The sequence below is a fragment of the Stegodyphus dumicola genome, chromosome 2, assembly GCF_044657685.1.
Source record: "Stegodyphus dumicola isolate Sdum_Otavi_A_Nest chromosome 2, ASM4465768v1".
Classification (NCBI taxonomy): domain Eukaryota; kingdom Metazoa; phylum Arthropoda; class Arachnida; order Araneae; family Eresidae; genus Stegodyphus; species Stegodyphus dumicola.
Window position 1 is genome coordinate 92,180,272 of NC_140769.1, and position 72,089 is coordinate 92,252,360.

The 72,089-nt window shown below is 31.0% G+C and overlaps 1 protein-coding gene and 1 long non-coding RNA gene across 2 annotated transcripts; both read left to right on the forward strand.

The window, feature by feature from the left end:
• The first annotated feature begins 1,210 nt into the window (after positions 1-1,210).
• On the forward strand, positions 1,211-60,667 carry LOC118189912 (forkhead box protein K1-like). Its single transcript, XM_085810904.1, has 7 exons — positions 1,211-1,786; positions 17,035-17,223; positions 19,391-19,757; positions 35,018-35,211; positions 38,889-39,103; positions 50,252-50,392; positions 54,093-60,667. Exons 1-7 carry the CDS (start codon positions 1,428-1,430, stop codon positions 54,485-54,487), a joined length of 1,860 nt encoding a protein of 619 aa, XP_085667030.1. The 5' UTR covers positions 1,211-1,427; the 3' UTR covers positions 54,488-60,667.
• On the forward strand, positions 23,505-30,966 carry LOC146998514 (uncharacterized). The gene is made up of 2 exons (XR_015039496.1): positions 23,505-23,848; positions 30,742-30,966. It is a non-coding gene; the product is annotated as an uncharacterized LOC146998514 (long non-coding RNA).
• Positions 60,668-72,089: the final 11,422 nt, after the last annotated feature.

Here is a 72,089-nt window from a genome sequence, read left to right on the forward strand (position 1 = left end):
GTAGACTACGCAAGCGTAGCAAAACCAGCAAGAAAATTTATTTTTTGTATTTATGAACATTACTTCAGCTTATATGCTAATAAATTTAAAGTAATATTTATTTACTAAATTTAATAAGCATTAAATTTATCTGTGACCTTTATAGCACACTAAAAATAATATTTTCACTTTTATTTATTATATCAGCACAAAATTTTAATCTTTTTTTTAGTCCAAAGGGATTTGAATCCCGAAGGACTATTAGTTTCGTTTTGGCATTTTGCGTCGGACTCATAAATGTCGGTTCACTTTTCAAACTGTTGCCACAAAATGTTAGAGTCCTGCATTATATTTGAAGAAATTAAATAATGAAAAATCTGCATAAATGTATGTATATTTTTCGTATTGTGATAAAACAACGGTACATAGAGTCATCGAATTTTGAATAACGTAATCCTCCAACGAATATGAGCATGTGGAAGACCAAATTTGAAATTTGTTTTATGATCGATTTCCTATTTTTTAAAACTTTGACGAATTTTTGATTAACAAACTCAAGGATTTCAAAGCGAGCAATGGCAACGTTGTGCAGAAAAAACATTTTTATCTCCAGCGCGTGAGTCTCTGTATCGGAAATTCTAAAGATATGCTCGTTTTAAAACTATTTTGCGATATTGCTGTTGCACTGGATCTTATGGTTTAAGTGCGAGGAACATGATATTTAATAAAGAAAGGTAACACACAAAATGTTAAAAAACGCCCCTTTGGACGTAATTTAAAATCTGAAACATTTCAGATTTTTTTTAAAATTTTATTATTATTATTATTATTATTATTATTTTTTTTTTTTTTTTTTTTTTTTTTTTTTGTTGTTGGCCCCTTTCCAAGAATGCCGAACTGACATACGGTCACATAAGGATAAGTTTTAATCATGGTTTGAATAAAGAGTAGCATACTGATAGCTTCAGTGGCATGATATTGCCACAAGAAGTTTTAGACTATTACTTTTCCAACATCAACGATAGTTTATTTCAGATTTGCATTCTTTTTCCACTGTATTAAAAATTATAACTTTTAAACCGCTAAATTATCTTCCTGCTGTGTGGAAGATGTAAAGGATTTGATATTAAATTTCGGGCAGTTGTTCTCAAGTTAGCTTTCGCGAAATGGCGCCACGAATTTCATCATTGTTTACAATTTGCTATTAACCGGCTTGCCATCTAATGTTTACATTCGGTGTCACTTGCTCATGCGCAGTACTTACAGTATGTTTACTAGAGTGAAGCATCCCTTTCCGCTTTCGCATCTTGTCCAATGAGCTGAGGCTATTCGTTCGTTGTTAGACTATCCCAACCAAAATACGGTTTTCATTGATTGTGTTTGTTCACTGTAGTTACGGAGCGAGTGGTCCACGCGAAGGCGTCAGCCATTTTGGTCGGTAGTGTATTATGGCGAGTTCTCATAAAGATTCAGATAGTGATGCTTGGGCACTGTTAGCTTTAAAATCTGCACCAGCAAGTCCATCGAAAGTGCAATGGAGCCCCGAACCCAAAGGAGCTGCTATTGCAAGGCTAGAAGGCCGAGAATTCGAGTATATGATCAGACAGTACCGTATTACTATTGGGCGAAACAGCCGAGTTGGTGAAGTAGATGTAAACATGGGTCATTCGAGTTTTATTTCGAGAAGACATTTAGAAATAACTTTTGAATCTCCACACTTCTTTATGACTTGTAATGGAAAAAATGGAGTGTTTGTTGATGGAGTCTTTCAAAGAAAAGGTGCAGCTCCTCTGCAGCTTCCAAAAATGTGAGTTTGTTTTAAGCCTAAAACGTGTTTACGGTCAAACCACGTTTTTTAATGTAGCGGGTCTTCGTTTGTTTACATCATTGTTTGTTTACATAAAATTCACTCTTTCTTTCTGAATATTTGTTTGTGATGAATGCAGGTAATCATCGTTTTTCCACTATATGATGAGCATATAATAATTCTAGTTATTAAAAATTTATACATATATATAATGTATGTAAATAACTTAATGCTTATCTTAGGCTTACGTTAGTTTCTGTTTTTGCACTTACTTATACTAGTTTCTTTTTTTCCACTTACACTTGAGTGATAAGTTTTTATTTTAATTTTAGTGTGAAACGCAATTTTGTTTTATAATACTGCTATTAATATTATAAACTAAAATAAGTTGGTCAAATTCTATGCCTATATAAGTTTTTTTAAATTGCTGCTTGTTTTAACTTACTAGCTTATTAAAGTTATTGTTAATCTTAAAAAGAGTAAAGTGATGGGTATTTTTTTCACTATATAACAGGTAAACGGAAAATTTTGAAAGTGAATGTGAAAAAAAATCGTTCTTCTTATCTTTATTTAACCTTTTATTAAAATCATTGCGTGATCTTAAAATAGCAATAACGTAGTTTATGCGATTAAAAATTGCTCCATAGTTTATCTTATTTGAAACAAAAATTTTGTGTTTAATGTGAGTTATGTTAAAATTGTTCATGATTTTGTAAGAGTTCAGAAAATTAGAAAGTCTTTAATTGGTCTAATCCCGTGTGCACCGGATACTAGGATTAAACCGGGGTAACTCTTTCACTGAAGTTACTTTATTTTTGCTTATGAAATGTTTTGCTTGAAGCAGAGAAATTTCTGTTCTGCTGTATATTGTCTAAATATTTGATAACATCATTTTTTTAAACTTAAATGTTGATAGAATAAATAAAAATTTTTTAAGATATTTAAAATTATATTTTTTTAAAGTATTGTTATAATCATGTATAATCAATTTAGAGTTATAAATTGGTCAAAATCAACGTATCTTTTAAATTACAGTGTATAAGTTATTTTCCATTCTTCTTTATGTAGTCATGTATCCTGTACTGAAATAGGCTTACCAAATATTTTATTTTTAAAAGTTTCAAATTAACCATTCATTGTGTGCATTTTATTAGTGTATTAAATGTTACGGTAAAGTGCAGAATCGCCCACTTATTTGTTTGGCGCTTTTTACAAGAGTAGGATTTTGGTCAATTTTCTTTGACTTTTAAAGTGAAAATAGGTTGATGTGTACGTGGATAAAGTCAAGTGAGTGCACAATGCCATTTTTGTGCGATTCTGGGATTTTTTTTAAGTTAAAATATGTCGGATGTGTACATGGATACCGAATATGTGCATTTCTTAAAAACATGTCAAGCAGTGGGCGATTCTGCACTTTCCCCGAATGTTAATGTGTAAAATAGTTATTGAATACTTATTATGCTTACCTATATATCTTTTATGGATCTGAAATTGGAAAAAAAATTAAAACTGCAGATGTAACAGTTGCAAAAAACTCCATTAAAAAAACAGCATCATAATTTTTACACTTTTTAATACACTTATAAGTTAGACTTATAAGCACATTTAAATTTCATAGTAATATTTTTAATTGTGGAAGGGAGTTGCATAGCTTTTAAGATAAAGTAAATAGTAAATCCCCCATTAGTGCATGAAATCTGAATATAGTGAAAAACTCAGGTATTTTATACATGCAAAAAAGACATATGTTCATTGATGCCGTTGTAGAGCCTAGAATGCCTCATACATTCTTATGCTACTTAAAAAAAAAAAATAATAAATAAATAAATAAATAAAAAAATCTGAAATGTTTCAGATTTTAAATTACGTCCAAAGGGGCTTTTTTTTTAACGTTTTGAGTGTTACCTTTATTTATTAAATATCATGTTCTTTGCACTTAAACCATAAAATTCAGTTCAAGAACAATATCGCAAAATAATGTTAAATTAAGCATATCTTTAGAATTTCCGATATACACAGTCTCGCGAGCTGGAGATAAAAGTATTTTTTTTCTATATAACGTTGCCATTTCTCGCTTTTAAAACATTGAGTTTGTAAATCAAAAATTCATTAAAGTTTTACAAAATATAAAATCTATAATAAAACAAATTCCAAATTTGGGATTTCAGATGCCCATATTCGCAGTAGGATTTCGTCATTCAAAATTCGATGGCTCTATGTACCATTGTTTTATCACAATGCGAGAAATAGACAATCATTTATGGAGATTTTTCATTATTTAATTTCTTCAAATATAATGCAGGACTCTAACATTTTGTGGCAACAGTTTGAAAAGTGAACCGACGTTTATGAGTCCGACGCAAAATCGCAAAATGAAAACAATAGTCCTTCAGGAACAAAGCCCCTTTGGACTAAAAAAACAAAAAAAATTATTTTAAAGAAATGGAATTTTTAAATGTAGTTGTAATTGTATTTGAGTAAGTTTTTTGGAACTACTCTTATACCCGCCCTCAGGTTGGCAAATGCGGCGACAAATTTCTCGCCAAACACTTTTGCCGAGAAAATCCACGGTGCCATATTACTATGTAAATTTTTTTGTCTACATTTCGAACTTTAAGCCTAAAATGTCTCCACAAACGTGGTTTTCGCACATGCAAAATCCACGTTTTGAACACACAATTTAAGCTAAAAATCAGAAACGTAAACAAAAAATTTAGATAGCAAAAATGTAAAGTTTCTAACCAAAAATATTTGACAAGAATCCATGTGCACAGCAATATGTTTTAACTTAAAAAAACATCTACGAATTGCAAAATTTAGGCAACGAACAAATCTATGAACTACCCACACCTCGCTTTAATAAATGAACATAACAAATTTCAAAGAATACCATGTACACAGCATCCTGTTTAAACTTTAAAAAAAAATCTACGACTTGCACAATCTGGGCACTGCGCACAAATCAACAAAATAAACTATTACAAACAATTCAAAAAATAACAACAGAAATTCATAGTAAAAAAACAATGAACATAATATTCTACAAAATAAAAACAGTAAAAAAAATGCACTTACTATAATACATTCGTTAATAAAATTTTGCCAGTCGCACGTCTGTGAACAAAATTGCCACGATTTTCCTATATTGCATGTATTTCTGCAATTCGAAATTTCGAAAGTAATGATAAAAAGCTTTCTCCAAAGGTAACTTACTACACGAAAACCATGATCCAAATCTGAAACTCCACTGACAGCTATGTACTTTACCAGCAAGCATTTGACTGCAAATATACACAAGTTCTTGATCCACACAAGTAAAAAAGTATGTTGAGAAGTATCGAGGACATGCCCCCTTGGGTTTATGTTAGCTGATGCGATTTAATAAACAGCTCAGTTTATTTACATTACTCAATCCATGATTTCTTCTTTGATTCTAAAACAAAATACCAAAAACTAAAAATACTGCAGTGGAATGAAGTCCAACTTTCTCCACTCTATAAATTCTACCATAACAGACATAAGGCTACATTTAGTGGCCAGAAAAATGTATTAATTAAACATTCTATCTAAAATTTTGTTATGTGGTTTACCTGTCCTGACAGTACATTTAAATGACAATTCATATATTACACACCTGTCCTGAAAAGGTTTTTCTCCGACAGAAATTTCTTTCTATATGAAAAAAATAGATTTTGTAAATGGTACTCATAGGCCAAAAGATTACATTTAATTCCGTTTGAATTGAGAATAACTAATTTGTTTTAAACCCGGGAGATATAGAGATGGATGACCTGTAAAATGGCAGAATTTTTAGAATTTAGAGAAGCACTGAGTAACAGAATTGAGAAATTGCATAATCTTTAGAGTTCATGGAAGGCATTGGAATGCAGTATTTATAGGTAGTAAAATTTGTAGAATTAAGAGGGGTACTTGTCAGCAGAATTTAGGATCTGCCGAGATTGTAATAGACTAAAATGTGTGGCTGATCTTTGGAATATGGTAACAGGTTGTTTGGCGACATTTTGGAGGCGAGAAAGGTTACTACCTAAGACTTTGGTAATAATGTGAGAAGTACTGAGTTCCGATTACGCATTATTTTGTGTGAGGGAAATGAGAGATCATGAGATATGTCATGTGACATTAATGGAGAAATTACAGTTCTTTAATAGGAAAAGGGGGTAAATTTGGAAAAATATCTGTAGTATTATATTATTTTGTATTAAGCTTCATTGTGTGTTGTGTGAAATAGTGTTGATTAATTTTTGGATTGCATGGCGCTATCTAAAGTGAATTCTAAATTTTTAATGTGTTTATCTGATAATTCAAAAGAATTAGTTGAATGGTGTATGAGTGTAGGTTTAATTGCGGATAAGTATGAATGTCCAAAATGTGGGAATGAAATGAGATTGTGTGAAAGGAAGAATATTACAGATAAGTTTGAATGGCGGTGCAAGAAATATGGTGAAAATGGACATTTTGTGAAACGGAGTGTAAGGAAGGGTACGTGGTTTGCTGAAAGTAGTTTGAGTATGGGTGAAATTTTATTAATTTTGTTACTGGGTGAATAGACTGCCAGTTGACTACTGGATTTCAGATTTAGAAATTAGCAGTAGAAATTGCAGCCGATTGGAACTCTTTCTGTAGGAAGTGTGCGTGCCACGTAATGAAGATTCTGATGAAGATTAGGTAAGTTAGTATTTTTAATCATTTGAGGATATTATTTTTATGCATTGTTCTAAATGTAAGGAGTAAATAAATTAATATGGTATTGGAAAATTGTTATGATTTAGGGTACTTATGTATTATCGCAACAAGGTTCGCGCGATTTGTAAGTTTGAGTAAAGAAGTATGAATAGAAAGAAAATGTACATTTATTAATTACAGATAATTTTTAATACTGTTTTTTATATTATTTTGTTTTAAAATATAAAATAGCAATTAAATCCTTCCGGTTTTGAATTTGAATAAGTTGCAGAATTATTTTTTCGGCGGAAATCTTTTGGCTATTGCTTTTAGTACTGATTGAAAACCATCTTCGCCATTAACAGCTTGAGCTTGGCGCCATATAAATTCGATAAGGTATGAGTAAGATGATGACTGGCTGTTCCTCTCTGTTTTTTGTTGCGCCATTTGGCTGAGCCCTACATGCGCTCTACATGTTGTGTGTGAACGCCTGTGTTGGGATCCACAAAGTTATATTTGTGATTAACAGTTCCATGCAGAAATCCAGCATTTTCGAACTCACTTGTATTGTATCCTTTCCAGCAATCTGAATAAATGATGCTTCCTTCCTTGATATTTTCGCAAATTTTTTCCATGAGAGTAACGGCGCTTCTGTTAGGTACAGTAACCAAAAAAGTCTCTTTCTTTTCTCGGCAAATTCCGCCGAAAACCCATTGCTGTGGGTAGTACACGCCCAGTGTTAGTTTTTCTTTTTACAAATAAACTTTCGTCTAAACACGTAAGGTTGCCATAAGTAGGATCGCCAAATTTGGCGATTTATGCGAATTTTGGCCTGGTTGCGTTAATATGTAAGTACCTGATTTAGTTTAAAGTAATTAGGATTGTAATCTAATTTTTATTAATTTAATGTATGTGCTTATTTATATTTTAAGTAGTGTTTTTTAATTTAATGATCATGATTTTGTGAGTTATATGTTTGTAGTATTTTGGAATACGTTTGAGTAGTATAAGTTGAGTATTTTCATGCATTTTCGTGAAATTTTTATAATTTATGAAAAAAAAAGCAGTGTACATGGATATAGTGAAGAGTGTGCGCAATGCCATTTTTGTGCAATTCTGGGATGTTTTTTTAAGTAAAAATAAGTCGACGTGTACATGGTTTAGTTATATTTTATTTAAATGATAGTTATTTTGTGAATTTTATGTTTGTAGCCATTTGGTATACGTTTCAGTTGAAGTAAACGTGTATGGAAATAATTTAAATATTTGACACTAAGTATTTGTAACCATTTTTAATGTTTGCAGTATAAATTCGTTGGTGACGTTTATAATATAATAGATAATTTAGAGGTAAAAGTTTTTGGATATTTTATTTATTTTATACGTGGAAATGTTCATCCTTGGAAAGGGTATATACTTTTTCGCGATCAGGTAATTTCACATATGTGCTTTTTACCAAGTTTAAAGATTCACAAAATTTTCCTGAATTTTCGTGCAAATTTTTGTAATTTATGAGAAAATAGCAGTGTAGATGGATAAAGAGTGTGTGCAATGCCATTTTTGTGCAATTCTGGGATGTTTTTTTAAGTAAAAATAAGTCGACGTGTAAATGGTTTATGTGTGTGTGTGCTATTCTGAAAAACGCGCAAGGAGTTTGCGATTGTGCACTTTTTCCCAATTTTGCAATTAATATTTTGTCATGATTAAGCAGTTTTGTTACATAAAATTTCTAGAAGTGTAATTCGGCTAGTAGATTGTTGGAAAAAGTGTTGAGTAAATAAAAAGAAAAGAAACATGTCTTTACTTCGTGAAGACAAAATGGTCGCAAAAAAATCGCCAAGTTACCATAATCCAAAGATCAACCAAATGTGTAGTGCTGCCCCTGAATAAGGTTTATATATATGTGAGACTTTTTATTTGAGACTCAGATAAGCCTAAAAAATATGCAGGATATAGCAATAAGTATAATAAATAACTCAACCAGTATAATTCAGGTTAACCTTCTTGCCATGCAATAGAAGCAAGACCAAATTGAGCGGAACGTCTTCAGTTGCCAACCTTGTGATACATCACTAGTAGTGTATAGCTATACGATAAGTGTTATGATAATAGCTATGAAAATGAAGGTTTTCAGATATTACAAACAAAAAGTGAAATTTTCCATAGAAGTGGTAGTAAATGAAGATGATATAACAGGTTTTCCATTTGCAGTGTCAGTATCAAAAGCATCAGTAATGTAATGAACAGTGATATCTGTAGTAGCAGGCCCAGATCCAATAAGTGTGGGGCACGATTACATTTTTTTTTTTTTTTGTGGGGTCCTCTGTATGTTAAATATTTAAGTAAAATGCAAATTCAATATATGTAAACCAAATGTCATGGATTATAAGATAGATAAACTTCTACATACATTAAAAAATCAAAATGCACAAAATATAAAAACAATTACATTTTATTGAATATAAATTTATATAATTGAATATGAATACAGTCAAAAGTCGTTAATCCGGACTCGTCAGGACTTCGGCCATTCCGGATTATCGATTTTTCCGGATTATAGATCATCAGTTTAAATCTGGTAAGATGGCATGCAGAAATTATAAAATTTAAAATATGAAACCGTAATTTATGAAATAAAGATCAATTATGATCTAAAGAGTATCAAAATTTACAAAAGAAAAAAAAGCTTAATAATTATTTGTTTACTTTATTAAACATTTCTTTCAATGCAAGTTGTTTAAGTTGCTCATCGTTTTATGTGATAATACTTTCTCTTTAATTCTATAAACAGGCATAATTTTTTCTTCAGTTACAAAGTTCCGCGGTTTAAGTCCTATAATTACTGTGTCGAGAATACCGACTAATTTGTCAATTGAAATTTTTTCGTTTTCAATAACCTCTGTGTCACTTTCTTCACTATGGGAAGCGACTTATAATGAGGAGGAATTTGATTTAAATCATATCAAAGACGGAGTACATCGAGATGAAATACTACATTTAGTAAGGAATTATAAGCCAAATAAAATAAAAACATCTGCCCTGAAGATAAGGATAGTGCTAACAGATCAACTTCAAATTCATTGCACGCCGCTGCCCCCCCCTCGTTCATTGCACGTCCATTGTTTAATGGACTTCGAAAAATACTTTCGCTTTGTAGATCCTTTACATATTACTAAATATATATCGGAAATTCTATTTGACATAATCGAAAGTTCAAGCTTACTGTTATAAAATTGCTCTTAACAGTCTGCAAAAAATAATAACCCGGATCTAATTCGAAGATTAAGGAACAACGAAATCTGCAACATTAACTGAATTAGAGATAATTTTGGCTTAGCTTATACCGTCCTTTATATTAAACGTGCATGCGTAAAGTATTATGCGCATGCGCACACACATATATGTGGAATTGCTCCAAAAAATGGATAAAGTCATATCCTTTGTTTCTTTAACTATTCCGAAATCTGTTTATCAATTTCACGCTGCTCTGCAGGGGGGGGGACGTCACGGCACGCAATGAACTGGAAGTTGATCTGTCAGCACTATCCTCATCTTCAGGGCAGATGTTTTTATTTTATTCGGCTTATAATTCCTTACTAAATGTAGTATTTCATCTCGATGTACTCCGTCTTTGATATGATTTAAATCAAATTCCTTGTCATTATAAATATCACAATACACATCAAATAGTTTTTTGATCGCAATTTTCCAATTTCGACTATGCGTAATGTATGCTTTACGCATGCGCGTGTTGAAAGAAATGTTTAATAAAGTAAACAAATAAATATGAGGCTTTTTTTTTTGTTTTGTTTTGTTTTTGTAAATTTTGATACCCTTTAGATCATAATTGCTCTTTATTTCATAAATTACGGTTTCATATTTTTAATTTTATAATTTCTGCATGCCATCTTACCAGATTTAAACCATGATCTATAATTCGGAATCACCGAAGTCCTGACAAGTCCGGATTAAAGACTTCGTACTGTATATATATTTTTATTATCTCTATGCAAAAAATCTGATGTGTACACCACATGACTTCCTTTTATGGATTATAAAATTATATGCATTTTATTTAAACTTATTTTCTCGAATTTCATTAGAGGTATATTTCTTATTCAATGAATTCAGTTCTCATTTCGCGGTAAGGCAAAATTATGTAAAATCTCAAAATATCTTTATTAAAAATTTAAAAATATAGAAAAATGTAAAATATTAAATACATTTAAAACAATTAAAACAATTTTTAGAATTAAAATTACAATTTCTACTTAGAAACAAGGGATTCGTCAAGGAGGCAGATTTTTCAGTGCACAAAACGAAAAGTTTACTCTTGGTTTCACTCAGCAAAAAGACACTGAAAGTTCAGAAAGACTTAATTCACTATTCTGCTAGGTTTCAAATGTAAACAAATATGACTGCTATGGTAAGAAAAATTAGGCTTACCCGCACTTAAACAACTTTTTAAATTGTTGATAATTCTACAACTATTGCATGCAGATTAACTAAAGGCATAAAAACTCTAACCAGAAGATGAGAATAACTATTTAATAATTTTAAAAAAATGCACTCATTACCAGCATATAAGAATAAAAAAAAAAAAAATTTGCTCATGGAGACGAGTAACAGAGTGGGTATAGCTATCTATATATTTATATAATTTTTGCACAGCTGATTACAACCAAAAAGGGAGTTGCACAACAACTACGTGTTATAGCAGTCCTATATACAAAATTTCGACATTCTGAGACTACTCGTTTTTTGAGTTTTGCGAGATACATACATAGATACCTGTGTACATATATCATCACGAAAAAAATCTGAATCCGTGTAAAATCCCTTTTTCAACCCATTTTGGAAAAAGAGTCCTTTATTCCCTCCTTATGTACAGATGTCAAGCAAAAACTTTGTTAAATTACATTCGATAGCAGTCAAAATGATATTTTCTTTGAAATACGACTTCGAAAATTTTAAGGTTTTAACTGATCGATATTTGCAACCAGTTGTTGGCCATTTTCGGTCTTTAAATAAAATGTGGCTTCCCTTATTCTTTCCACCATGTACGGCCCTTCAAACCTGGGCTCAAACTTCGCAACTCTGGTTTCTGGTGCCGAAGATAAAGAATATTTCAACTTAAGAACTTTCTGTCCCACTTTATATTCGAATTCCCTTCCATTTCTATTGTAATAGATTTTTTGTTTTTGTCTTGCTATATCAGAGCTTTTAATTGCTTCGTCGATAATTTTCTGAATGTCTTTTAACTTGAATTCTTCTTGTCTCTGTTGTAAAAAGAGCAGCTTATCCAAAGGTGGTATGATTTTTCTTCTTAAAAATAACTCCGCGGGGCTTTTCTGCGTAGTATCGTGCTTTGCAGTTCTCAAGGCAAACTCATTGACACAGCTGTACTGCAATCATGAAAATTTTTCACACATCCCCTGATAATTTTTACAATATTCTTATTTATGCATTCCACAATATTCGACTGTGGTCTATATGGTACCATTTTTAGATGGCGTATGCCAAGTCCTGTGCACAAATTTTTAAATATACTGCTAACAAACTGTTTTCCGTTATTTGATATTACTTTTAGTGGGGCCCTGTATTTTAATATATATTTATTTAAGAACGAATCTGCGACTATTTTAGCTAAAGCTTATTTAAGAGGGACTATTTCTACCCATTTTGAAAAATACTCAGCGATTGTTAAAATATATCTGTTTTTATTTATTTTTGTCCTAGGTTAGGGTCCGAGCAAATCTATGCCAACTATTTCATTTGGAAAAGTGGTCTTTATGGTTTTTAAATACCCGGCTGGGCTGTAATTAACATCATTTATTAATTGGCACATATGGCACGACTTAACATACTCTGTAACAACTTTCTGTAACTGCGGAAAATAAACCACTTCACATACCCTCTTTAGTGTTTTTCGTATTCCGAAATGTCCAGCAGATGGTAGATCGTGCAACTCCTCTAAGATACTTAAACGTAGACTCGCTGGGATTACTGGTCGGTATTCCTGATTTTCATTTGTTGCCTTTGTATAAAATAACAATTTGTCGATTATTTCGTAATGCTGTGCTCTATTGCGAATAGCCGTTAAATCTAGATGTTCAAAGTTTTCAGTGTCTTCCAGGTATGCGTAAATATCTTTAAATTCCGGATCCTTTTTCAATTCTTCGACTGTTGTTTCACGGGACTTAATAACTCTTGAGGTGAGCATAGCATACTTGATTGTGTTTCCCTCTTCATCAAATTTTATTTGGGGAAGGGCATGGGCATTATCCTTTCCTGGAGGTTTTTTTTTTTTTTTTTTTTTTTTGTGATTCAGTTGAATTTTTGTAATTTTAAAGTCCACCGTATCAAGCGAGGTGATAAATTTTTTCCTGAATACAAGCGACCCACTGCCGCATGATCTGAGTAGACCGTTATCGGTGAACTTCCGAAGTAGACACAAAACTTCTGAACTGCTAATAACACAGCGAGCATTTCTCGCTCAGTAGCGGAATAGTTCCTCTGAGTAGCATTCAAGGTTTTCAAAAAAAAAGTTATAGGTTGCCCATTTTGGGAGAGCACAGCTCCAACTGCATAATTGGATCCATCCGCTGAAATTTCTAGACCTTGCTCGCCTTCTGGAAATTTAAGGACTGGGGCATGCATTGATTAGGGCATTCTTTAGTTGTTCAGATGCGGTGTTCACCTCCGCTGTCCAAGAAAATCTACTTTCCTTTTTTTTTAGTACTAGAAGAGGCTCAACTATTTTCGCAAAGTCCTTTATAAACATTCTATAATAGGAGCATAAGCCCAAAAATGAAGACAATTTCTTAGCTGTATTTGGAGGAGGATAACTTTTAATTTACTTAATTTTTGAATCATCAATTTCTATGCCCTTATTAGATATTTTGTACCCGAGGTATCGTAATTCCTTTGCCGCGAACTTGCATTTTCTTGCATTTATTTTGAAACCGGCCTCGTTAAGTAAGGCAAAAACTTCTTCCAAAATGTTTCAAATGTTCCTCTAATGTTTCGCTGGTAACTATGATATCGTGAAGATGAGTAATTGTACTTTTACCTAAAACTGGCTTCAAGACTATATCCATAATTTTTTGGAATGTAGCTGGCGCGTTCCGCTTAAACCAACGGGCATTCTTAAAAAGGCATAGATGCTTGATTTTGTAATGAACGCGATCTTCTGGACATCCTCCGGCTTAATGGCGATTTGGAAGTAACCTGAAGTGAGGTCTAGGGTTGTCATGAATTTAGTCACGAATTTTTCTAATTATTTCGTCAATTATTGGTAAGGAGATATGTTTGATATTTTGTTATACTGTTCAACTTACGATAATCAACTGCAAACCTATACGCGTCCGGGTGTTCAGGCCCGTTCTTTTTTCTACAAAGGACCACCGGACTTGCGTAAGGGCTTAAGGGCTCGTGCTTGATATAATTATTTTATTTTCTAGCATTTTTTCAATATGCCTCTCGATAATTTTTTTTTTTTTTTCCGTTTTATCGTATATATAGGGCTTTGACCGGACTGGAGGGGCGTTTCCAGTATCAATAGAATGGTTAACTACCTGACAAAAACCAAGTTTGTCGTTAAACAGAAAATTAAATTTCCTTACCAGTCCTTCAGTCTTCTTTTTCTCTTCAAGCTTCAAATGTTCTAGAGGCAGTTCCGGCATGGAAACTTCATCTTCTTTTGCTGGGTCCATGTGCACCTGAAATGTAGAATTCTGAAAATTAAGCTTTGCGCCAGATGCGTGTATAAAATCGACCCCCAATATAACGGACGTGAGTAAATTTTTCACTACTAAAAAATTAACTTTTAGGACCTCGTTTTTAATCTGAACATGCAATGCGGTTTTCCATAAACATACGCACTGTTTGCCTTGGGCGCCAATTACTTTCTGTCCGGTGGCTTTAAACAGTCTGTAAAGACAAAAATGCTTTTTTAAAAAAATTTCTGATAGGAATGAACATTGTGCCCCTGTGTCCAGGAGTGCAGTGGTTGGTATATCATTTACTAGAATCTGTTCCTCCGGCATAGCTAGATTTTGTACAACTACTGTATTTAAACAAATTTCTAAGGGGTCTTCTTTCCCACTCGGTGACCGTTGCCCTTTCTCGATCACCGGTTTGCGTTTAAATTCTAGTTACCTGCCGCCTCTTTTCACTTATATCCACCGCCCTTAGATTTATCTGCGCTCTTATTATTGAACTTTTCACTTTTTCCCCTCTGCCGATACACCATGTACTGAACTTGTGGTTTCTTTTGGGGAGTAAATCTTGAGTACTGGCCAAACTGACTTGCACGCGCTTTCTCCGAGTTTCTTCTACTTTGGAATTTCACTGCAAGCTGAAATAGAACTTCTAATGTTTGCGGATTACACACTTCAAGGAAATCTTGCGCTGACGGTAGAAGATGCGGCAGAATACTTCAATAATTATCAGGCCTTTTCCTGTATAATACCGTATATACCCGCGTCTAAGTCGAGATATTTTGGACAAAAAAAAGACTTCAAAGTGGGGGGGTTCGACTTTACGTGGGGCCATAAAAAATTAAAAGAATTGGAAGTTCAAAAATTTCTTTATATAATGCAGTTGTTTTCTTCCCGCACTCAAATTGGACAACTTATCAAATAAGTCACTTGAAGTAATTTCATGACTTAAATTATGTGACGAACTAATCACAGAGTTTCATACTTTAACTAGAGTAAGTTTCGATTAAACCAAAGAATTTTCGGCCCCCGAACAACCGATCAATATCGAGCAATAAAAAAGTTTCGCCAACACGCCAAGAAAAGAGAAATGCAGATAGTTTTTACGTACGAGTAAAAACTATCTGCAAGTCTTTATAATAGTTATTGTTCATTCATGAAATACTTTTGTTAACAGGCGTACACGTCAAAATTTAAAAAAATAGCTCACGCAATAACTGAACAGTTTTGAATATTTCTTTTAACTTTTAAAAAGGGAAAATGCAGATAGATTTTACGTACGCGAATCTTTTCTGGAACAAATTCTAGAAGGTTACTATATACGATCATTTTTCCCAAATTATCCTGCGTTTTGGATATGTTGGCGATGCTTTTGCCTGCTGGATGCTGATTGGTTGTTTGGGGGCAGAAAACTCTTTGGTTTAACGACGAGATTCGACGGATTTTTTCCTAGAATCACGTGCCCCACTGTTAAATCTTACTCGCTCTTGTCGGTATGTTTTTGTTTCCCTTCTTGTTTCTGTTGATATGGCTGATTTATTGGTAGTTAAACAGAAACATCAGTCATATGCTGCTGGATTTAAGTTAAAAGTTATTTCTTTCGTGGAAGAGACTAATAAACTTTACCGAAAAACGTCATGTTTCCATCAGGTGTGCTAGTTTGCACCCATGAAAAGGGATGGATGGATGCTGACAGAACAGTCGATTGGCTTAAAAATGTGTGGTATAAAAGACCGGGAGCAGCTTTAAAAAAACCTTCTCTTTTAGTGTACGATTTTTTTCGTGGACACTTTTCTGAAGAAGTGACAAAACACCTAAAAACGACTGTGGCCGTAATTCCGGGAGGATTGACATCCGTCATTCAACCCCTACATTCTGGTCGGAAGTAGTAAGTTGAAGTTAAGAATTTGACAGGAAAAGAACTTTAACTTAAAATTTAACTGTTAATAAAATTAACATAATCTTTACAAGGGCAAAAAGGGCTGCAGTTGTAGAAAAAATGCCATTCTGCCTCTATATGGATAGAAGCAATACTACTGATGCAAAACAATATCCTTTTTTAATTTAGAGTTTTCAGAAATTGAGTGTGGTTTACTTTCTGTTCCTACGTCTCAATGTAGATTCATTAGAATAATAGCACAGCTAATTATTAAAACTTTAAAAGAAAGTGCTATTCTTCAAGACAATTGCTTAGCACTTAGTGCGTACCAGAAATTTTGTTGTTGCAGGTATCTTAAAAAAAGAAAATTTGTATTTGCAAATTATGAAGTGCACCTGTCACGTCTTAAATTTAGCAGTGAAAAAGGGTAAAAGGGTCAGTTTCTTTGCCAAGAACTGTAGTTAAACACATTGTTGATATTTATTATTATCTTGGAAAGATTGCTAAAAGGAAAGGAAAATTAGAACAATTCCAACAGCTGCATAATAATACTGAAATAAGAAAAAGTCTGAAATATGTATGTACACGTTGATTATCTTTAGAGAAATGTTTAGCTAGAATCGTCAAACTGATCGGAGTATTTTCTTATTAGAAAGTACAAGGAATAAAACTTTTTTTTTAATATGTAAGTACATATTTTTGCATTATTTGCACTTTAGAAATAATAACTGAACTTTCAGATATTAATTAGTTACCATTTGAAGTTAATTCATTACTAAAAACATATTTTCTTTCTACATATTTTTATTACTTAAAGATCTTTTTGTCATTGAGAAAATTCTCCTGATTTTTTAGTGTCCGTAGGTTGGCAAGTATGTATATGTTTCAGTAAGATATCTAACAGAAGCTTGATTTTTATTATTTATGAATTACTTTACTTATGGTTTTTAATTCTTTTAATACAGGTGTGTGTTCAGGTTCCCAAGCACAAACATCAAGATTATGTTCCAATCTTTAATTGATGAAAATAATCCACCCTTCCACTCACGTGCCCCTGAATCTCCATGTAAACCTATGGCACCATTGCGTATTAGTATTCCAGAACATGAAGGAAATTTTTCAAGTCCTATACCATCTCCAACTGGCACCATTAGGTATTTTCTTATATTTAGTAATATCAACGTATGATCTCCAAAATAAGTTATTATGTTGTTATATATTTACCCATTAGCGGTCATGTGGTGATTATGCATGTGAATACTCAGTAGTCAAGGTATGCACTATGATATGCAAAAATAAGTGCAGCAGTGTTGGTTTCTAATGGGATTTAATGAGTCCTAATCACAAAGCAGATCGTTGCTGCAGTGCGCATAGTTGAGCTGACCTCATTCCTGGAATTTTTTTTTTTTTTTTCTTTTTGTATGTCTAAAAACTGATTTGGCAAAAACTAATTGAGTGTAGTAATACAAATAGCATTACAGATACTAAATGATTTACTGAATATTAAAAAGTAATATAAATAGTAAGTTATTGTGAAATAATGTATTGAAAATTATAATTTAGAAACTAAAATGCATGATACTAATCGGAGATGGCAATAGCCTTAACTCATGAGCTGCATGCATCTGTCACCGGCTAGTGGTGCTGTTTTTATGCAAATAAATTATGAATGAAGTATGGTAAACCGAAAGATGGTATGAATGAAGTATGGTAAATCAAATGTATTTAATTTCTGTTTAATTAAGAAACTTTATATTAGATTAACTTAATAATATTATTAAGCATTAAAAAAGATAATATTGTACTGAATCTGTTAAACAATCTTGTAAAGAAAATCTTGAAGTTAGATTTGCTTGTGTATGCTTTGCAGGAAGGGTTGTAAAATTTCTGAATTATTAGTAGGGGTAAAAACTAAATTGGAGTAGTCAGTGACCAGAACAGAAAATGCATGCAAATACCTCAGAAACATTTAATGTCATACAGAATTTGATACAGATTAAAAAAAATTTAGAAGTTGACCAACGTCCAAATTAATAAGAAATTTATGGCTATAAGCTTTAGGAATTTCTAATAAATCTGATGATGGTCATAGCTTAGAAGATGATGCTATCTTTAGAAACTTTCAAGAATCCATAAAATGTGAGAACAGATATATGGCTTGCTTGCCATGGAAAGAGCATGCAGGTGAATAATGGGTTAATATTAAGGTAGCAGAAAAATTATGTGACTCGCCATGGCGCGGATTTAAGAAGAATCTGAAGCTTCACGAGCATTACAAGTCTGTGATAGATCAACATTTACAAGAAGGTATCATGGAAGCATTGGAGTATTTAAAATCTGAAAAAGAGTACTTTTTACTTCATCAAACTGTACGCAAAACTTTGCATTATCCTTGATGCGTCATCACATGTGGAGACAAAATGTCATTGCATGATTGTTAAGAATCAGATGTTTCTTTCCACTTGAAACCTGCTTCATCACTTTTTTATTGATAAAAAAATGGACTTGTGCATTTTGGAAAATCTAGTTGTGGCTTTTGAACTTTCATGAATTCCTGCCTGCAGCTCTTACTGATATGAAGTTTGGCCACCCTGATATAAATAAACTTAATAAATTAAATATTAAAATATTAAAATCACTTAAATAGTTTTAAAGTAATTACAAGATTATGATTCAAGGAGTTTAGAAACACAGAGGAGTGTTTTTATCTCTAAATTGTTCCTTCTGCCCTCTTGTACAGAAAAAATGAAGGATAGCATTAAATATATTCTTATTTAAATTTAATATTTTGAAGTGATTTTTAAAGTATTTCATAAAAAGAACAGTTACTAGGAACAGAGGCATTAATTATTGCTTGAATATGCCTTAGTCATCAGTTGAATTCAACATGGTAAAAAGGATATCACTAGTTTTATATTGTGCTAGTTTTTAGACAACTGTAGTGCCTTCCATTCATGTATGATAAGAATGAAATTATTAATTTGCTAGGATATTATAGTGTTTTATAATGTTCGAAAGATGGGTTATGAATATTAAAATAAATATTTTGCAATCTAACTAAGTAACTATTATATACAAATGATGTTACATTTATGGTATGCTATCATAATAAAGAAGGTATTTATTCATAGGTAATTATAAATATGTGTAATACGCTTAATTAACACAAAAACTAACGAAAGCTAAAATAGTCTCGTATAAAGCACTTGCATTACTTTCAGTTGGTATGTTTGTAGTTAGTCAAAATAATAATCTATGAAATTAAGACTAATGTTTCCAAAAGCTGTGATTTGGTTATATGATTTCAAAATATATTTTCAGTGCTGCAAATTCATGTCCTACAAGTCCTCGAGGTGGTTCTCATCGTCGTAATTTTAATGACTTACAAATAGCAGCAGTGTATGCTGTAACAGCATCATCAGCTGATGAAAAAAAAGTCAAAGTTGAAGCTCCAACTACCAGTTTAGCATGTCAAGCTTCAGGTCCTCAAGTTTCATTGGTTACCGAAACTGTTGTGACCACTGAACCAGCTAGTGCAAGAGATGACCAGAAACCACCATTTTCTTATGCACAGTTGATTGTTCAGGCTATATCATCAGCTCCTGATAAGCAACTTACACTTAATGAGATATATTCCTATATTACAAAGCATTATCCATTTTATAGAACTGCTGATCGTGGCTGGCAGGTAAATAGTATTTTCATTAGTAGTCTGTTTAATTCTTACTCCTGCTAACATCTATATTTTTATATATGTATAGTCATATATATTCTTGCTCTTGACTATATATTCTTATTAATGGCTGTGTAATTGTAGGAATAGGAATATGCTTAACCCAGTTTATAATTTGTACAAACTGAAGTTCTAGATTAGAAAGTTATGAATTAACTGAAGTTAATTTAAATGTATCTTAACATGATTGCAAGTTTTTGATTATATTTGCAGCTTCAGAGAATGTTAGACAAAGACCTACTTGTGCTGTAGAGAATCATTGGAAATTTATTTTATTTTACTTACAGTATAGATAGAAAGAACTTTTGTTATTAAAATCCCAATAACCCAATAATCCAATTCCTGCACAAAACTTAAAATGAGGGCTTGAAAATCCTTTTGGAGGGGTATTTAAAATTGAAAGTCTTTTTTTTTTTTTTTTTCTTTTCTTTTTTTCCCTAAATTGGAGCGAATCCTCCAATTGCATGAATTTGAGTAAAATTATTAAATTGTAAAATTACTTCACAAATATAATTTATGACCTGTTGTTGTGGAGTTTATTACGGAAAGACATCTAATTTGAAAATCTCTAGAATTAAATATTTGGTGCTTTTATTTTCTGACTTTAAATATGTATTTTTTTTTTTTTTTCATATTTCTGTCATCTTTTGGAAAGCAGTGAAGTAAATATATCTGAATGTGGACAATTTTTGAATGTGTTATTGTTAACAGGAATTGATAATGTTATTTGGATTTAAGGTTTTTAAGCTATATATATAATAATTGCTTTTAAATATTCCTTCCTCCACAATGATTGTATTTAAAGATAATTCGAATAATTTTGGACATTTGTACTTTTTCGTGAAACGAGAAATGAATGTTCCCCAAAGTAGTTTGTGATATAAATTCAAAAGAAGTAAAAATTATGATTGTCCTATCTGAGAAAAAAGGTGTAGGGTGAGGAATCATTAAGAGGTCTTAAAATTAAAAATTTAGTCAAAAATTGGCCAATTCTATGGGATGTTAATATATATGTGTGAGGTAAAAAATATGGAAATCAAAATTATAATTTAAACTAACTCCTTAGTTCCCCTTATTTCTAAAAAATGTAATAACTTCTCTCAATTGCATCATTTCTAAATTGATCATCTCCCATGGCTTGCGTAACGCTTTAACATAACTAATTCGGAACCTATACTCACAATTTTGAGAACTGAAACTTTTCTAAACCAAACCAAAGCCTTCCTCTTGGTGAGCTTCCATATTGGATAAATGCGCCACTTTCAACTCAAGCTTCGTTGCTGCTTTTCGCTGTTTTGCTGTGCTTCCCAGGCAGCACGTCTCCAAAAATATACGTATAATTTTGGTGAAATAAGGGTGTGGTATTTTTTGCACGTTACTTTTACGAAATTTATACGAATGAAAAAGGCTGAAGTTACTGTTGACTCTTGATCGTTATTTTCCACACGTTATTTTTACGAAAATTATACGAATCCGAATGTACTGATAAAACTACTGCCATGATGGTATATTTTATTCGTCACTTTTACGCATATTATACGAATTCGAATGTTCTGAAAGAAACTACTGCCTTTATGGTATATTTCATTTGCCACTTTTACGGATATTATACGAAGTCTAAAAAGATTGAAAATGAAGTTTATTAATTAAAAATATTTAGTGTATTTCTGGCATTTCACTTTGTTTTCCTTGTCTACGAACATGAAAAAAGGGGCATTCATATATGAGGCTAAAATTTTTCTATAAATTTTAACATGTGAGCTAAATCTTTACGTGCATTTTTACAAAAAATTATATTTTCTTAATTCAAACATCTTCAAAATAACTTATTTATTTTCTTATATCAAATTTGTTATTTTTATTCATATCAACACTTACATTAATTTACACAATTTAATTTCTTTTATGAAAATCCTATTACCCATTTAACTGGAATAAGCTGTATATTAAATTTGTGTACTTACTGAGTTTGGTACAATACTCGCCTTATTTTATTTAGCAAATGTGGGCAATTAAATTGGAATAAGACTAGTAAATCTTTCATGTCGAGGAATAGAATAATAAATACAGGAGAAGATGCTCGAAAACGTTTAACTTCTTGAACAATAGTTTAATGTAGACCAAAGGATCATTAATTATAATCAAAGATATACTAATATTTTTATTTAATAATAATAATAATAACTCTACGAAATTGCAAGCTGAATCCTGATATTTTACATATATTTTAGTTCCTTTAATCTTTGTTATAAAAATCATATGAGGCTAATTTTTTTTTATTTTGTTTAATGTACGGAAAAAATGATATAGCGATTTTAGTAATTTTTATATGAGGAAAAAATTAATAAATAATGTAAATAAATAATTATATTATATTTTATATTTTTCCTGAAACAGTTAAAGACATTCTTAATATGGAGATCTACAGAATAAGTACAAGGGTCCAGTTAAATGAACTCAAAATTTGCATAGTTAATTTTACGCTAACTTATAATTAACTGGATTTACGATTATACACTGAGCATGCGCATACAAGGACATTTCTATTTTTCGTAGAAAAAATTAATTATTACCTTAATACAGAGATGCTGTGAATATAAATTTATGTAATGCAAAAGTAAGTTTATTTCATATGCTAATTTAGAGGCTTTCTTAATATGTTTAATTATAAAGAAAAAAAAAGTGTTGCAATTCTTGTTCACTGACCAATGGCAAAGCAGACACTTTCAACTTCCGGTTGTGGCGGGATATTTGTGAAGTCAGCACTCAGCAATGGCGGTCGAAAAGAATGGTAAAGTCGCAAAGAATACTGTTTGTTCGTGGATTGGCGTTTGTGACCGAATCCATCGAAGTTATATTTGAAGAAAAAAGTAAGTGAATATTTTATATTTTCAGTGTTTAATACTCGTACTTTCTTCACCTATATAAAATTTTATAAATAGCGTCTGTGTAGGAAATGTGATTTTCCATGTGTTGTTCTTTTGTGTACGTGCCTAATGATTCATTTTTAGGATTTGGTACTGTTAAATTTTGCACTAGTCTGTTTCTTACTGTTTGTGTCACTCCTTTTTGTATGTGTCTCACCTCTTTATAATTATATTATTTTTACTCAAACGTTTTAATATTTATCTTAAAGCTGCTGTAATTAAGCAGGAAATAGCTTTTAATGGAAAAAGAAAGGCAATATTAACATGACTAATTGTTCAGAAATCTGTTATGGAAATGTTATCTACCTTATGCCAAAAAATAAAGCATGTAACTTTCATTTATTTATGAAATTCAAAATTTTTTATTTGCTTAGTGTTTTCCCTAAAAATAATTTAATTTCTTATTTTTGAATTTAGTTTTATAAATTTGCTTTAATATATAATCTTTAACTCAAAGATATTGTGCTATTAGAAAAGGAAATTTTATGCCATAGAAACACAGGTACTTTGTTCCAAATCTGTGTTCATTTTTTTTTATATATATACTGAATTTTTTATGCACTTGTAATTACTGAAATATATCCTTTCATGAGTAATAAATAAGTCCTTTCATGAATGCATTTCTTTTTTGTTTGTTTGATTTTATTGTTTTAAAAATCTGCCATAGTTAAAGAAAGAAAATAAAGTAAGAATGCTTTACTTTCAGTTTTGAATAAATTTATTACTATTTACTGCAGCTTCAAGTTTCTCTAAACGTAATTTTCGAAGTCAAAACTTGATAGTTATGTTGATTATTAGACTTGCATGAAAAAATTTATTTAAAAATTAGTATTTGATCTAAAATACCTTAAATTATTTAAATTATATTTTACTAAATCATGTATTTTGATATAACTAGATAGTTAAAAAATTAAAATTGTAAATGTGCAGAAATGCTTATATAAAACCAAGAAATTGTTTATATTTTTGTTGCTTTTTCCCTTGTAAATTAATTATATATATATTACAGTCTGGGGAGTCAGCACCCTGCTGAATTGTAGTAAAGGAGACGTCCAATCTACTAGACCATCAAAGATGCAGATTTGGATTTTCTATTTCATAGTTATTGAAATCATAATGGTATGTTTGTTTAAATTAGTACTGTTTATGAATGTGATAAAAATAAATTCTGATAAGCTAAGAAATGATTTATTTTCTATTAATTATGAACTGTAAATAATGTAACCAATTTTCTTCATAGTATTTACTAAACACTTTTTTTTTTAAAAAATGGAGGTAGTCTTATTTATACAATTCTTGCAGAGATACCAAGAAATAAAACATTTTAGGAATTTTCACTCAGTATATATCTTGATGTGTAAAATCGTGTTGTTCAATGCCATATTACTTTTTCACAGGAAAGTAATTTTATTGATCTAACATAATGCAAAAATCAAACTTTTTTAAGAATGATTACAGTTTCTAAGCTAACTTAAAATTTTCAGATTTAGAAAATGTATGTTTAATGTAGCATTAGTTTTCCATGGAATAGAAAAGGTTTTCAAAATGTTCAGTTGTTAGAGGGAAATAATATAAATGAGATTGTCCTGATACAGTTTCAGCTGGAAATGAAACTGAATTTTCGGATAGTGAAGATTTCATTTAAGAATTCTAATAAAACTGATTAATGTAAATCCTCTGCATTTCAGAATTCTAATAAAACTGATTAATGTAAATCCTATGATTCATGTAGGTATTCTTCTGTTATCAGGACCAGATTCAGAAATGTGTGTTTATATGCATGTATTTTTAAATGTAGGTGCTCGTGTGTGCATGTGTATATTCTTTATGTATGTATGTGTATACTTATACACATATATGCGCATACATGCATATACACATGCTTACATATCTACAGTGGAACTCTGAGATACGAGTTTAATTCGTTCCAGCATTCAACTGGTATAGCGAATTTCTCGTATCTAGAAACAAGCTTCCCCATTGAAAATAATGGAAATTCAGTTAACCTGTTCCACACCCCAAAAAATATCAACATTTTAATATCAAGTCAGTTTTTCCTAATAAATAACACTGGTAAATAATATAACAATAGTTTAACTTTGTTACCAACATTTTAACTCCTTCTCATTAATCCACACCAACAACGGCTTCTCAACATCTAGGAGTACTTTTATGGTGCTTGGAAGAAACGATAATTCCTTTGGCTACATCAGGTTTCTTAATTTCTTCCTGCTTCTTCAGAATAGTATAGATTTTCGATGTTGAAAGGCTGCAAGTCTTCGCCAATTCCGTCACCATGCTTATGTTTATCTATGATTTCTTTCTTGATATCGACGGCCATGGCCTCCTTATTTTTCTTGGTTGATCTTTACATTACGGTGACTGGTAGTTTGGCGACATTTTGGAGGCGATAAAGGTTACTACCTGGGACTTTGGTAATAATGTGAGCAGTACTGAGTTCCGATTACGCATTATTTTGTGTGGGGAAAATGAGAGATCATGGGATATGTCATGTGATATTAATGGACGAATTATGGTTCTTTAATCGGAAAAGGGGGGAAATCGGGAAAAAATCTGGAAATTTTGTATTTGGCTTTATTCTGTGTTGTGTGAAATAGTGTTTGTGAATTTTTGGATCCCATGGCCATAAGTAAAGTGAATTCGAAATGGGTATTTAGTGGTATTGAAAAGGATAGTAAGAAATGTTTTTTAAGGTTGTGTGAGAGAGAAATAAACATGTTTTATTATGTTATTTATTTTACCTGGTATCTTGCTTTGAAAGATAAGTATGATTTTAAAGATTCTGAAAGAGAATGAAGAAAAGTGTATCCGCCACGTAATGAAGATTCTGAAGGAGATTAGGTAAGTTAGTATTTTTAATTATTTTTATGCATTGTTGGAAATGTAAGGTGGAAAGGAATTTGGTATTATTGGGAAAATTGTTATTAGCAATGATTTAGTTTAAAGTAATTAGGATTGTAAGGTAATTTTTATTAATTGAATGTATGTGCTCATGTATATTTTAAGTGGTGTTTTTGAATTTAATTATATTTTAATGAAATGATAGTTATTTTGTGAATTTTATACTTGTAGGAATTTGGTGTATGTTTAAGTTGAAATAAATGTGCATGGAAATAATTTAAATATTTGATAATAAATATTTGTAATGCTTCATGTATGAATTCGTTGGTGACGTGTATAATGTAATAGATGATTTAGAGGTAAAAGTTTTTGGATATTTTATTTATTTTATATGTGGAAATGTTCATATTTGTAAAGGGTAAATACTTTTTCGCGATTATGTAATTTCATATATGTTCTTTTTACCGGGTTTAAAGATTGAGAAAATTGTCATGTATTTTCGTGAAATTTTTTTAATTTATGAGATAAAAGCAGTGTACATGGATATAGTGAAGAGTGTGCGCAATGCCATTTTTGTGCAATTCTGGGATGTTTTTTGAAGTAAAAATAAGTCGACGTGTACATGGTTCAGTGATATTTTAATGAAATGATAGTTATTTTGTGAATTTTATGCTTGTAGGAATTTGGTTTACGTTTAAGTTGAAATAAACGTGCATGGAAATAATTTAAATATTTGATACTAAATATTTGTAATGCTTCATGTATGAATTCGTTGGTGACGTGTATAATGTAATAGATGATTTAGAGGTAAAAGTTTTTAGATATTTTATTTATTTTATATGTGGAAATGTTCATATTTGTAAAGGGTAAATACTTTTTCGCGATCAGGTAATTTCACATATGTTCTTTTTACCGGGTTTAAAGATTTAAAAAATTGTCATGTATTTTCGTGAAATGTTTCTAATTTATGAGAAAAAAAGCAGTGTACATAGATATAGTGAAGAGTGTGCGCAATGCCATTTTTGTGCAATTCTGGGATATTTTTTTAAGTAAAAATAAGTCGATGTGTACATGGTTTATGTATATGTGTTATTCTGAAAAATGCGCAAGGAGTTTGCTATTGTGCACTTTTCCCAATTTTGCAGTGAATATTTGTCATGATTAAGCAGTTTTGTTTGATAAAATTTCTAGCATAAGTGTAATTCGGCTAGTAGATTGTTGGAAGAAGTGTTCAGTAGATAAGAAGAAAAGAAACATGTCTTTACTTCGTGAAGACAAAATGGCGGCGGGGAAAAAAAATAGAGGGTTGCTGTAGGGAAGTTGGTCGCCAAATTTTCGCCAAAAAATCGCCAAGTTACCGTAATGTAAAGATCAACCTTTTTCTTTGCAGCACTATCTGAGGCAACAATCTTCTTGCGAGGCATCTTGAAATAATTATTTTCACGTTAAATGTCAAAACAATTAACTTACAAGTGCACAAACACGTATATAAAAGAACACTGAGTGATCTGTCAAGGGGATTCCCCTGAGTTGAGCCCGGAGGTAAACAATATTAGCTTTTTTTAAATATATCTTTTACAACTATTCCATCAGGTAGATTTCTTTCATATTTTGCCTTAATTGAGTCATCCTGCTAATTAAGAATTTATTAAAGTTAATATGTTAAGTTTTTGTGTGTATAATTCATTTTAAGTATATGCAAGCAAATGCATACATTAACAGTTATGTAGAATTATGTTTTGGGTATCAAATTCAGAAATTTTGCGACTGTTTTTAGAAGATTTATTAATGATTTATACCATATTAATATTGGTAAAAAAATTCTGTGGCTTTTATATGAGAGTATATATTTTAAAATAGCTGCATGATATGGTAGAGGTAAAAAGCTTCATGTGAGTCATAAACTAATATTATGTGGGAATTTTTCATTTATTTAATAAAGAAAATATTCAAGCCACAATTAAAATTTTTTCACTGGATTATTTGCATACAAAGTTTGCAGCAAATATTTCCTGCAACAGAAGTGACAATTTTTATTTTGCCAAGACAGGATATTTAGTTAGTGTAAGCAGTAACTCTATTTTGAGATGTTAAACAGGAAGGCAAATTTTTTAATTTAAATTGATTTTTGAAGGAAGACTTAATTTAGTCTTGCTATCATTCTACATGGCTCTTAACTTTTTTTATGGTATTTATAATTTTATTGTTATTCAGCTTTCTGTTTGCTTAGAATGCACATGAATGTAGACTTGAAATATTTTATATTGCAAACTGAGATGCCATTGTTATCATAATTAAAGATTTTTGCTCTGATTTTGGAGGAATTTACTGATAATACTTTTGATTGTGTATTGGTTTCTGGTTTATTGAAATGTGTAAAATAGCCTGTTAATGCATATATGTATGTTAATGACATGTATATATTTATGAAGTATTCTGTTATATGTATATAGTGTTGTGATTAGTTTTCTGCTTACTCTTTATTTAAGAAAACGTTATCTGTAAGAAAGCGAATATTCTTTACTATATGTAGGAGTAAAATTGAAAAGGCTAATGCAATATAATTAATACAAAATTAAGTTTTTTCTCGTGTACTTAAATACAAACATAGCCATTAAAGACTTTCTCAACCTTGCAGTTTTAAACAAATCTTAAGTACTAATTCAGAAGTCAAACAACAAAAATCAGCGTTAATTTACAAAATTTTCACAGGACTAGTTTCGATGGTTTTACCGAACCATCATCTTCAGCTGCAAAACCGCAAATGAACAAGATAGGAAATAATGTTTAGATAAGATAAGAAAGCCTGGACAAGAATAAGCAAGTGGCGCCATCTGTTGGCGAAACCAGAACTAAAACATAATTTCTCTAAAAGCCGAAGGCAAATTTGGATTGGAATTAGGATCGTTAACTAGAACAGAAAGATTTTTCATAAATGTGAAATGCCTCTAGAAAATCCAGTTCTCCAATGGAAGATGTTTTTTGAATAATTTTGGCAGCAGAAAAATTGAAAGTGTGATTTTCGGACCAACAATGTTGAGCAACAGAAGACTTCTGTGTTTCCTTTTTTCTAACATATGCCTCATGTTCTTTGACGCGAAATTTTAAGGCTCTCTTAGTTTGGCCAATGTAAATTAAACCGCACTGGCAAGGAATCCTATAAATACCCCAGGAATTCATATCCGGAATGGGGTCCTTGAGTATAGAAGTTGGAATTTTATTGATGGGAGAGTAAACAACCCGAAAGTTAAATTTCTGCAAAATATGTGCAACTTTATAGCTAATTGATGGAAAGAAGGGAATGACAACAGAATTTTTATAATCTCCTAAAATAAGAGTGTGGCTTTTAGTGTGTTGAGATGAGAATTTTTTAACTGCTTGATTAATAATGTTGGGTGAAAAGCCCCTGTCAATAGCTATTGCTTTTAAATAATTTAGTTCTTCATCAAGGGCTAGTTTGGAGGAGCAAACTTGAAGAGCACGGAAAACATAGGAATAAAATGAAGCTAACTTTTGTTTAGTCGGATGACATGATTTAAAGTGTGGTTGAAGGTTTACGGTAAACTGTAGTACTGAAGTTGGATGTGTTACGTGTGACCAGAATGTCGAGAAACGGAAGAGAATTGCAAGTCTCAAGTTCAAAAGTGAACTGAATAGCAGGATCAATAGAATTCATTGTTGAAAGAACTCTATTTAAATCATCTTTATTACCTTCAAACAGGGTAAAAGTATCGTCTACGTAGCGGAACCATGCCGGGAAGTTTAAAGTTTCAAACAATTTTGATTCATAATAATGCATGTAGATATCAGCCAGGATGGGACTGAGGGGGCTTCCCATGGCTAATCCCTCAGTTTGCTTGTAATATTTATTTTGGAAAACAAAATGTGTTTGTTTCAAACAGAGTGAGAGAAATTAGCTCATCAATTTCGATGCAAGAGAAATGAAATTCGCGAAGTCTGGTTTCTAGACATCTTAATGCACCCTCCACTGGGACATTGGTGAATAATGATTTTACATCAAAAGAAACCATGAGTAAATTACGAGGAGAAATGTTTTTAACCTTTTTTACAAATTCTATTGAATTTTTTATGGTGTAAATGTTATTGTCTAATAGAGTGGAAAATCTAGAAACTAAATATTTAGCTAATGGTTACGAGGCAGTACCTAAATTTGATACAATAGGGCGGAAAGGAATACCACTTTTATGAATTTTGGGAAGAGCATATAATCTGGCACAATTCGCAACAGATGGGATAAGCGAATGTTTTAAGTTGCTTGAAATGATTTGCGAAGATTTGATCGCAGTTTTTATTTTGGATAAGTCCGAAGGTGAAGAATCTTTAGGGATCGGATTATATGGTCCTTCGTTTAAGAGTTTAGTGACACCATCGATGTAAGTGTTCTTATCCATGACGGCTATCTGGCCACCTTTGTCAGCCTTTGAAATGACAATATCCGGGTTAGAATGAATCTCGCGCATTGTAGCTCTTTCTCTCGCAGTTAGATTTGGTTTCAAAGGTTTATTAATGAATTTGACATTATGAGCGATAAGATGCCTAATCATTTCTTTCTGTGAATCTGAAACTTTACTGAACTTGAAAGCTTTTTCGTTAGGAGCCAAAATCTTTGGAATCGAGGGTTTACAGGTTTGTGAGAAGTTAAAATTATATTTTAGAATTCTCTCTTGTTCTTCTGAAAGACTAACATTAGAAATATTAACTATTGGCTTGATGTTTACAATGGGAAGATTTTTTGAACTACTTGAACTGGAAGACTGTAAAAGAAGTTTTTCGAATTTAACTGCAAGGGTGTTTTTATGACGGTTAACTGCATTCTCCGTTCTAGACCAAGACTTTTGTTCAAGGGCAGTGAATTTTGGATATGTTTTAGCGAGTTCCAGATGAAGCTTATAGAGTTCATGTTCAATCTTAAGTATTTTTTACTTGAAATTATAGGCATTGTGTAAGGTATATAATTGAAGCTTACTGTGTGATAGTATGAAATTAAATTTTTAATTACTGAAATGTAAATTTTTAAATATGAAATACTCAGTGCATTTTATATGCATCTTTTAATACTTCAACTATATTTAAAAACTGAAAACATCTGAAGTGTAAAATTATTACAAATTTTTCTTTTTCTTGTTTAGGAGCTGTTCTCAAAACATTGGGTGACAAAGAATTCACTTTTACAAAAATCGAGCAGGATATTAAAGACAGCGAACTATAGAACAAATATGGCGAAGCTGCATGAAGTCTATGTTGAATTTTATTATTGAAAAAAATATGCTCTTCAGATTTAATGTTAGTTTTTATTGTTTAACAGTAATTGCAGTTTTCGAATACCTGTAAAATAAACCTAATTCTTAAATTAATTTCATGTGTATTTCTTTTGCAAGTTTTACAGTTCATAATACTTCAAACAACTTGAAATTTTATACTTGTTAATTTATGTGGGATATGTTCATAATAATTTTATAATTTAAATAACTCATTGTTATTATATGAGCATAATCTAAAATGCACAGCATTTGACAACAAATTTATAAAAAATTAGAAAACTTCTAATTGCTTTCTTTTGTCCAGTTGCCTCTTTTTAAATCATTTAATACCATAAAGCTATTTGATGAAAAAAAATAATTGGTATGTCCACATCAACATGTACATTTATAATGATGTTATAGAAAAAGTCACATGAGATAAATATTTAAAAACTTAAATATTCCTAAACAAATTAACTTTTTAAAATTTTATCTGGTATATAAGATAAGATAAAGAACATATTTAGGTAATTTTGAATTTGCATAATTTTATGAACTTATTTATGAAATTAACAGTTACATTGTAAAAGGGAACTTTTTAAAAATACCTCAATAAAGCATTTCTTTTGTAGAGGTGAACGTTTAGTACTGATCTAATATATTTATAAGATTTTAAACTGAAAAAGACAACAATAATAGATTACAATACATTGCAAGATTGACTGATAAATGTAAAATTTTTACATATCATAATTATGTGTGTAATTAAAACAGAAGTTACTCAATTAACTTGCATGCAAATTAATATTTTCTTTAACATGTTTGGGATAAAATGAATTTTAATAAATAAATATGTATAGATTTGTGTATTATCTGAAGATATGAATGAAATATTTGTGACATTAAACATTCATCTTCAAGGAAAATAACAAAGTCAACTTGGTAAACTATTGGAAAAGGTAAGTTTTCAACAATTTCTTGGTCTATATTTAACAATTTTAAAATTTAGCACACTCATTCAAATAATCTAAACGTATGATGTTTTCTTTTGTGCTACAATTGTTTACTGAATTTGTTAATTAACTATATTGTACTTTAGATAGAAATTAACGTAGATATTTCCTGTATTTTACGGTACAAAAACTTATATATTTGATAATAATTGACCTAAATCTTCCCTATGTTTTCTTTGCATATACGAATGACTTTGGTAAAAATTTAGTCCGATGTCTTCTCCTCTTTACTGTGTATAAGTGCACATTTTTGGTAAAAAATTTGCATACATCTCCAATTACCTATTTACTGCATTTTTCGTAAAATGTGCTTATTTTAATCTCTTATTTTTTATATAAATCTATGCAAAAATGTTCTGCATATTATGATTAAAAGATAAAATTAATATCAAATTTTTACATATCCACCTTTTAGGTATGTACAGCAATATGGAATATATATAACTGGAAAATTTAAATGCAAAAAAATTAATTTCTATTCAAAAATTCCATAACACTAAAAGGCTGAAAATCACTTTTAATATTTCATTTCAAAGTGACTACAAAATATGCAATAAATTTTGTAAACTTGAGTTCTATGTTTTAAATCAATTAATGCTATCATTCATTTACATGGCATAAGAAAATGTCCTTCAGAAAAGCAAATAATTTATTTAAAGTGTTATTTAGTAATGATGAATTTAGTAAACAACTGTTTGCTACAGTTGTTTACTAAATTTAAATTTATGAAATGAATTTAGTAAACAAAAATGCAAATGAACGATGGCATTAATTGATTTAAAACACAGAATTGATGTTTACTAAATTTATTGCATATTTTGTAGTCACTTTGAAATGAAATATTAAGTCATTTTCAGCCTTTAAGTGTTACGTAATTTTTTAATAGAATTTTTTTTTTTTTTTTTTTGCATTTACTAGTGCATTTAAATTTTCCAGTTATATATATTTCATATTGCTGTACATAACTAAAAGGCAGATATGTAAGAATTTGATATAAAAATTATTTTACCTTTTAATCATAGCATACAGAAAGTTTTTGCATAGATTTAAAAAAAAATATGAGATTAAAATAAGTACATTTTATGAAAAATGCAGTGAAAAGGTAATTTTAGATTTATGCATATTTTTTACCAAAAAAATGTGCATTTATACACAGTAAAGTGGAGAATACATCGGATTAAATTTTTACCAGTCATTCGCATATGCAAAGAAAACATAGGGAAGATTTAGGTCAATTACTATCAAATATATACGTTTTTGTACCGTAAATTACGGGAAATACGTACGCTAATTTCTATCAAATATATACGTTTTTGTACCGTAAAATACGGGGATATCTACCTTAATTTTTACCTAATATATACGTTTATATACAGTAAAAAATCGGGGAAATTTATGTAAATTTTTACTAAATATATACGCATATGTGAAGCAAAAAATTGAGATTTACGTATATGCAATAAATATACGTAAATTTTTACTAAAAATATACGTAAATCCCTGAAGTTTACGTATATTATACGTAAAAGTTGCGAATGAACAGTACTCTCTCGCGTAAATATACCTAAATTTTACGTAAAAGTTACGTATAGTATAACGTAAAAATATACGTAAATATTTAGTAATTGCCACTGGACACTTTTTTTGATGTTTTTACGTTCAACTTGAACGTTTTTTATACGAAAGGCCATTCGTAAATTGCACGTATTTTTCTCGTGCAATTTACGAATGCATGCTGCCTGGGTTGCTTCCTATTGCAATATCAAAAATGTAAATGTTCTTGAATAGGCATGATTGGAGTGCCAAGTGAACTGTAGCCACATATGTCAATTGGAAGTCAAAATGAAATAAAACCACCTCAACTGCCAAGTTTCTTAGATATTACGAACTCAACATATTAGCTTACTACGCAATCAGAATTTTTTTCCTGTTCAGTATGGATCTACGATCTATCATATCTAGGTATTACGTATCAGCACTGATCTTTTTCTTGTTTTCATTACATGTATACACTGGTAAAATAAATTAAGAGAATTTGCATATTTTATCAAATTGCATGAAAAGAACTGAACTGAATGAAAAACCACTGCTGCAAGATAAAAATGCAAATCTCGTACGGCAAGTATATAAGCGTACATGTGTGTATAGGCGGAGCCAGCAGAAAAACAGGCTTTATAAGCGTGTGGAGGGTAAGATGAATCGCTAGCACACCTCGGCGAATTTCTTGGTGTTATCTTGCAGCAATCAGTTAAATTCACACCAGAGCGGTAAAATTGAGTAACCACTAAAGTTTAGATGATGGAATGAGGTGGCATGGTGCAGGCAGCATAGTGATTGGAGTATGGAGCAATGGGTGACCGTTCTGTTCACCAACGAGCCCTGTTTTAGCCTAAACACCGATTCTCATCGTACTTTCATATGGAGAGAGCCAGGGACCAGCTACCTACCCTCCAATGTACGCAAAATCAACAATTGTGACGGTGTACTGGTCTGAGCAGGCATCATGTTGGATGGTGGCACACCTCTCTACATCTTTGACAGAGGCTCTGTGACTGGTGTGAGGTATAGGATGAGGTCTTGGAGCCCTATGTTCACCTTTTCTGGGGTGCAGTGGGTCCCCAGTTCATCTTAAAAGACGATAACTCGAGAGTGAGGATATTTGCCAGATAGATTGGCCAGCGAGGTCTCCAGACTTCAACCATGTAGAGCATGTCTGGGACGCTCTGGGGAGGGCAACTGCAACTCGCAACACCCCTCCGAGAACCATCCAGAAACTGAAAACAGTGTTGCTGAATGAGTGGGACTAATTGCCACAGGCACTGATAAACTGCCTTATTTCCAGCCTGTATGGTTGTAAGAGAGGACCATACCCCCTGTTAACCCATTTCTTTTGTGTCTTCTGCAACTGCTGTTTCAGACCTTCAGATTCACACGAGTGTTGCACATGAACGTGTGTGTCTATTATAGTTCTTGAATGTTTATTTTGTTTGTATTATATCAACCTATGTTCACACCAAATTTTATTAAAATTTGTCCAGTAGTTCTGGAGATCGTAGATCAAATATGAAAATTCTCTTAATTTATTTCACCAATGTATATATATATATTTAAATTTTGGTAAAACACACTAAATGAGTTCTTTCTGCTTATAGAATTCAATTCGCCATAACTTGTCACTTAATCGGCATTTTGTAAAAGTTCCAAGACCCCAAGAAGAGCCTGGTAAAGGAAGTTTTTGGAAAATTGATTCTCAGTCAGAAACTAAATTAATTGAACAGGCATTTAGACGGAGGCGGCAGAGGGGTGTACCATGCTTTAGGGCTCCATATGGTGGACTTTCATCCAGGTATGTAAGATTTGAATTGTGATTGCAAATTATAAGAATTTATCAGTAACTTTTTCATTAAAAAATAAGTCATCTTGTTTGAGAAAGATTTCATAGATCTCATATGTATTTCCAATAAAATGCATAAATCAGATATTTTTTACAGGTCAGAAGATAAAGTTAATTTAGTTAATGCAGTAGTTGATTAAGATTTTTATATTTCAGTCTTGTTCCTGTATGAAAAGTTTGCTGCTATTTAAGTGTTTGATTATTACAGGGGTGGCCAAAGTGCGGCTTGCGAGCCTGATACGGCTCTCACAGGCAATTTGTGTGGCTTATGCGTATAAAATATATGTATGGGATATGGTAAACGAAAACTATTCAGTGTCCAAAAGGAAGAAATTAATTAGTTTAGACTTTTTACAAAATTATCAGGGATTTCTTTCTATTTAAAACATCCTCTACTACTTCTATAATGATGTAAATATGAACTTGTGGCTTTTAGAAAATCTAGATGCGGCTCTGGAACTTTCCTGAATTCAAGCGTGGGGCTCTTACTGACATGAAGTTTGGCCAACCATGGATTATAACAGTGCCATTGTTTTAGAAAAAACATCTGTGTAAAAATATTATATTTCAGTGCTTTAATAATAATTATTATTTGTAACTTTGCTATGGTATTTTATAATTCCTATTCTACATAGGTCTTTTAAAAAACCCTTTGGCCAGCAAACATGGAATTATTCACTTTGAAATCTGAAGTCCTAATCGCTTTCAAAATAGATTTCTAAAAGTGTGCACATATCTCCTGTTGGTCTTCATATTTCATTGGGAAGAATTTCTAGAAAATCTATTTCAGAATGAAGTGCAACTATCCTGTTATATTCTGACTACTACCGTGGGAAGCATGTCAGAAGTCTAACCTTGGTGTTATTTTGAGCTTAGGAAATTGTCCAGAATGAGGAGGAGGTTTGTCAGGAGTATAGGATAGCTTGAATTATTGGAATATTGTGTTTAATCAAGTTACTGACATGACTCAACCTGTCATACTTGATGAATAGGTAGCCAGTTTTTGTAGTATGGTTACTAAGCATTTACTGCTTAATGCTGCATTTGTTTTTTTTTTCTAGCCTTGAGAATGATATTTCCACTGTAATAACTGTGCCTTGGGTTTTAGGTTTTACTTATATAAGACAATGGCTTATCACTTAATATCCCAGTGTACAGAAAATTTGAATTGCTATTTATGTGTACCACCATGTTCATTCTAGTGTACAGAAAATTGGAATTGCTATTTGTGCGTACCGCCATGTTCCGCACTTGGGGTTCTCGATCTTTTTTGCCCCAAGAACCCCTTTCCTTTCCAAAACTTCAGAAATGCAAGCATATATTTATTTAGATCTAGATTATTTTTTAATGTGTTTTATAAATCAGACAACAAAAAAATATAGAAAATGTTAGCAAATATAAAAACTTGAATAAAAGTAATTTTTTATGCTTATAAACTAAAATGAAGTACTAAATAAAAAGCCTGTATGGGAAATTCTCCCTAAGGTTTTCCAACCAGGGCGTAATTCATGCCTGGTTGAGAATCCCTGTTCTATATAGATCTGCTCTGTCGTTAGCAGTTTCAGCACTAATAGATTGTACATGACTAGTGTTTATTCCCAGTTCATCGAGTAGTTCTTGGACAGTGACATAACAATCCTACAAGGTCAAAGTTCACATATAATAAATTATTTAGCAATTTTAGACTTGTTCTATTGATATGTTCTTCAACTTCCAACTATCTTAATTTACCAAAATTTAATTCAAAGTATGTCATAAAAACTGAAAATTACTTGAAACTATTACACAATCAAAGATACAGTTGACATTTTTTCTTACAAATAAGAACATACCTATAAGCAACTGTATCAGCTTAAGTATTCTGTGATATATTAAAGTATGTCATACAAAGAAGTTGCAGTAGAATTCCAATTATCCAGATCAGTTTAAACCAGACCCCATTTGGATAATTGGATTTTTTTTTTTTCTTTTTTTTGAAAGGATCTATGTACATGTTGAAAATAGAAAAAAAAAAAAAACTATTTTAAAAGAAATAGAGGTTTTAATTAAATAAAATGAAAAGGCAAAACTTTTACGTACATGTTACATAGCATACTGTATAGTACTTACAAGTGCTGAAAGTTATTGCTTGCTGAACATCTTGGTCAAAGTAAGCGGGTTGATGTTCCATCCACTTCACCACAGTTTCGAGGCCAGCAAACGCTTCACTAGCTGATGGTCCCATGTCAGCTTCAACTTCGACATAAAAGTCATCTTCTTCCTCGATACATTCTTCTCTCACACTTTCAATAAGTTCATCATCTTTAGAATTTGAAATCCAGAGTCTGACGAATCGCACACCATTTGTTCCTCTTCATGTCTGAAATCGTTGATTGTCCAACATCGTACATCTCGGCCAATATTTTACCCGTATCCTTATATATACCGATCCTTTATCGGATTGCTCTAGAATTTTTAGTTTATCTGCTAATGATAATACAATACGTTTTCTTTTAGAAGCTGTGGTGAACAATGAAATGCACTCACAAACAAAACAATACACTGATGCGAAACAGTACTGTCGCAAGTCAACGACACACTGACTGACTAATAATTAAAGCAAACAGTAACAGGTGGCCATGTGGGCCACCTGGTGACAGACAATACTGTAACCAGTAATAGAACTGCACTATGAGACTGTGGCTTATCATCCCAATGATGTTCGCGCTACGCCTACACTAGCTTCACGGAGGGAAGGACAATAGCGTGCATAGACAGAATCATTATCTTGCAAATTGCAGTATGTTTCCGTCTTAATTGTTTTCTTAACTTCTAAAAGTGATTCAGATAATTGGAGTATTTAATATTGCTTCTAAAGAGTATCTTTAACAGGTTTTAAAACCACGTCACATGTCTGTTACCACATATCTGCTGGTTAAATCTTTTGCACATTAAGGCAGAATTATGACAACTGTAATATGTATCAACTGTTACCATATTAGTATGCTCCCATTCTCTAGAAATTGATAATTGATGATATTTAGATATAATTAAGAAGCAAGATTTATAGTTATTAAAATTCTTTCTAAAATCACTACAGTAGAATGCAAAATAACAGGTAATCTTTGTTCCTGGCATTAAATGGTATTTTTATCACTTGCATTTAAATGACTACAAAAAGCCTGTCATCAATTTTTCTAATTATTGATGATATTTTAAACAGGCACTGTATATTTGCAAGTCTGAGAACTTTTTTGACAAGTATTAATCTGTTGTAAGTCAAAAGATATGCAAAAGCTTCATTTCTATTAGTGTAATTTAAAATCACTTGAAATGCTTAATATTCCATTAATTTTTTCCTCCAATTCTTAATAATATACATAAATTATTATATCCAGTGGGAATTATTTTACAATAGTTATTTTACATTTCTTTAAAAAAATTAAGTTTTACTTTTCCACTAAGCATGCATAAATAAGTATTTGGTAATGTTATTGTATGATTTGCTGAAAATTATGTAAAATGGTATTATGCATCATGCATGAAAAGCAGATCCATCCTACTTTATTTTTATAAGAATACATGCGAGTACTGTTGATTTATATAAGTTTTTTAAGTTGTTTCATCAATTTAAATATTTGATTTTATAGGTCTGCTCCTGCTTCTCCCAGTCATAGTGGAGTAAGTGGTTTAGTTACTCCAGATTCATTGTCCAGAGAACCCAGTCCTGTTCCTTCTGATAATGCTGGAGATTCAAATCCTGATTCAGTTGCACAATCAACACCAGCTGTCATTACGCAACCTGCGTACATTGCATTAACTCATGATATCCAAGTTGGCCATGCTTCATCTGGATCATCTCCTGGTAATTGTTTTTCCAGCACAATCTATAACTTTACAAAAATGTTTAATTGTATAGTGCCATGCTTTTAAAGACTTGACTTGGAGTGTAATTAGTTCAGAGCATAAAATTTTTCAGCGGTCATTAGGAAATCTAGGACTGTTTTTGTGGTTTTTTTCCAGTATTTTATGCTTTGTCATTCAACAGATTTTTTTATCAGGATAAGTTGTGGTAGTGTAGATAATGATTATGAAAGAATAACTTTACGAGATGGCCTCAAAAGTGACCAGTGGAGTGTAGTTTGATATTGATACTAAAACTAGAGTCAGGCTCACAATTCAAGAAGTACTGAAATTTGCACAAAAGAAAGGGTTAAAAGTGGAAATATTCTTGGACTCTGTGGCAGATATATTACAAAAATTAAAAAAACCAGGAGCATCTCAAAAGTCCAAACAATTATTATGACTATCCTTGAAAATATATGCATCTTACTACCCTAGAATTGTATACTGGTGTTGCTGGAAATGGTGTAATAATTAAAAGAGAACTGTAAAAATACAGTGGTACCTTGAGATGTTAATGTCCAGCATATGAGTTTTTGAGATATGAGCAGTCACTACGTACAGTTTTTTGCCTAAGTTGCAAGTCAAAATTTAAGATACGAGCTAGCCTTAGTTACATCACAGAAGTTAACTTGCAAATCTGAGGCACATAGAGTTATTAGCTAATTTATGTGTCATATAACTGAGAGTTCCAAGATGAGTGTAAAGAATACTGGTTTAGAAAAAAAAGGTGATATCTATGGAATTAAGACACAATTAAGACAAACATGAGCAAGATGTAAAATGCAGTAGATGTATGACATACACTAATCTAATATACATATGTATCTGTTTATTTCTTTAAATTATCTTTTATTAGGTTTTATTTAAAAATTAAATTTTTAAAATTTATTTTGTATATATACAGTATTTGTTCATATTAAATATATTTTTCTTATTTTGAAAAAATTTAGTAAAAAAATTGGAATGATTTTTTGGGGGGCTGGCACGAATTAATCACATTCAATTAATTTCAATGGAGGAAATTGATTTGAGATACAAAAATTTTAACTTACGGACCTCAGTCACAGAATGAATTAAACTCTACTAAAAAGTAGCAAATTGCAAGTTTTGAGACTGCTTCTACTTCCTATGTGTAACAATCTTGTACTTGGTTTTGCAAAATTATATATCGGCATATTTGCAATTTGAACAGCCATTGCCTTTTGTATTCAGTCTCATTGAGTGGGAGTAGAGTATATAGTACGTTTTATCATAGCCAGGGGAGGAAGCCATTTCTATGATTATATGGGCTGAAATGTGATTGAATTTTTTGTTGAATTTGGCTAGAGCTGCAGTGAAACACTAGAAATGTTATAATATGCATATGGTAATGAAAAAGTAGCATATTGGCTGGGACATATACCTGGCAGCATATTGCTGCTTTAGCATTGACAGTGCTGTCTGGAATCAGTCTGTCATCACTTGATGTTCTACATGTAGTTGAGACTTGAACTTTCTGGATGCTATAAGCATTGAAAGGCAATTGCATGAGAAAAGGTTCTGTTAAGTTAAAGAAATAAAAATTTAGATGTCTGCCATATTAAAGAGTATGTCACAAAACAAGCTGTTTCATATTTTTGGTTTGTTTTATAAGCATATTAAGTTCAGCATGGAGAAATTTAAAATTACAGGCCCTGTAAATATATTCGGTTCTGAATGAAAGGATCAGTATTGAAATTTTTCGGTGAGTCTGCATAATATTTCTCTATTTATTTGAGAAGATGGGGGAATTTGAAATTCAAAGAAGAAATTTGGTTTATACACATGGTGAGTGCTATATATGTATGTATGAATGCATGATATACACTGTATGAATGTAAAAATAATGGTATTAAAGTTAATAGCTATTTAAATGTTTATTATTATGTTATACAGCAGCAGTTTTCAGACTGTGTGCTACACCAAGAAATATGAGCATTGTCAGGAGAAAAGTATTTGTGAGTGTTTTTATTTTATAGAAGTTTTTTGGGGGGTTGGATTGGATACATGTACCATTGTATCTAATTGAGGACGCTGCATGGCCTATTCCTCATCTTAAGAACCTTCATATTAGGCGGGAGGTGGGAAACTAGGCAAATATGCCACTTTGGAGAGCAATATTATTTTATCTTACTGCTGCCAGTTCCACACTTACCGACTACAGACTTTTTGAATTCTCTCTACACACCACTCGATCCAGGGGCGCGGAGTCACCACTCCCGGTTTTTAAGTCTTATGACAGGCTATGGCCTTATTGGCCTGAAGATCTAACTGGTCATAGATAATGCCTCCGTCAATACAATGCGGGCGGCCCCCAAACTGATGGGATATCACGAAATTCAGATCGAATGACAAGCGATGACCCATACCACTAGTTTTAGGACTTACTACCAGTCACCCTTGGTCGGAACGTATTATATGGTCTTCCTTCAGGATTCTGGAACTGCCATGCTCGTGTTATTGTTTCTCCAGAGTGAGTTTATTTTCTTTCACTGATTCAATTACCTTATAACCTTTCAATTCGCTCCAGCAGTTTTCTTGCCAAAAGCATCTAATATCGATAATTGTGTTGTTTATATTGAAGAATAATTTTGTCATTTAATCCATATTGCAAAATTTACCTGAAATTAGTTCCATGTTTTCCATCTGTGAAATTAAGCTCTCTCTCTCTCTTTTTTTTTTTTTTAATTTATTTCCCCCAAGCAGTAAGTAAATATAATTTTCCCGTATTAGTCAAGAAGGATAAGAGGTTAATCAACAGTCTGTTTAAAGCGTAAAACTCGTATCCTAAAATGGGATTGTGGTGAAGGCAGTAGTGATAGGAGGTTTTCAGGGCCTCATGGAAGCAAAACCTTTTTTCACTTGCAGCTACTTAACAGCAGAAACCTCATTACAAGTTATGAAATTATGATCTTGAATATTTGTTTTGACGTACCTAGGCGTTGACTTAGGAGCTACATGCATGTATGTTATTTCATAGTGTTACCTTTTTCAGAAATTCAGCAAAGCCGTATTTGCTTAAAAGGTGTTTTCATATTAACATAAAAAAATGAAGTGCTGAATTTTATGAGAGAAAGGAAGGTAAAGTTGGAGCTATTAACAGAATATTTTCCTTTTTTGTTCAGTAATTATGAAGGACCTTACAGTGTCATTCAGGAGAAGTTTAGCAGTGGGAAGTGCTAAACTAGGAGTGCCCAGTTTAGCAGTGGGAAGTGCAGTAGTTCTCTAACTGTGTCTAGGTTATTGCATTACTTTTCTTAAAAAATATAATTAGTATATTTAGTTTCATAATTAGATGATCAATGTATTGGTGCTATAAAAACAAACAACAGAGCTTTTTTTAGTTTTGTTAATAGCCTATCAATTTATCAATTGGTTTGAACTGGGAAAATTGTGAAAAAAGAGTAACATTAAAGTCTCTATTTACTGCTCATAATGCAACTGTTAATTGTAATATTGAGGCTAATTATCAAATTTTATTACTCATCGCTAAATCTGGGAAGAGTCTATTATGGGGGAGAATTTAATCAATATCAGCATTTTTTAAAACGGTTCTAGAAAAAGATGACAAAGACGTTAAAGCTATGCCACTAAGTAACAGTACTGTTAACAGAAGAATAGATGAAATGAGGATATTGAAATGCAACTTGCTGAAAACAGGAGGGGGGAATTGTTGCAAATGGATGAATCAACTTTGACATATGTACTTACATAAGATATATTGATAAAGGTGATTTTCCTGAAGAAATGTTGTTCTGTAAATCATTAAAAAGTACCATTACCTCCAAAGATATTTTAAGTAAGCTAAAAATGTACCAATGAAAAGTATAACATCTTGTGCTGCAGAAGGTGCTCCTGATGTGATGGGGAAGAAAAAGAGTTGCTTAAAATTGATGAAAGTTGAGAATCTGGAAATGCTTCTTGTGCATTGTGTTATGCATAGGGAAGACCTGGTAGTTAAAAACATTTTGCCTGCTCTAAATGAAGTATTAAATTCAGTTATAAGTGTGTCAATGCTATTAAAGCTAGTGCCAAATGTGAATGTCTCTTCAGGTTATTTTGTGAAGAACAAAATGAAGACTATATGAGACTTCACAATGAAGTAAGATGGCTGTTGAAAGAGAACTGCTTAAAAATATTTATGGAACTATTTGATACTCTTAGTTAATTTGTAAGTGATAAACTTGAAGTGAAAAATCTAATTAACAGTTGATGGTTATGCATTTGTGAATTATTTAGTCGATATCTTTGAAAACTAAGTATATTAAATAAACAACTTCAAGTAAAATTCTTGTTGATGCAAAAGTGAAGATATTTGATTTTGTTTTAAAAGGAAAATTTTCTGATTTGAAACAAGTTGATTTCCTCATCCGGATGAAGCAAGCCAATGTTAGTGGATTTGGCTGATATTTCAAATATGCAGTATAAAGAAGAACTTGCAGAAATGCAAAATGATTAGTCAGTTAAAGCTTTATTTAATACAAAAGAAGCGATAGCATGGCTTTGTGAGGAAACAAAAATCAAATATCCAAATGCAACAAAATGTGTAACAGAACTATTCTTTCTGTTTCCTTCTTCATATTTAGCTGGATGCGTATTTAGCGCTGTAAATGATTTGCTGTTAAAAAAAAAAAAGAAGAAGAAGAAGAAATCATGTGAATACAATTAAACGAGAAGACTTGAGACTGAAGTTAAATAAATTGGAATCTGACATAAAATCTCTTTGCAACAGGCATCAAGTGTAAGCATTTCAGTAAATTTAAATAATAAATAATTACTAATAATAATGTAGAAAAAACTATCATTAAAATTATTTTGTACTTGAATTTCAGTTCTCCATTATATGTTGTGAAAGTTTACTTACTGTGTTTGTTCACAAAATTTCCTAGTGATTTCTTCTTAAAACCTATCGGTACTTTTCCGTTTTGCCGTCGCAAACGATAAAGTCGCCAATAATGGTACTATTGATGCCAAATGGAATTTCTTCGCTGGTGGATGAAATTTTACGCTTCATTTTCAAAACAAGTCGCAGCCATTTCTTATCATTATGATTGTTTCTTTCAATACTGGCATACAAGTACATAGAATTTTTACAAGATAGTTAAATTTAATGCCCTATGACCATTCGCGGTCATTAAGTCAATTAGGATGCAATCACACCGCTCACCGGAAGGCGAAAATATAGAAAGGCAAAATCAAGGATTAAATTCCTCAATTCTAATGAGAATGCACTAGCGAAGTAAAGCACTGCGGTTTTACATAATCTTTTAGTAAGCTATTTGTACGAATTGAAATAATTCTTGCATTTTAAGCTATTATTCCAAATTAAGATTTAACTTGAAATTAATGTAGATAATTACTGAGAGAATTAGATTTTTGTAGCGTAGTTTACGTGAGATGAGATCACTTAGGCTCATGTGATAAGAACCGGCGAATCAGGATGTTGAAAGCATAGTAAATTCTTAAATTAATGTCTTTTACAAATTTATTGTCTTTATTTATTGAATTTTTACAAAATTTTAAACCATATTGAAATCAAACCATATCAAAATAAATTCTTAGAACTAACATTTGTTAACATTTTTTATGTGTATAGTGTTTGCTATCGCCAACAAAATCTGCTTGGCGAGATTTGCGCAGGCGAAACGGAAAAGTACCAACCTATAATTCAAGTTTCTTTCGTGAAGATTTATATACTAAAAATTGTGTATATGTGAAGGGGAGCATAAGAATTTTAGAGAGGATTATGTGGGGCATTGTACAGAAAAGGAAGGGAAACACTAGTCTACATCAGAACAGCCATGATTAATTTGTGAATTTGAAAATACTTTAGAAAATCTAGATTTTAAGAAAATACTGTGGTGTAATCTTACTATTATATGTAGATGATATTGCAATATTTAGTGAAAATCAACAGTGTATAGATAAAGTAATCTCACAGTAAGTTTTTGGATCTTAAAGTACAGTCAAAAATCTTTAATACAGAATGATCTATAATATGGACCTCAAAGCTATAAACTTTCTGCACATGTGTCAACGCATAATGCGTTAATGCATGCACATAATACGTTTATGCATGTGCATATGCGCATAATACTTTTACGCATGCGCATTTAATGTATAATGGACAGTATAAGCTAAGCTAAAATTATCTATTTCAATTAATGTTGCAGATTGCGTTGTTCCTTAATCTTCTAATTGGATCTGGCTTATTATTTTTTGCGGACTGTTAGAGCAATTTTATGAAAACAAGCTTGAACTTTCAATTATGTCAGAAAGAATTTCCGATTCTGGAGCTACCAAAGGATCTACAAAGCGAAAGCATGTTCCGATGTCCATCGAACATAAAGTGGAATTGCTGCAAAAAATGCATAAAGGCATACCCTTTGATTCTCTAATCATTCCGAAATATGTTTATCAATTTCACGCTGCTCTGTGGGGGGGGGGACGTGGCGCACAATGAACTGAAGTTGATCTCTCAGCACTATCCTTATCTTCAGGGCAGATGTTTTTATTTTATTCGGCTTATAATTCCTTACTAAATGTAGTACAGTCAAAAGTCTAATTCGGACTCGTTGGGACTTTGGCGATTCCGGATTATAGATCATCAGTTTAAATCTGGTAAGATGGCATGCAGAAATTATAAAATTAAAAATATGAAACCGTAATTTATGAAATAAAGAACAATTATGATCTAAAGGGTAACAAAATTTACAAAAAAAAAATGCTTAATATTTATTTGTTTACTTTATTAAACATTTCTTTCAATGCGCGCATTCATAAAGTATACATTACGTATAGTCGAAATTAGAAAATTGCAATTAAACTATTTGATGTGTATTGTGATATTTATAATGATAAGGAATTTGATTTAAATCATATCAAAGACTGAGTACATCGAGATGAAATACTACATTTAGTAATGAACTAATAAAAAGAATAAAAATAAGCCGAATAAAAAAAATCTGTCTTGAAGATAAGGATAGTGCTGACAGGTCAACTTCCAGTTCACTGCGCTCTGTGATGTCCCCTCTCTACACCCGCAGAACAGAGTGAAATTGATAAACAGATTTCTGAATGGTTAGAGAAACAAAGGATATGCCTTTATCCATTTTTTGCAGCTATTCCACTTTTTCTTTGATGGACATCGAAGCATACTTTCGCTTTCTAGATCCTTTGGCAGCTCCATCATCGGAAATTCTGTTTGACATAATCGAAAGTTCAAGCTTACTTTTATAAAATTGCTCTAACAGTCTGCAAAAAATAATAAGCCAGATCCAATTCGAAGATTAAGGAACAACGCAATCTGCAACATTAACTGAAATAGATAATTAGATAATTTTAGCTTAGCTTATACCGTTTGTTATAGATTAAATGCTCATGCGTGAACGTCTTATGCGCATGCATGAACGCATTATGCGTTGATGCATGCGGAGAAAGTTTCTAGCTTTGAGGTCTGGATTATAGATCATTCCGGATTAACGACTTTTGACTGTATTTCATCTCGATGTACTCCGTCTTTGATATGATTTAAATCAAATTTCTCGTCATTATAAATATCACGAATACACATCAAATAGTTTTCTGGTTGCAATATTCCAATTTCGACTACGCGTAATGTATGCTTTACGCATGCACGCATTGAAAGAAATGTTTAATAAAGTAAACAAATAAATATAAAGCTCTCTCTCTCTTTTTTTTTTTTTTTTTTTTGTAAATTTTGATACCCTTTAGATCATAATGGCTCTTTATTTCATAAATTACGGTTTCATATTTTTAATTCTATAATTTCTGCATGCCATCTTCCCAGATTTAAATTGATGATCTATAATCTGGAAAAACTGATAATCCGGAATCGCCGAAGTCCTGACGAGTCCGAATTAAAGACTTTTGACTGTATTAGGCAAAACTAAAAAGTTACTTAGAATCAAATTTTTATAAAATGACAAGAGAACTTTCATACATCAGCAAAAATATATCAAAGAAATTTTTTCAAAATTTAAAAATTTCAGATACCAAAAACTTCACTTTCTATAGCTAAAGGCACTATTCTTACAAAATTAGATTGTCCATCTACAAGTGCAAAAATTACCCTTTAAAAATCTATTGGGATATTCAGTTTTGGTAGTTAACAGAACAAGACCCGATATCGCATATGCAGTAAATATCTTATCGTAGTTTCAGGAGAATCCTGGAATTAGGCATTGGGAAGCATTGTTGAAACTGCTTCGTTATTTCAGTAGTACTAAATCGTGTAAGTTAAACTTATTGAGGATTAAATATATTATATATATTGTTATTCAGATGCTGATTGTGCAAGTAACAGATTTAGACCTATTCCTCCAGTTATGTATCTTCATTTAAAATACATGTTTATAAATTAACCTTTGTCCAGGTAATGGAAGATTGAATATTGAGCCATTTCATCAATGCCCCTTCAACATATTTATGCTTGGCTTTTTCCTCATATCTAATTTGCTTTAATAAATAGAAATTATTGAGTCATGGTTTTTTTTAATATGGCAAAAATTGCACATTTGGATAAAGCGTATTCCAGGCAGATATAGATTCGGCTACATTCAATTTTGTGTTTTTTGAATAGTGCTGTACTTTCATTCAGCACAGAAAGGTGTACATTTACTGCTGAGCATATAAATGAATTTTTGGTGTTAAAAATTTCTTCATTGTGGAGTAAGGTATTAAAAAAAAAGAAAAAAGAAAAAAGTGGAATTCGAAAATCTGAAAATAATTCCATCACTAATCTGTTTTATCTAATGTCCAGTAAGAATGCATTTGTTTCAATCAAGGTATGTGTAGTTAAAGGTTATAATAAATATTCAAAATCTTGCAAAAGATCAGAAGAATGCAACATCCTCCCATTCAGAAGCACCCACCAGCGACCTAATGCTCATTACACACTGTTCTGTTGGGGGTTTGAATCCCGCTGAACGAGCTGGCTGTATGGTCATTTTCATGGTTTTCCTCATGTGAAACATGTATACGAACCAATTTCCCATAGGAAGTCCTCTTCGAAAGCATCCCTTTCCTTAGGCAGATAGCCTTGAGTAGTTTGCCATGATCAATTCAACCAAACCAACCTATTCAGAAGTAGAACTTTAACAGTATTTTAAATTGTGGGGGGGGGGGACGGTAAGGCTATGGCAAAAATTTCCATTTATAACATCAATCTTGAACTGAACTCTTTCTGACAGCTTAGGCAAAGAATTTTAATAAAATTCCATTCAAATTCTTTGACTCAATGGCTATTGGTACCATTATGTTTCCTTAAGCTTTGTTTTTTTATTTGCTAATTCTCCACGAATAAGTGTTAAACCTGCTTCACATAGCATTTGAGAAGGCGTAGAAACGTGTAGATGTAAAGGAAAGAGTGGTAAGTTAAAGATTTATCTTGCTTTCAAAAACCATTTTTTATTGACTTTTAGAATTAAAAATGCATACCATATAAAGCTTACGATTGATTAATTTGTTAAAATTATCAAGTGGCTCAAAATGCGAGTTTCTACAAAACTCCTTGAAGTTCTGATCAGACTACATTCTGGATCAGAGCTAGAAATGTATTTTCTCACAATTTCTGAAAGAGCATTAAATTGTTCAGCACCATATATTTATGTGAAACTACTTTCAGCTATCCTGATATTGAAAGAATGTCGATCCTAACATCCTAAATATGGATGACTTTAATTTCCAGATGAAATTGGAAAAATCATATTTTTCCAGTAATGTCGCTTTCTTACGTTAAATTCAAACGAATAATTTTTTAACGAGTTTTTATTTTTAATTATTAATGTATTCACCCTTGTTATCGACAACCTTTTGCCATCTAGCATGCAGATTTTCAATCACGGACCAATAAAAATCAATTGGTTTTTGTGTAAAATATCTTGAAATGATATTTTGGACATCATCCACAGAATAAATGGAAATCCGAGGGTGCGATATCGGGTGAGTTTAGTGGGTGAGCAGTACCTCTCAACCCAATTCATTAATTTTTTCCAGTATTTATCTTGCACAATGCAGTCTTGTATATTCGTGTTGCAGAATGATGGCTTTTCTGTTGACAGTCGCCAAATATTTTTCTATTAACGATTATTTCACTCGATCCAATTGTTCACAATTAAGGTCTGCGTTAACAGTTTGTCCAGGTTTCAGCAATTCACAATGAACAATTCCATGAATACTTCCCCAAACACACAGGAATGTCTTTTTGGGATGTAAACCGTTTGTAACTCTATTAAAATTGCCTTTTATGTTTTGGATAATCATATTAGGAAGGACCTATTTTTTGTCTAATCTAACGATCAAAAAATGGTTCTGTATGTTGCCGTTGAAGCAATACGTTGCATGTGATGGATCGGTTAGCTTTGTTCTCTTGAGACAGAATATGGGGGACCCAAACACCTGCTCTGGTTATTTTTCCAATCTACTTTAAATGTTCTTGGATGGTTGACTAAGGTTGGTTAAGGGTGTTTTACAGTTCCTCAATTGTTTGACATGGATTATTTGCTTTCACTTCTGCCCTTAGCATGTCGTCGTTGGTGTTTCTGATTGATAGGAGTCAGGGATATCAAAATTACCAGATTTGAACTTTGAAAACCACCTTTGACATTTACGAATGTGTAATGCACATGGATAAATATTGCAAATGTTTTTGGTCGCAACTGTTGCGTTAATTTCACCCCAAATTGTAAAAAAAAAAAAAAAAAAAAAAAAAGAATTATTTAGAAGTGAAGTCACAATAACCTTAAAATGACTTTGTCACACCTTCCAGATACACAATGAGCTGACAAATGATAATCAAATATTGACGTGCAGAAATGACATTACTTTCCAGTCTCCCTGTTAGCTTTAAGTCAGGAATAATATCCATAGTTAATTATATCCAATTTTCATGTATTGCAATCTTCAGTATAGATGTGTGAAGTAATATTAAAGGTATAGGAAGTTGGATGAGACCAAAAAGGCTGCTTGTTATATGCAGGAGTTCATTATAAACCAGATTAGCTATAATGATATTTGACTGTGTATTGCAGAATTTTGCAATTAATTAACCATTTATTTTTATTTCTAGGAAGCATTCATACTGTGGAGGTTGTTAGCACAACTCCCTCTTCTTCAACTTGTTCTCAACCAGCAATAGAACAAACGATCATTACAAATGGCATCCTGATTAATGGCTCCCATACAAATGGTGTTAAGACTGAGAATAGTGGTAAAATTTTTTTAATGATCATGTTCCATTTTTATACATGCTTAATATCTGTATAATTCCTTGTTTTTTAATATCTACTTTCAGTTTTCTGATTTCTAAGTTTTGTTGTATAGAACATTAGAAAAATTCATTGATTATTAAATATTTTTAGGGGAATTAATCTTTTTATTTTATCCAAAAAAATTAAATGTGTAATCCTCTTTACTTTTTTGATATCCTTATGCGTATGCATTACTGAATCTAAATATTTACATTTCATAAAAGTATCAGATGCTTTTAATATCTGAAAATAATATAAAAACATTTTAATGCATTAAACTGAAACAAGAAAACTTTAATTTATCTGAAATATTAATTCAGTCATTATTTTTGTTCTTTTTACACAATAGTTTTCTCCGAAATAAAATGTTTGCTAAGAAAAATCATGTCACAAAATTGATTGAATACTTACTATTGTTTTAATAAAAGTAATGAATAAAATTCTGAGTTATTAGCATTTAAAAAGATGGTTTAATCGATTTTGGCGTGGATTTAACTTTTTTATTATTTCCAGCCTAATTTTTCTCCACTCTTTAAAAATAAAATTAAAGAAAAATACTATTTTTTTTAATATTACTTTCAATATTTCATCATATTTTCAGTAGGGTTTAAATCTGAGGTTAACTAGAATCATGCGTTCATAGCAGTTTGCTTAATTTGATTGTCTTCACAAAATTTCGAATTTACTGGTTAATTTCTTGTGCCGATGGTTTTGAATTTTATTTTAAAATATCAGTAAATTTATATCGATCCATTATAACCTCAATGAATTTGCAATTTTATAGCTCCTCCTTTGCTGTTTTCAACTGTTGGATGTAATTTCACTTTCAGAATTATTGTGTAACTCTAATGTATGCAGAATTGATGAAAGATATTAAATCAGGTGTTGCTCAAAATCCAATTCTCTGAAATTTGATTTTTCGTAAGTTTGAGACGAAAGCTGACCTTTTATTTCATCGACATAGAATTTTAACTTACCACTCAATTCTTATATGTAGCATATAAAATTATTTTAAGCCTGTTTATTAATGGACACATCTGACTAGTACCCACTACGTACTACATTTCTGCTTCATATTTATGAATAACCAGTTTTTGATTGTTTTAATTCTTTTAGACAATACTATGTCTTAATTTCACAGGACATCAATAAAGTCTCCAAGTCTTCTTTAATTTTGATTTCTTTCCTTTGAATTATACATTTTACCAGAAACTGATAAGTTCTTTAATTGGACCATTTTAAAAACTTTTCTAATATATTTTTCTTTACCTTGTTGAAAATTAAAAATTTACAAATTTCTTAACTGATATGATTGGATAAATCCAAGTGCAAACAATATTGAGAATAAAAAAAAAATTGAGGAAAATACAGATAAATATTAGGGAGGGAAAAAAGCAGGATAAAAATGTACATCAAAAAGAAGAAAATTTAAACTGCTAGACTAGAGGCATTCAAAAAAATATTTTCAGAATTCTTTTCAATAACTGAGATTAAAATCATGAGTACTCACGGGATTGATTGCCTTGGTATGTCTACAGAAGGAAAAGTGCTTGTAGTGATTGATACATTGAATTACAAGGTTTTTTTGTTTTAAAAATTTTAATTGACATTCATAAATCCTTCTGGATTTTAGCATTTCTATCAAGCCCTGGTTATAATTATGTGTTTACTTTAAGAAGATATCTTGTTGAATTCATTACTCTGTCATACCTTGATATGCATGCCATGATGTGATAAGTTTAGCGAGTTCAAGATTTTGTTGTGCATACAAATATTTTTATCACTGATTTCCCTTTCTCCCTGTGCATTCTTATGAGTAAAATGGCAGTTGTTAATAGCTGTTTTCTAATTATTATATTGTGATAAGTAGACTGTATTTCTGTGTGTTGAGACTGAATGGATGGGTCATCAAAATGAAGTACTAGTGATAGTGTTTCTAAGTGTGGAATGCTCGCACAGACGAAAGTAAGGCTCAATAAGTGAGTCATATTAAACATAATGAAAAATATCCAAGAACCACTGAATATCACATTTTGCTGCAATGCTGAATTTAATGTATTTACAAATTGCTCAGTTTGAGTTTACCAGTATTGTAGAGTGTTGTAAATACTTGAGCTCACTACAGTACTAGAAGCAGAAGACTGTAGTGAAATTTTTATAGTAGCATAATATGCGCCATGTGTATATTTTATGCAGATATGATTTTTTATGCTTTTGTTTATACTTCTGTCATTGCCAGAAGTGTTATATGAAATTCTGCTTTTATTTGTATGCTTACATCATGGCAGATTTTTAACTTTTCATCTCAGAGATATGCTAATTTTGTGATACTAAATAATGAAATTATTTAATATACATTATACATTCTGATATACAGTCAAAAGTCGTTAATCCGGACTCGTCGGGGCTTCGGCGATTCTGGATTATTGATTTTTCCGGATTATAGATCATCAGTTTAAATCTCGTAAGATGGCATGCAGAAATTCTGAAATTAAAAATATGAAACCGTAATTTATGAAATAAAGAACAATTATGATCTAAAGGTTATCAAAATTTACAAAAAAAAAAAAAAAAAAAAAAGCTTAATATTTATTTGTTTACTTTATTAAACATTTCTTTCAATGTAAGTTGTTTAAGTTGGTTCGTTTTATGTGATAATACTTTCTCTTTAATTCTATAAACAGACATAATTTCTTGTTCACTTACAAAGTTCCGCTGTTCAAGTCCCGTAATTGCTGTGCCGAGAATACCGATTAACTTGTCAGTCAAAATTTTTTTCATTTTCACTAACCTCTCTGTCACCTTCTTCATGTCTTTATCCAATTTTTGCAGCAATTCCACTTTTTGTTTGATGGACATCGAAACATACTTTCGTTTTGTAGATCCTTTGGGAGCTCCAGCATCGGAAATTCTATTTGACATAATCGAAAGTTCAAGTTTACTTTTATAAAATTGCTCTTACAGTCTGCAAAAAATAATAAGCCGCATCCAATTTGCAGATTAAGGAACAACACAATCATCAACTTTAACTGAAATAGATAATTTTTGCTTATACCGTCTGTTATACATTAAACGCGCATGCGAAAACATATTCTGGACTTACGCGCACGCGTAAACGCCTATGCGCATGTGTTAACGCGGTGCATGTGCAGAAAGCTTTTAGCTTTGACGTCCGGATTTTGAGTGTCCGAATTAACGATGTTTGACTGTATATATATATATGTATGTATGTATGTATTGTGTGTGTATTACCTACATAGTTTCTGCGCTGGTTTGTTGAAATTACTATGAATCTTCAAAAAATCATGCTTTATGTTTGTCAAAAAAAAAAAAAAAGTGCACTTATATGTGAAGCCATGCACTTCAAGATCGATTGTAATTTTATCTCTTCCAGAGTATAGGACTTTTCTTAGAAACAAAGTTGAAATGCTGAATGCTCTTGATGGCCCATGTTTTAAATCCAGTCTTGATGGCCCTTGTTTAAATCCATGTGATTGAATAACTCACTTCTCAATTTTAGTAGTGATTTCAGTAATCGCAGAAAATACCATTTAGTTTATGTTGCAACTCTTGATATTTAAGATGATAAAATGTGGTATAAATATATATTTTATATAGTTATTTGTCTTTGTGTGTAAAATTAGTTTTTATTCAAAACAGATAAATCTGGAAATCCAAACTTGATTCCACCTGCAAAACCTCGAATTTTGTTATGTGGCCAAAAAGTTCAAGGTTCAGATTCACAGCCAACATCACAAGCTACAGTAATTGTTCAGGCACCACCATCTGCAGTGACTGGCTTTTCTTCAAATGTTCTGACAGTTGTTACACCAACATCTGCCATTGTTTCAGAGGAGAATAATACATCAAATGTATACAACAATGCCTCCTTCATTGCACCTCCGCCAGTAGCAGAAGATCCCTCTCAAGGTGTAGCCAAATCATTTAAACGAGTATTTTCAACTGCTAATGAGCTTGAAAGTTCTTCAGTTCCAGAAAAGAGCAGTGAAAACAATATTGAAATTAAAAGGCCAAAGCCTGAATCAGCATCATAAAGAATACATCTTTCTCTTTGCATAATTGAAAAATGAAATAAAAAGCCTCCTGTTGCATTATTATTATGTGCAACAAATGTGTTAGTTAAATACTCTTTTGTGACTTATGGAGTGACTTGTTTTTCTTTTATTCGTCTGAAGACATTGAAGCTTATAAAATTTGTGAAAAGAATATGTACATAGAAACATAACTGAGCTTATGTTCCATGAGGTAGAACTGCTTCTTGCAGTTTCTTCAGTTTAATGTTTGCAAATTCATCAACCACGTCCTTGATTCTTATGCACATACTGAAGCAATTAGTCATTAAATTCCTTATTATGTATAGGTAATGTAAATGGTTATATAGCTTGCATTTCTAATTTTTATGCATTTATTAAAGTGTAATATTAGCATTTTTTTATTTCTCTTGCATAGTTTGGTGACGCATAAAGTGTGATATTTGTTTTGTCTGGGTCCATGTAAGTGTTTAAAACTCTATTCATCAATAAATAAAGGAAGCAAGTAATTTTCAATGTTTATTTCAAGCAATGATTGTCATCCCTGGAAAGAAGTGTTGTGTTAAATATATTAAGAATTCAACTGTACATTTGAATAGGGATTATCGAATTATTTTTTAAATTATTGTTATTATTTTCATTGACATGACAAAGTGATTTTCATGGATCTGCCATTCCTTACTGATTCATTCATTGAAAATAGCTTTATTCCTTGTCTGATATCAAGATGTATTTTCTTGTCCCCCTTTTTTTCTGTATATTAAAAAGTTTTGCTTAAAATTTATTATTGTAAATATTTTTATAAATGGAAAAATTTGTATTAAATTATTACTTCAAAAAGTAAAATAATTTTAGAGTAATAATTAACAGCTATTTTTCTTTTACTGTCTGCGTATCTCATTATTTAAAAATAATTCTGAAGTATAAATGCCATTCAATTATGCTATTTTTACAGCTAAGGATTAAAACCTTGTAGTTAATGAACAGTATGTGAAAAAATACTGTGCTATATATACAATCAGGTGTATTCAGAAACTTTGTATATGTGCTTAATTTATAAGAAGCTTCTTGAGTATACAGTCGTCTCTTCGATTTTAAAAGTTTCAAAGTTTGTTAGTCATGCACCAAGAGTTAGTAGCATTAAGCTAGATTTCATTGTACATCATAATAAAATTTGGACAGCCAGTTGCTGGGGCATATGCATGTAGCATATTGGTTATAAATATGACTGGTGTATAAGAACTTTCTCTCTCCCCCCTTTTTTGTGAGACCTGTAGTATTGTGTAGGAATGTATTTTATTTTTGATTATAATGTAGTACATAAATAATAATAGAATGGAACAGTCTTTCTTTGTATTATCACAGCAAAAAATATTAAAAGTTTGCATTTGTTTCAAGCAAAATTTTGTAATTAGTGGTTTTTATTTAATTATTTATTATTATTTTTTAATATAACTTATATATTTGCCATGGTTGCTCAGAAGACACATGTGTTTTCATTGGCACTTATAGGAAATCTTTCATCATTTGCCAGCTATAGGGTTCAGTTTTTTGGAGGAGAGAGATTCAACAGATTGGTAAAAGGTTTCTAAACCTTTAAAAATTTTGAACTCTTTGTAAAACTATGACATGCACTTAATAATAATTCAGAATGAGGAAAATGACAAATAAGAAAGAAACATTAACTACCACAAAAAAAGACAAAGGTTTTTGAAAGTTTTGTTCTTTTATCTTGAAATATTTCTACATTTTTCTGCAAATCCAGTGAAAAATATATTTTGTAACATAACATTAACACATTTTTTGCTTATTACTATTAAATAAAATTGTATTGTTATAATTCTTTGTCTAGCATGAAATTATCTTACACATCAGCATAAAGTAATATTTATCCTGCTCAGAAATACTCCAGATATGCTTAGAAAATATTTTGAAAATGTAAAGTCTCTTGATTTATATGAAAGAGGGTAAAGGCTGGTATACGTAAAGAGGAAATTCTTACTGGTCTCATTTGTTTGTGTTATGAAAATTAGGGCAAGCAACATTTGGCTCTGAATTACTTGTATTATTTGAGTATGATAAATTTTTATGTTTATGCAGACACATGTCAGGAATGACAGCTTTACAAAGGTCACATTAAAAATTTAAGTATTTAATGTGGTGAACGACTGTATACTTTTAAAATGTGTGGTAATTTTTCTCTAAATATATTGAAATTCGAGTGTTTTAATTTCTGTGGAATTTCTTATACCGTATTTGATGGCATATAAGACGCACTTTTGTTCCTAAATTTGGTCTCAAAAAAGTTACCTGCGTCTTATACGTGAAGATAATTGCATTCAATAATTGTTTATTTGGCTTTTACGAAACGTGAGAACTAAAAGAAACCACGCTATTGAAACTTTTTTTCCTTGTGTGTGGCCATCTAAATAAGGGTGCGTCTTATATGCCGTCAAATACGGTATTTTTAAATTTTGTTTTCCAAGAGGATCCAAAAATCTGGCTTCCTGAAATATTTAAATATACTTTTGATTGTGGGTGGGACTTCCCTTTCTGGTTAAACTATATATTTAGTTGATGTCAGTAGATCTATGAATGTTTAAAATATAATCCAGTTGTTCTTTGTGTACAAAAGTTGTCATCTGATTTCTGTTTTCTTCTTAAATGTAGCTTAAATGTTTTCAGCTTAAGTGTAAGATTCTTCGAACACTTACTGTATCATGTAGATATTTTAATCGTTCAGATGGTATCATCAGTTCGTAGTGCATCTACTGTTGTAACATATCTCTGCAGTCATCAGTATGACCATCTTAATCACAGTATATTTTAATGCTTTATGACTGTTGTATTATAGAAAAAAAGCATATATCTAATCTGTGTTACAACATTATACTGTATAAAAACATTTGTTTTGTATATTTTCTGCTTGGTTTACAATTTTGCCAAACTTGCCTATAAATAGAAACATTAGATGTTTTTATAAAATATTTCTCTCATATTTAAAAGCTGTTTTATGAGGGGAGTGAAATTAGTAATTTGAAATAAGAATATGTGCTTGTAAATTTAAAATACAATATATTTGCCAACCCCCTCCCCCTAAAATTCTCTGTTTAAAGATGCATCTGTATCTTTAATTTCATTTATTTATTAGCAACAAAAAGGCATACCTCAAAATAAAGTTGTTAAATCTGGTTTTTAGGCCCATTTCCTTATAATATTGCAAATATGTGATACTGTAATGTAATGTTCTTTAATAAGAATGTTAATTCTTCAGTACATTTATGTTTTAAAGTGTAATAAATAATAACAACAGAAAATACCATTCAGAAGTACTCAACCGTTCAGAACTGTCTCAACAGTTATTTAAACTTTCTATTATAGTTCTAGTAATGTAAAGTGCTAGAAAAATAGTAATGTTAATTGTTACGTACTGTGGTCTGTTATAATTAAGTCCTTAACTATTCTTAAATAAACATTTCTCAGCTTTTTTTATTTCACTACTTTTTTATTAAGATTATGGTATGTCATTGTTTTTCTTTCTTTTTTTAAAACTTAAAATTCATGTGAGAAAAAAATTATTTTTTTTTTACTTCTAGTAACTGGCTAAACTTCCTTATTGGCATGACTGCCTTTATCCAGTTAGAGACTTTTTATCACTAGGTATGATTCATAATGCTTTGTTTACTTACTTTCTTTAATAAATAATAAGAAACTGAAGTTGAGTTATTCGGAACATTTGCTAAAAAACTTGACCCATTTTCAGTTAACACACATAAAAAATAATAAAGAAAATGTATATTATATGTAACACATTTAAAAGGACATAAATCATTTATTGGCAGGATGAATAAGCTTTAAATGAATCAAATTAGTAAAATTATGAATGTGAATTTAAATGCAAAATGATTGAAAATACACATATGTGATTTATGTAATTATATGTGTTTTATTTAAGGAACCCTAGTTGAAAAACACTTCCAAGAGTGATCAGCAATCCATATAAAAGAACTCTCCATTTTCCCTTCCTGTATACTCATGTGCACTGAGTGTAATTTCTTGGAGTATATTTTTACCTTTCAGATATGCACTTTTCAGTTTGTTTATTGGAAAATTAACTATTGTGATTTAAAGTAATAGATTCATAGTATGAAGCAAGTATCAAGTATTTCATTGCCATATTTGCTAGTGTCTATGTTAAGGGTTTTTTTTTTTTTATTTTTTTATTATTATATTAGTTTGTTTTAAAGTGCATACTGTTTAAGTTTAAACATTACAGATTGTTAGCAAAATATTTTAATGCATTGTTAATTGTAAATCAGTTCATTTGTAAACTGTGGTTGTGAATATGAAGTATTAAAGAGTGATAATTGGTTCTAATCTTTAGCTTAATATAGTTTCTATCTTCAATAAATATATAATTTCGGTAGTTTTCCATACAGTTAATGCAATTTCTTACAAGACTATAGCATTTTATTAATTACAACGAAGGAATTATTCATTCTGTGAGTAGGGTAAACAGTAAGAAAGAAATTACTAGGTGATCAAGTATTTAATGTTTTCCTGTAGTGGATAGTGGTGATGTTTTGGAAGGAAGCTTGAAAACTTTATTATGATATTGTTATTGTTTATTAAATTTGGCTTTTTTCAATTTGACCAATTTATTACTTTAATATATTGCGATAGCATACTATTGTTACATTATTTTTATTTTCTGTTTCATCATATTCTATTTTTATACCATAAATTTCAAGTTGTTCAGATTATTGTTTCTAAATTTTTTTTAATCCCCCAGAAACTCACTTTAGAAAATAACTGTTAAATTATAAGTAAAAATAATTACTTATCAACTGCTTTTATCTGATGTCTTACAGTGCTTAATAAATATATTTCATTCTATCATTTCTTTTATTTGTATTTAACACTAAGGGATTAATTGTTTTAAAATGAAAACTTGTACTTCCAAAGTTATTAGTAGTGGGACTTTTCACGTTCTTTAAAAAATTATTCATATAGCTATTTAAAACAATTAAACAACATTATAATTGGGTTAATGTAATTCAGGAATGTGGAGCTTGTTTCTGATATATTTTGAAAGTTTTAAGCCCGATTTATTAAAATATGAACAAAATATCCGTATATGATGCCATAATAGGCTTACACTAGCTGAATTCATTTTGGCTTTAAGTAGATGTAACTTATTAAATAATGATTGTAAAAATATTTATGAAAATTTAAAGATAAGGAGTACTATAAGTTCATCATCCTCCCTGACATTAAAACATGAAGATTCTATTTTAATAACATAATTTCTGAACAATTTATAATAATACTATCTGCCCATTATATTTAAATTATTGTAATAATGATTCTGGTGTAATTTTTTTGGTCTAGTTGGACAACAGATGTTGTATGTGAAATTTTTAGTAATATTCTACCTTCTAGGAATTAAAAGCAAAATAGTCAAAAAATTATATAACTGGAGCCAATTTTAATGATCAGTCTGACTTTTAAAATGTTCATCCAAAAATAATTTAGCAAAAATATTGTTTTGTTAAAATTATAATTGTGAAATATTGTTCAACTTATATAAAAAATGAGTATTTTAAATTATCTATATTTATTTAAATAAAAATTCAAAAATAATGAATTAAAATTTTACAACTATTGAATAATTTTGGGGGGGGTCTTTTCTGTATCATCTAATATTGAATAATTTTAGATGCATTATTTTCTCTAAAAATGAAAGTATTTAGATCTTTCTTCAACTGATACAATTCATGAAAAACTGCTTTATGTCCTCCTTATGTTCATATACGGGTTATTGCCATTGTGAATTTAGCCTGTAAACATAGTATTGAACATGAATTCAGGAATAAAAAGAAATATAAAATTGCTGTGATTAGTTTCTCTAGATCATGGATTTATCTTAGTATTTTTAGAAAAGTCTAAATATAAAATAATCTTTAAATTTTTGTTTATCCATAATACTATCTTAATTCCATGGACTGGGAAAGAAAGATTAAAATTGAAAAATTTTTATAGTAGTATCTGTTTAAGGAGGAGGGGGAATAAAAGTATATATTCTTTTATCTATTAAACATTGTTTGCTACTGTATCAAAAATCTTTAAAAATTTATTACTTGGAGACCAATTAATTGACAATAAAAATTATTTTTATGATTCTTTATTATTTTCATGTTATTCAAATCCTCACGATTTTAATTTTGGTTTAATATTACTGCATTGTTTCCAATATTAAGATCATAAGGATTGACTGTATACATTTAATATTGAGAACAGTATTACATTATCATTCATTATTTTGTATGAAAACAATGAAATAAACTTTTGTTGACTAGTTTAAATTGAAGAGCATTTTTATTTATCTTTCATATGATTAAGAACATGTTTTCCACTGTAAGTCACTTAAAAATAAAATTACAAATTTTTTAAGGGAATTTCATGGCTATGCAAGTATTAATACTGTTCATCCATATAATATACATATATTTAAAAATATGTATTTGTTTATTGAATTAAACATATGCATTCAGAAGTTTGTTTTTTATTTTTCCATTTCTGAGTCTAATACATATATATATAGAGAGAGAGAGAGAGAGAAAGAAGCTGTAAATGAGCACAAAAGCATAGGAGCTAAAAATAATAATTAAAAACCTGTAAGGTACTAAGATAATGGTAACGAAAAAAAGTCATTGAGGCATTTAATTTATTCGTGTGTATGTGTGATTTTAGATTACTTTTTAAATAATTAACGATAATCTACACTTTCGATAGGCAACGATCCTGCCTCTGTTGAATTTCAAAACTTGCTGGTAAGCATTTCCTCTTCTTATTCAAGGCATAACATGATATACTGAGCAAACTCCAACCTTACAAAACACTTTCCAAATGAGAAATCCGCTACACAACTTTTATGCAGTGCTTCAGATGATGTTTAACCCTCCTGCTTCGTCTAAATGCACTGAAATACTAAACATTTGCATATCCCAACTTTTTCCTTTCATATGATTTTGACATTCATCAGCTCATTCCTTCCTGGTGTTGCAATTTTAATGGCCAGCAGTATATATATATATATATATTCATTTTTCTTTTTAGAAAAAACTTCAGGATTCATTACTTTATTCAATGCACATAATAGTAAAGTAATTGAGAATAATCTGTCATAGGACAGATGCCTTTATGGGTAAATTTTGTATGTTAATATATTCATATTGTGTTAAGCATGGAAAAATGTTTATGCAGATAGGCATTCTGTCTTTAAAATTTTGAATCTGTATCGGATGCTAGGGTGAATTACCAATATTGAAACATTTTATCTCTACAGGAAGTGAGATATATTCTTATTTCTTCACTCAGAGTGAGTTATTGCAAAGGCTATTAAATATTGGTAGCTAATCTTGGATTCAATTCATGCTAGCTATCTGGGTGAGGTTTTTATGATTTTCCTCATAATTATTTATGATTTGTCACATAATAAATACAAGCGAATTTCTGTTAGGAAGACCTTAATGAAAGCATCTCTTCTCATAGGCCCTCCTGAGCTTTGCTATAATCATGTAATTCAGTCCAGCATAATATGCTTTTGATTTAACAGGTATTCTTATTTTAAGTTGGTTTTTTAGTTAAATTTAAAGAATTTTAGAAGTGTATTATTAGAAACAAAATAAAATTTCCATGTAATTCATCTTATAAAATTCAGTTAAAAAAATGAATGCCAATTTTCAAACTTGTGACTCAAGGATCTGTTCAAATTATTTTTTAAATTGTATAATACATTAATGATAAACTATTTTTGTCTATAAAATCTAAAAATGCCATTTTGGCACATATTTTGTCTTGCTGATGAAAGTTGTAAACTGATTTACAGTTTTATGCACATTCATTATTAAATATACTTTTACTTGATAATAATAGATAATAACTTGAATTGGTAAACAATGCTTAGCAAATATAGGCATACATGTAGGTAATGTATTGGACATGTAATTATTGTACAGTTTAAATTAGAAAAATTTCAAAATCTTGAAGAAAAGGGGGAAATTTTAAACTTAACAACCTCACAAGTTCAGTGATATGCTGCTAATTGCAAATTTTCACATTCAGTAGAGTAGGGTTTAAAAATTAAATCTTGAAGCTGGAAGAGTAGAAGTATGAAACTTTGTTTAGAAACTCATGATCTACATAAGTAAACATAAAGTATCATTTTTATGAGTTTTGAGTTACTGCATACTTTGTTATATGTTAATTATTTCATTGAATTTGAAAATACAGATTAATTTTAATGGATCTTTCTATAATGTCAACAGTTAGTATGCAGTTGTTCCCATTCTCAGTCTTCGAAGTAATAAGATATGTCTCGGAAATTTCTTATTGTGTGAAACTTAATCACACACAATAAGAAATTATTGCTTAAATTGTGATATTCTAATTGATACATCTCATTCGATCTACATGAGATTACTCAGTTGGGGCTTTCCTCTCTATGAGAGTTGTAATCACAAGTATATTATCTGTTCAAGCAATAGATTTTTTAAAAATTTTCTGTAATGATCTTAACACTGTGGTCAGATTAATAGAATAGGTAATCAACTGCCTGCAGGAATGAAACTGTTTTCAAAAAGTGGCATTACATTGCAATGACACAAATACAGGTCTCACGTTCTTTTTCTTCATCAAATGATGACACTTTGCTTTGAAGTAAGCCTCCTTTATTGGTGTTTCAATGAAGCATGTTATGTAAGTATCTACGTTGTAGGATTCAAAAGTTCCCAGACTGAGTCTATAATGTAAAAATTTTTTGCAGTAGTGCGACTAGGAGAACGCTTTTGTGTTACTACGTTCTCCCCCTTTTCTAAAGTAGTTTGTCCCAAATCACGGGGTCGAAAACTTGTGGCGGCAGCGTTTTTTGTAGGCAGGTACATTTAGTAGCCGGCGATAGAAAGAAATGGCATCAGTTGAGCAGAGAATCAATATAAAATTTTGTGTTTGCTTGGGAAAGAGTGCTATGGAGACTTTCGAAATGTGTAGGGAATTGAAACGTTATCGAGAATGCAAGCTTTCGAGTGGCAAGGTCGTTTTGAGAGAAGGCAGGGAAAGTGCCAAAGGCAACGAATGCTGTGGCCGTCCCGTGACTTCACATCGATGAAAACATAAAAAAGGTGTTTGCGGTGGTACGTGCGAACAGGCAGCGAATGATTTGCCAAATATCAGAATCAGTTGGGATATCAGAGGCCACATGCCAACGGATACTGACTAAGGATCTTAACATGCATACGGTGTGTCAACACATCATTCCACAGATGTTAAACGTAGACCAAAAGGGAATTCGAATGGAAATGGCTGGAGACTTAATCTCAGCTGTTGACAAAGAGATCCTTCCCTACTTGGAAGAATTGTTACTGGAGACGAGAAATGGGGCTTTTTTGTACGACCTGCAAATCAAAAGAGCATGGGTGACGTGAAATCACCACGGAAGCAGATATTCTGCCAAGATCGCTGAGATGATAGAGGTATTCTTCGATGTCCAGGGCATTGTGCATCTGGAATTTATCCCTGGAGGATGCACTGTGAACAAAGAACTCTACGTCGTTTGCGGGAATCGATCCGGCAGAAGAGACCAAAAATGTGGGCTGAGCAGTCATGGGTGCTGCTGCATGACAACGCTCCTGCTCACCATCCCTACTTGTCAATGACTTTCTTGTGAAAACAAAAACAACTGTTTTGCCTCATCCTCCTTACTCACCTGATCTCGCACCCTGTGATTTATTCCTATTTCCTGAACTGGCAAGACACTTGCAGGGTTGTCAATTTCAATCTTCAGATGAAGTTAAATGTGCATTGCAGGCTGAAGGACACGGACAAAAATGGGTTCCAGACATGCTTTGTGGATTCCAGACTTTACAGGCACTGGCAAAAGTGTGTTGTTGCACAAGGGTCTTATTTCGAATGAGGATGTGTTTCTGCAGTCTAATTCATAATATTTTTTACATTATAGACTCAGTCTGGGAACTTTTGAATCCTACCTCATGTAATGTGATTAAAACTCCTAAGCCCCGTTCACATGCAACGCTCCTTCGCACAGCTGCCGTTAGCAAGGGGAGAAAAAGGAGACATGAAAGAGTTTCGTCTTTAGGACCCGTTCAGAAGACCACCGTCTTCCTTCCCCTTAGACCTAAGCCTCTGTGAACAATCATGTCTCCGAATTGGCAGATTTCTAATAGTGTTTACACATTTTTAACATTTACTGTTGTTAATTTTGTAATCTGGACTTTTGCAACTAGTACCTGAACTTTCGTAATGGTTCCTGAAAAATATATGCGTTTTAATTATTATTATTATTTTATAAGCTGTTATTTAGTTCACTCTTGGTGCTTGTCGCTATTTTTAAAGGATGGTCATGGATTTTTAAACTGCTTCCCGATAAGAACTCAAACTTTGTACATACATTGCTTGTGGATGTGGTGTCACACTTTTGATTTTTAGAGGACTAGATTTTTTCAAATTTAAAGTTGAAACGATTTTTTGCTAATATTAACAAATAAACTGAGAATCTCAGAATATTATAGTTTGCACCATAACACACTGTGGAGGGAAAAAAAATTAAATGAAATTTTTAGCGTAATTTTAAAAAATATTTTGGGAGAATTTTTGAAAATCGTTCATATTTTTAGACTTCTTGACGCCCATTAATTTTAAAATTTCATATCTAAAAATATATCGGTTACGAACTTCCGACATTTTTACAGCATATAAAACAAACGTTTCACATTTAAAAAAATGATACAGGAAATTAATTGGATGATTTTTTTACTTTTTTGAAAGATGTGCAGTGAAGGAGAATGGGAAATATTGGTTCTTCTTGGGCATCAATTCGAAACATCGGTTTCAAAGTAATAATCTCATTATACCACACTATTTTTATGACATTATTTATGCTATATAAGTTGTTATTGTTGCCAATTGTTAGTTCAGCCTTAGATTGGAGATATTTCTGAGTTAACTTTCTCTAAGATGCATTTTGCATTCCGTTGTGTTTAACGTTCTTATTTGATTGAAGCATAACTACTGATTATACTTAGTGATATTCTAAGCACTTGTACGAGTATTTCTGTGGAAAATTCCAGAACTTTGAAGTGTTTCTGTTGATAAAATAAATTTAATTAAGCTATCATCGGATTTGAGTGCAATGACAATCATTTACGAACTATTATCAATCTATTACAAACCTGTACGCAGGCAACAATATTATAATTAATTAATGTATTAAATTGTTTTGAACGTGTTTTACAAAACAAAAACAGGTAAAGAAAAATTCTGCTTGCGTTTTACGAGTTTTTGCAATTTTTCTGGCCACATAAGGTTTTAAAAATAGGTTTGTAATTTATGTTTATATTTACCAATTAAATAAATAGCGCTAGGTTTGATTTATATATATATGTGTGTACTGAAATTCAGTAATAAAATTTTAAAGATTTGAAATCATTAAATGTCTATTTAGACAGTTTGTATTCTTTAAACTGCAAATGCAAACTGAGAAACCTTTTGCATTTTTTTCAATAAATCCTAAAACATATACAGGTATGGACTAATTGTTTTATTATTTTTACTGCTTATTTAAAATTATATACTTTATAGAAACAAGGATGGGTTTTGCAAAATACTAAAAGGAAAAAATTATTTGAAATGAAAATGTGACTGAGATCATATTTGTTTTAAAGATTTTAGATAAGAGTGTATTTTTTTTTTTTCCCTCAGAAACTAATTCATTAATTGCAAAATCATGACTTGAAGTTATTAAGAACACTCTAATAAATACAATAAAAAAACTGGGGGGGAGACATTGAAAATTGTAGGAGAAGAAAGACATTTTAATTGTAAAATTTTTCTTCAAAAATTTAAATTTAAAAAAATACTAGCAAAAACTTTTTTTAGCTTCAAATTATTTTGTTTCACAAAACCATTTAATAATATTCATAAAAAGTAGATGAAAATGCTTAAATTAAAAAAAAAAAAAAATCATTCAAAAGGTACCGAGTCCCTTGTCGCGTTGAAGCCGATATGCACTTGTCTTAACTTTAGTTTTAATTTGAACGATATTTTTGGAATACCTGGCATCAGATAATCTTGTTTGTATTTGTCTATAATTTGCGTATCTTGTACAGTTCTATCTAATTTTTGAGGGGATGCTATCACATCCCCAGACATCTATCAGCGCGATTGTTTCGCTGACAGTCCAACGAGCAGTAACTAAAATTAAGTTAACCGCGCAGTATAGTACGGGAAATCTCCCCATTTGCCCTGCTCCCGAGAGGTAAGGAACATTCAACCAAGTTCTACCTCCAATTCGGCGAGGCAGTTAATGCTTGTCCCATGTGAACGGGGCTTTACTCTGTTCTCTCCTCACTATCAGTTGAAACGTTTTTAGCACCAGATGTCACATTTTTGCTCATATTGCTTTTCAAATGTTATGTTTATATATTATTTTTAAAGAATTAATATAGCAAATTTGAAAAAGATATGTGCCAACATGTAATGCTTTATTTAGAATTCTGAAGATATCTGTTATAACATGTTTTGTGCTTTAGAGAGTAAACTATATTTCTTTAAAGTCTGAAATATTAGCATACTATTATTAAAACGTGTGTTTTGCAATGAATGTATATGACATTCATTTTTAAGATATGCTTAAAAATATATGGTACTTGCTAATTATCCACATCCATGCCAAAAAGTATTCATGGCAGAAAGGTGTATATTGTCAAAATATTTGTGTGGTGACCCACGTATGAATGTAGCATGCCTGTTTTGGCTGGTGTGCAGTGTTCAAATTTGTGCAGTTCTCTAATGTTTTGTATATGAAAACAGATTACTATGTACATGGGGAGAACAGAGTTAAAAAGAACAATTTCTCAAAATGGTGTTTTATTACTGATGCTTCTTGCTTTTTAAATTTTAATGATTGATTGCTCTAACATGGAACTTTTAATACATTGCTATTTTGAAAATGATTATCGCGCTTTCTGTGTTAGCATAGCAAAGAATGAGTCACCAACAATTTCGTGAATGCTCTCCAAAGTCACCAAGGAGTTAATGATTTCTGTTATAGTTATGGATAATCAGAAAGTACCAAACATATTTTAAATTGTATAATTTACTTTTCAACTACATTAATATCAAATTATTTCAACATCCAATATCCTGTATTAAAACTTGTTATGTGTGACTGGTCTGCCGGTTGCTTAATCCTTTGCACACACTGCTGTATTTAATATTTGATTAACTTGAATCTGTTTACAAATCGAGCCAGGTTAAAAAAAAAAAAAAAAACTACTAGTGTTCAGTGATTTTAACCCTCAAGTTATTGGTCAGCTCAGATGATGAATACCATTATATTACAAAAAACAAGGACATTTCGCAAAGAATACATTTTATGTAGTAGTATGTATTTTATGTTTTATGAATAGGGCAAGAAGTCTGAGAGTTGATAGGCCTAAATATTTTAAAGAATCTCAAAATGTGTCAAATGGTCAGACTCTTGCAACTTAATGACTTCTTATAATATAAAAGGATAAAAATATGTTTTATCACTTTCAGTATTTTTGACTGTGAATGTAAAATAAAATTTTGAGCTGAGTCACTAATTCATGAATGCTACTTTTGATATTATATCACAGAATAATATCTGTTTTGAACCTTTCATGTTCAAAATGTTAATTTGGAAATTTAGTAGTGAAGTTTAGTGAATGTGTGCATTTGTTGGAAACATCTGAAGTTGTTGAAATAAAAAAAGAGGAGGTGTCATCTTTCTGCAATATTTTGGATTTTATTATTGATAAATACAGTGATAAAATCTTAATTCATTTACGGTCGAAATTTATAGTATACAGTCAAAAGTCGTTAATCCGGACTCGTCGGGACTTCCGCGATTCCGGATTATAGATCATCAGTTTAAATCTCGTAAGATGGCATGCAGAAATTCTAAAATTAAAAACATGAAACCGTAATTTATGAAATAAAGAACAATTATAATCTAAAGAGTATCAAAATTTACAAAAAAAAAAAAAAAAAAAAAAACTTAATATTTATTTGTTTACTTTATTAAACATTTCTTTCAATGTAAGTTGTTTAAGTTGCTTCGTTTTATGTGATAATACTTTCTCTTTAATTCTATAAACAGACATAATTTCTTGTTCACTTACAAAGTTCCGCTGTTCAAGTCCCGTAATTGCTGTGCCGAGAATACCGACTAACTTGTCAATCGAAATTTTTTTCGTTTTCACTAACCTCTCTGTCACCTTCTTCATGTCTTTATCCAATTTTTACAGCAATTCCACTTTTTGTTTGATGGACATCGAAACATACTTTCGTTTTGTAGATCCTTTGGGAGCTCCAGCATCGGAAATTCTATTTGACATAATCGAAAGTTCAAGTTTACTTTTATAAAATTGCTCTTACAGTCTGCAAAAAATAATAAGCCAGATCCAATTTGAAGATTAAGGAACAACGCAATCTGCAACATTAACTGAAATAGATAATTAGATAATTTTAGCTTATACCGTCCGTTATACATTAAACGCGCACGCGAAAACGTATTCTGCACTTGCGCACACGCATATGCGCAGTCGTACAGTCTTACGCGCACGCGTAAACGCCTATGCTCATGTGTCAACGCGGCGCATGCGCAGAAAGTTTTTAGCTTTGAGGTCCGGATTATGGGTGTCCGAATTAATGACTTTTGACTGTATATATTCATAAAACAGTGGGTAAAAATAATTGTAAATGTATATATTCCCCTTTCTCATTTTACTTATTTTAAACAGTAATTTCCAACCTGTGCATTCCTTCAAGACCAAGTGAAAAAATTGTTAGTAATTAGTAAATTATTAATTATAATAATTAGTAAAACAGGGAGTCTAAATTTGTCACTGAGTAAATGGGAAAATAATTACTAGGATTTTCAATACAACTGTTAGGAGGATCAAAATAAATATAAAAACAATGTGATTAGTTGTAAACAGCAAACCAACTTCAGTCATATTGCTTGGTTTCTTACACATTGTATGCAGTCCATCCCCACTCTGTTTGATGTCCACTGCATATTACATAAATGATTCACAGCCAACCATTTTTTTTCAGTATTGAATGATTCATCATGTGAGTTATGGAGTTCTGCTTCTTTACAATTTTAATACTCAGTTTGAGTATGGAGTTCTGTTTTAATTCTTATTTTTCCCCTTTTAGAATTTGTGCTATTTTTACATATGGATAACTGGATAAAAAGTAGATCTTAGCACAGAACTGAAACTACTGCAGATAATAGTTTTGATTTGGTGTTCACGACAAATGCTTACAAGGAATCTGAGAGCCCTGTTGAAGATGGTTAAGAGATGGACTAATCAACGGTAAGAAAATCCCAAGCAGTTGTTCTTTCCAGAAGAAAAGAATACTTTTCTGATGAGTAATTGATTTATGGTTTTTCATTCACAGGAGATGAGGACAGCTCAAATTCTCTTTGTTTACAAAAGTAGGAAACTTTCGTTGGTGACTGGAAAAAAAGCCCACAGGAAAAATGTTCACAGAATAATGCTCACAGGAAAAAAGCTCACACAAAAATATGCCCACATAGAAAAAAGCTCACATGGAAAAATGCTCACTTAGAAATATACTCACACGGAAAAAAGGTCACATAAATATATGCTCACATTAAAATAAGCCACTGATAAATAAAATACGTACATAGGAATTTCTTTACATTAAGCAATCAATAATTAATCGATTTAAACATCAAACACCTACTTGAATTTTCAAAAAAAAAAAAAAAAAAAATTATATAAATTACCAAAACATCTATGATATATATATCAAAAACTGTATAACTTATGTGTATATTCAGTTGCTGTATAAGATTAGCAAACGGGCCATTTTGAATTAGGAAAAAGAAAAGACGAAAGAAGAAAAATGAAACAGAAGATACAGCGAAAAATAATTACAATTTAATTGTTAAAAAATAAAATAATAGTAAATATAAGTTACACATTTTATAATATAAACATTTAGAAGAATAAGCAAATCGAAATAATTATATTATTTAAATTACGTAAAATACATAGTTATATATAAATCATAAATATGTATGTCATATAAACTTACTAAATATTAGCTAATATATGTAAATATATAATTTTATCATCGATTTCATCATAGTTTCTTACATATATATATTACATATTTCTTACATATAAACTTACTAAATATTAGCTAATATATGTAAATATCTAATTTTATCATCGATTTCATCATAGTTTCTTACATATTTGCGATTACCAAATGAAAGTTTTAATATCGTCTTTTTTTTTTTTTTTTTACTTTAGTACACCCTGTATTTAAAATAGCTAATAATAAACGTTGACAGGCTAAATCTTTTTTCAGTCCGTCAAACAAAAACCACATATTCGGATGGCTACAATTAAATAATGAATTTAGCACCTTATGAGAGCTTTCGTAACAATTTGTTGTTTTAGGAGATTTTTCGAAGGCTGCTTTATAATTTCTCACTTCGATTGGAAACTGTGGTGAGAACATTTTTGGCTCCAAACTTAAAACATTCAAACATCAATTTCTATAGATACACATCAAAAGTATGCAAAAAATAGAATAAAAAACAATAATAAACTATTGGCATTTACAGGAAAAAAAAAAAAAAAATGTCGTACAGGAGGCAGTGGTGTAAAATATTACAGTACATGCAAAATTTTACTATAGTTTTCATTCTTTTATATACCGCCTCTGAAAAAGTTAATGTGAGCATTTGTCAAATAATATTTTCAAATGATCAAATAATTTTTCTTTAAAAAATGCAAGTAGGTGTACGATGTTCAAATCAATTAATTATGATTAATGTAAGGATATTTCAACGTATTTTATTTACAGTGGGCTTATTTTCATGTGAGCATATATCTATGTGAGCAGTTTTCCGTGTGAGCATATTTCTAAGTGAGCATTTTTCCATGTGAGTTTTTTTCTATGTGGGCATATTTCTGTGTGGGCTTTTTGCCTGTGAGCATTTATACCTGTGGGCTTTTTTCTTAGAACCGTTTTGTTATGCCTTTTTAAAAGCAGACATCTCATTATAGAAACATGAAGATAAAGCAAACACCCCAAATAGAAATATGAAGGTATAAATAAGAAGGCATTAAAATGTGTGATGCCTTTTACACGAATAATGAATTTTGGTTGTGGGGAATTCTGTTACACGTATTTAAAAACAAAAACCAAATTGGATGCTGCTACTGGTTTAAGACTACTACTCTAAATTTGATCCTGATTTCACAGATTTCAACTAAATGGAGAAACCTAAAAGTCAGAAAATAAAATTAGACTTGAGTTTTTATTAACATTTTGTGTTTTAAGAAAATGGGCTATTATCTTTTTTTTATGTTACAAATCTTAATTTTCGTCTTTAGTTTGGTATAAATTAAGTTATATAATAATTCACTTATTGTAGCTTAGTGTTTTGCTGTGAAGCCCTATAGACATTTGGCCACTACATTGGTCAAGAAATTCATTATTTCACTCATTTTCT

Coding starts and splice junctions, on each gene's coding strand:
- LOC118189912 (XM_085810904.1), top strand. CDS start 1,428: ATGGCGAGTTCTCATAAAGATTCAGATAGTGATGCTTGGGCACTGTTA. Junction 17,224..19,390: donor TCTCCAACTGGCACCATTAG/GTATTTTCTTAT, acceptor ATATATTTTCAG/TGCTGCAAATTCATGTCCTA. Junction 50,393..54,092: donor TGTTAAGACTGAGAATAGTG/GTAAAATTTTTT, acceptor TATTCAAAACAG/ATAAATCTGGAAATCCAAAC.